This window comes from Dasypus novemcinctus, chromosome 19 (genome assembly GCF_030445035.2).
Source record: "Dasypus novemcinctus isolate mDasNov1 chromosome 19, mDasNov1.1.hap2, whole genome shotgun sequence".
Lineage (NCBI taxonomy): Eukaryota > Metazoa > Chordata > Mammalia > Cingulata > Dasypodidae > Dasypus > Dasypus novemcinctus.
Genome location: NC_080691.1, coordinates 78,271,801 through 78,322,868, shown reverse-complemented (window position 1 = coordinate 78,322,868; position 51,068 = coordinate 78,271,801). Strand labels below are relative to the sequence as shown.

Genomic DNA, 51,068 nt, shown 5'->3' with positions numbered 1-51,068 from the left:
TATCTTTTGGAGTGTTTTTTCAAGAAAGGATGCTGTAGGTATGCCCCAGGTGAACCTCCTCCTATCCATCCCCCATCACTGATACCCTGAACCAATGATTCTTGCCCGCCACAGTTGTAACCCTTTTGTGATTCAAAACTTCTTCAAAAATGAAACCAACAAAATAACCAAATACAATTGATAAGAAAATGGCATAATGATAGTTTTAAAAATAAGGAATAAAATACAAAAATTTTTTAAAAATTGAAATAAAAAATTAAAAATAAATTTAAAAAATATATGACATTTTATCTTTCATCACTGTAAGATCTGTTGTCTTTTATGTATGTGTGGAAGTGATATGAATGTGTTCAATGATCATGGACCATTGTCATAGTGGGTGGAGAGTCACACAGTAATTGAAAGAACATCAAATTCCCATCCTGGGGAACTCCACTGCATTCTATAATGGATAGCAAGAATCCCCTGAGTAAAGCGGCAGTGTCTACTGAAGGACGATGGATCACTGACAGACCCTTGATAGTTATTACTGTACTTATGAACCTTTACTTTTGAAATTGAAACATAGTCTAGTATTATAGGGTGCCTGAGAGTTAACTCCTGAGAGCCTACTTGTTGCTCCAATGTGGCTTCTCTCTAAAGCTGAACTCAGCATATAAATGAATTACCTTCCTCCCATTGTGGGACATGACTCCAGAGGATGATCCTCCCTGATGGCAAGGAATTACTACCAAGCACTAACAAATGAATTTATATGGCTAAGAGACTTCAAAGTGAGTCAGGAGTCCTTCCAGAGGTTACACTTATGCACGTCTCAGCAGGATCTCATTGACTGCCAAAGTAAATATTGCCTCAGATACCAGGGGTTCTGAGGGCTCTGAATGCTCACTGTAGAATATAGTTTAAAAGTGCTGCCAAAAAACTTTTGAAAGTGTGATATGTAAAAATATCTTTAATCTATGTAAAACTGTGTTTATATGTAAGGAGATATGTAAAAATAAAAGCAGTTTTTTTTTTTCTCGGAAAAAAAGGATGCAGTATTTTGTCAACTGCCTTTTCTGCATCAATCAAAAGGATCATGTAATTTTTCTTCTATTTATTGATGTAGTTTATACACTGCTTCATATTCTTGTATTGAACCATCTTTGCATACCTGGGGTAAAACCCACTTGAATGTGGTAACAAAATACTTGGTTTGGAAGTATTTTGTTGATAATTTTTGCATCTATATTCTTTAGAAAAATTTGCCTCTAATTTTCTTTTTTCTTAATATCTTTATCTGGTATTGTTATTAAGTGACGTTGGTTTCATAAAATGAGTTTGATTACATTCCCTCCTGATCAATTTTTTAGAAATCTTGACTAAGATTGGCATTAGGTTCTCTTTGAATATCTGCTAGAATTCACCTATGAAGCTATCTGGTCTTGGGCTTTTCATCTTTGGGATTGTTTTCATGACTGTGTCAATCTCTTTACTTTGGTTTGTTACAGTTTTTCATTTCTTCTAGGGTCAGTGTAGGTTCTTTGTATGTTTCTAGGAATCTATCCATTTCTTCTATGATGCCTAGTTTGTCAGCATACAATTGTTCATAGTATCCTCTTACGATCTCTCTATTTCTTTGGGGTCAGTGGTAGTGTTCCCCTTCTCATTTCTGATTTTATTTATTTTTGTGTTTTCTCTTTTTTACATTGCCAATCTAGCTAAAGGTTTGTCAATTTTGTTGCTCTTCTCAAAACAAATTTTGGCTTTGCTGATCATTTCTATTGGTTAATTGTTTTTATTCTCAATTTCGTTTATTTCTGCTCTGATCTTTATTATTTCTCTCGTTCAACCTGGGTTGGGATTAGGTTGCTTTTGTATTTCGATTTCATCACTGTAGGCAGACAGGTCTTCAATTTTCACTCTTTCTTTTTTTTTAATATTAGCATCAAGTGCTATAAAATTCCCATTCAGCACTGCCTTTGCTGCATCCCATGTATTTTGATATACTGTGTTCTCATTTTCATTCATCTCAAGATATTTACTGATTTATTTTCCAATTTATTCTTTGAAACTCACTGAATTTTTAAGAGTGTGTTGTTTGATCTCCATATATTTGTCAACTCCCTGCTTTTCCATCTGTTTTTATCCAACTTAACTCTGTTATGGTCAGAGAAAGTGTTTTGTATAATTTCAATATTTTTCAATTTATTGAAGCTTGTCTTATGACTCAAAATATGTTCTATCCTGGAGAAGGATGCATGAATATTTGAAAAAGATGTATAGCCTGCTCTTTTGGAATGTAATGCCCTATAAATATCTGTAAAGCTAGTTAATTTGTCATATTATTCAAGTTCTCTATCTTCTGCCAGATGTTCTATACAAAGCTGAAGTCTCAAATTATTATTGTAGATATTTCGATTTCTCTCTTTAGTTTTGCCAGTGTGTGCCTCATGTATCTTGGTGCCTCCCAGTTTAAATGCAAGATTATTTATTATAGTTATTTCTTCTTAGTGAATTACCTTTTATTAATACATCACGACCTTCTTCACCTCTTCTAACAGTTTTGCAATTATAATCTATTTTGTCCAATATTTATACTGCTACTCCAGATATCTTCCTATAACTATATTTGTGTGGAAAATAAGGCCTTGTAAATGGGATTGAGAAGCAGGTGCTCAGCCACTTGAGCTACAATCTTCTTTTGCATGTGATTCTTGTCCAGAAGATTCAAGATGGGCTCCCTTGGCCAAGTTCACTGAGGTGAAGCTACTGTATACACTCTGCTTCTCCAAATCTTTTCCAAGGGAGGAAGACTTCTTCCCCCTCTCTTTTGGCTGCAGTGAGCTACAGGTTCTATCCAGACTGTTTGTCTTAAGGTTGTAGAATGGGTGTCATGTGGGATTCAGCACTTCATAGTTTTCATTTCAGCTTCTTCATCTCTTGGTCTGGTCCCTTGCCCTCCCTGAGGGGTTCACATCATGCTGCTGGCCTGCGTAGCCCCAAAGCAGTCCATTGGACAGCTTTTTGCCCTTCCTCCATTGTTTTCATAAGAAAATTGAACACCACTTACCTACTCTAACTGCATTTTCCCAGAAGTCACACACTTATCTATTTTTGGTTCTGTTCATCTTGGCTGGACTCATCCGTGAGTAGCTGGAGTAGGCTAAGCTTCATGCTATAGTTTTAATTCAGTTCCGCACCAAGTGTCCATAGCCAGAAGGAGCCATTTCTACCAAATACCTTTCTCACAACATGGACCAGATGTTCCAGGAGAGCTGGCAGAAACTCATCAGTGCAGATCTGGTGCATGTTTCCTTCTGCCAATGTTCCATTGTTACACACAATCAAGTGGCCAGACTCAAAGTCAGTGGTGCAAAGGTGTGTACTCTGCCTGTAATGAGCCCACCGCATAGATGGGGAGTGAAGGGAGAAATGCGGATTAAAAAATACAATCTAGCATACCCTCACTAGAATGTAATATTCCCAAGGGCAGCTACCTTGTCTGTTTTATTCACTATTGCTTCCCCTGTATGCTGGATTATGATTCATGCAAAATAGCAGCTTAATAGATGTTTGCTATAAATGTATAGATAAATAGAATCGCACTTAATTACAAAAATAATTTTTTGCCTGAATTTCCATGAGACACATCTTTAGGGATTGCTAAACATTTCTGAAGTCAATTATAATAGTTTTTAAAAAGTTTTTTGGTTTTTGCTCTTGCCACCAAATTAGAATGCTGTGCCTTCAGGTTTGAAATTTGGTTTTAGATAACATTTGCAGTTGACTCAGTTGTATGCTTATGACTGAGTCATAAAGCCTGAGAAGCCTTTTTCTGTACAGGGTCACATAAATAATTTTATTTTTATAAATAAAATAATATAAAAATAAAGCAGCTGTAAACAATATGTGAACAAAATGCTGTAGTTGTGCTCCAAGTTATTTTATTTAACAAAACAGTCTGTAGTTATCAGGGAAATGCAAATCAAATTTAAAAAGATACCACCTTACCCCCACTAGGATGGTTATAATAAAAATGATGGATAATAAAAATATTATGTGGAGGTATTGGAACCCTTGTACACTGTTGATGGGAACCTAAAAAGTTGCCACTGCTTTGGACAAGTCAGTTCCACAAAAAGTTAAGCAAGAGTTACTATATAATCCCAAAATTTATATATATATCAAATTTATACTATGTAACCCAGAAAATTATATATGTCATATATATATATATAAATTTTCATATATATGATATATATATGAAAACATGTCTCTTTAAGCTCTTGAACAGAGAATTTCATGGCATTCGTAATAGTCAAAAAGTGAAAAAATCCAATTGTCCATCAAATGAAGAATGTCTTAAAATAATGGTATATCCATTTAACAGAATATTATTCAGTCATTAACAGGAATGAAGTACTGATATATGCTATGATATGGATGAACCCTCAAAGCATTATGATAAGTGTAAGAAGGAAGTCACTAAGACCACATATTGAGTAACTCCATTAAAATAGGAACTGCCCCGAAAAGGCAAATTCATAGAGACAGAAAGTAGATTGGTGGTTGCCTAGTGCTGGAGGAGAAGATGGGGCAATTAGAGGATGATGGCTCAGAGGTGCAGGGGGTTTCTTTTGACGTAATGAAAATATTCTAAAATGGATTGTGACAGGGTTGCACAGCTCTGTGAATATAATAAGAGCATTGAATGGTATGTTTTTAGTATGTAAATTGTATGGTATGTGAATTATAACTCAGTGAAGCCATTAAAATAACCTTATAAGTATGGGTCAGATATGGCCCATGGGTCATAATTTGCCATCCCTGTTATAATTAAATAAAACTAGAAATCAAATAACAAAAGAAAAATAAAGACTGTTACAACACTTTGTTTTTAAATGGAGAGATTGAGGCCTGGAGAGTTTTAAGTAACTTTCTCAAGGTCACACAGGTATTTAGTGCAAAGCTCTGTCTTAGTTGCTGATTTTCAAGTGCATATATGTCATTTGCAAATATCTACAAAAAATAAATAATCTTTTCCCTCTTCTTTCTCAGTTGAAGGGAAGTGACTTTCAGGACATCAGACAGATCTGCACTGACTTTTCAAGGCTTGCCTTCCGTTGTGGCAAGGGGAACACTCTCCTATCTTTGAAGGTCTGAGTTTTTCCAAGCTGTTTTTTGCCTTTGACTCAAATTGCATATGCATGCTTAAAACCGAAAACAATACATGCTCTAATACTGAAAATTATTGAAAGACACACTAAGGAACAATCTCTGTTTAGACTAGTACGCTTAGGATGTGGGTTCCGTGAAAGTTCTTATGAATGGTCTCCCCTTGGGTTTTCAAAATTCATTCAGGGGACTCTCACCTTCACAGAATTCTTTGGACATCAGGTAGAAATACGTGTGGGAAGGACCAGATCGAGCTTTGAGCCCATCAAACCTCTGTTAGCAAGAGAACCTAGCTCTATTTTTTTTTCAGGAAGTATCTGGAATTGAACCCAGGACCTCATACAAGGGAAGCAGGCACTCTACCACTTGATCTACATCTGCTCCCACCAGCTCCTCTTTATTTTTCGTATAAAACGTTATTTTCTAAATTTATCACACAGTAAAGTGAACCTTTTTGTTCTTGTGGTGTAAATTCTAAATAAAACTCCTCTTTGTTTCATATAATGGAATGTGTTTGGAAAGGAGGCTCTGCTGCTCTAAATAAACAATCCAGGGGGGCATTGAATCTTCTTTGTTGTTCCTTTGTTATTGCCTCCCCCTCATTAAAATATGCAAAAACAATTCTTAGCTAATGGGCCATAAATAAAGAGAGGGGCTGATTGGATGGAGCCCCTGGGCTGTAGTTTGCCTGCCCCTCAATTTAGAATAATAGCAGGTTCCTTTGGGCACCTGAGGGAAGTTATAGAATCCTCTCTGCTCACACATGCTTGCACATAATTTTGTCAGTAATTCTAGATGAGTCCTTTGAGGAACGGCAAGCAGGTTTCCTTGAGAAAGGCTCCTATTCATCTAACAAACCATGTTTCTAACAGGAAATTGGGGATTCCTTTTCTGCCCTCACAAATCGCACTTCCCAAGTAACTCCTGGAAAGCAAGAACCAAAAGCTAAGTTAGTGACCCTCTATCTGAAAAGTGTGGAGGAAGCTGTCCTTGCAGCTGCATCCAGAGATGGCAAAAGACAGAAACTGAACGGGGAATTTATGGGTAAGGAATCACAAACTTGGTAAGCAGAACTCCCATTGCATGTTGCCAGTTTCTGTATCAGTGAATTGGCTTACTGCTCCCTCACAAAATCCCCCTAATTATGTGGGAGGCAGGAGTGATTACCTGTTGCAGAAAGAGACCTAGGAGTTCAGTGGAGAAACTGACCTCTTAAAAGGAGGCAGAACCAAAACCAAACCCTTCACGTATATATGAGCAAACATTTTTTTCTCTCAACCAGTATTTAAACAGTAAGTTTGAGCACTTGATACCATTTATTATTTCATCCATTTGAATTTTTTTTCTACTTTACCCACAGTCAAAGGCTTGGCATTATCTTATTTCCTTAGTTACTAAAATGCGAGAAGATACAAATGGAGTTGTGGTTTTAATTATGGAGTGCGGAGATTCCTTTATTTTTTATTGTATTAAAACTGAAGAAATAGAAACTAGTAAAATGAAGAACATATAACCTTGACATCCAGAGAAAACATGATAGCTTAGTGTTTTAGTTAGCTGTTGCTGCATAACAAATTATCACAAATTTAGAGGCTTTAAACGGCATACATTTTTATTCTATTAACACATATACAATCCAACATTTGGCCTTTTAATCATATACAGATATAAAATTTTTAAAAAAGTTCATAAGAATGCACTACACAACAGTAGATCCTAAATTAAACCATGGACTAAGTAAATTGTAGTTATAAAAATGTGCTTTAATAACGTAACAAATATACCACACCAAAATAAGGTTTTAATAATAGGAAGGCATATATGAGAATCCTGTATTTTGTTTATGATTTTTCTGTAAACCCACTTCTCTAATAAAAAAAAAAAAAAGCAGCCAAAATAACATTATGAAAAAGAATTAGGAGGTTTACTAGGCAGTTAAGGCAAAACGTTATTATGCCCTTTTGCTATGGGTTTTGCAATGTGCTTACTTTCAGGCGTCCTTGTTTTTTGTTTTTTTATTTTTTAGTTAACTTTTTATTGTTAAAGTAGCTTGAGATTACATAAAGGCTACATAAAAATATAATTCCCATATGCCCTAATCCCTCCCCCTCCCACACTTTCCCACATCAATAACTTCCCTCGTTAGTGTGATACACTTGTTAAAATTGATGAACACATATTGAAGCATTGCTACCAAGCATGGATTACAGTTTACATTATAGTTTACACTCTGTCCTGCACAATTCTGTAGGTTGTGAAAAAACATTCAATGGCCTCTACCCATCACTGCAATGTCATTCAGGACAACTCCAGTGGCCTCAAAATGGCCCCATATTACACCTATTCTCCCTCTGCCATTTGACAGAACCTCTGGTGGCCACCACCTTTATATCAATGATAAGAGTTGTTCCATTGCTATAATAATAATGTCTATACTAGAATGATAATGTCTGCTTTAGTCAGTTGTTCATTCCTCAGTCTTGCGGATTTGGGAATGTTGATGCCCATTCTGTTTCTAAATGAGAGGGAGTTTAGATCCCATATTATTTGCAAGATTTTTAAATTTTAAAAGTATGACTTTGAAATTTTTCATTTTTAAAAAAATGAAAGATGACATGAAAACTGAAAATAAAAAACCCAGCACATTTATTATTGTAGTTTCCAGGGGTCAGGAATCTGGGCTTAGTTGAGTCCTGTATGTCACAGTCTTGCATGAGGCTGCAATCAGTATGGTGGCCAGGGTTGAGGTTGATTGGAGAAGAGTCTGCTTCCAAGTTCATATGATTGATGAATGAATTCAATTCCTTGTGGACTATATTTTTTCCATTTTTTGTTAGAGATCTTGTGAGCTTATGAAACAATCATGTGTAATGTGCAGAACTCCCGAACATCATCCCTCCACCAAAACCTTATATTTTTGCGGAACATTTTTCATAGATTGTGAAAGAAATGATCAGATAAGTACCACTAAGGTCCATAGCAAAAACATGGAATATTTTTTCCATACATTCCCTATTATTAACAGTATGTGTTAATATTGTACATTATAGAACAGTCCCATATTTGTATTGTTAACCCCTTATTGTATTTGATTGATGGGACTGGTTTTTTGATGGCTGGAAGGTACTCTTGTCTTCTTGTTACATGACAGCCTCTCCACAGGGCAGCGCGCTTTATCAAAGCCAGCAAGATAAAATATCTACTAGCCAGAGGGAAGTTACAATCTTATGTAATGAACTCATAGATGTGACATCCCACCACTTCTTCTATGTTCTATTGACTAGAACCAACTTGTTGGACCAGCTCACCCTTCAACAGAAGGATTACACAAGGTCAAGAATACGGGGATGTTGGGGATAATTGGATCATCTTAAGAATCTCTCTCCACCACCTAGTGAAATGCTTCTTGGTCCTAAAATCTCATTAGAATCATGTAGGACATTAAATGTTACTGATGATAGGTTATTGACATCAGTAATTTTTAATAGCTCCCTAAGTGATTCTAAAGTGCTGCCTGGGGTGAGAAGATGGATAAAGATAGCCTATCCTTCTATCCTTCTTTTTTTCTTTCATTAAAAATAAATTCCCAACCATTGTATTCATGTGATCTTTTTCATTTCAAATGTTTTAATTTTTATTTTAAACAAGACATTCTTATTTTAAATATTTTAAAACACACTTTTACAATATTTTTGCTACATCATAATTTGTAGTGGCAACCTAGTATTGTGGTGTGGTGTATTTAAAATCTGCTTTTGGCCACTTATTTCACATTGTGTTTTGCTATGATAAAGCTGTCAAGAGCATGATTATAGTCTTTCTTCCTTTATTAAAAATTTTGTTGGGGAAAATCAGAAAAATTCAAGCAATAATCAGGATCAATTGTGTGACATAGTTACTCAAACAGAAAGAAATGAACATTCACATATTACCTTACTTGTGGCAGTAAGGAAAAGACTTTAACCCAAATTATACCTTTCTTTGTGATGTAAATATGATGCTGTGAAATAAATTGTGGGTTTACAGAACAGTCATGAGTAAAATACAGGATTCACATATACCACCCTGATATTTACACCTTGCATTGGTGTGGAGAATTTGATGAAAGCACAGTTTAATAATTATACTACTGACAATAGTCCATTGATGAATTTAGGGTTCACTTTGTAGTGAAGGTCTATGGATTTTTTTAAAAAAAGGATTCTGCTACCATATATGCAAGCTAACATTTCCTCTTTTTAACAAAAGAAGGCTTAGTTTTTATACAAATGCCTGCATGCTCTGTCATTTTCATGTTACTAAGGTATGTTGAAAGTCCCTTGTGGTTTGTGGTAGTTCCAGGAACATTAGCAGAGGGCGCGTGAAGACCTCTGATTCCTCCAGCTGGTTGAGGTTCTGTTAACTCTTGCACTGATGTTAAGCTCGGATACGTAAAGATGCTTGTGTATGGATGATGAAAATGTTCCTTCCGTATGATAATCTAAGGGTAGAAATGTCAAAGATGAGTAAAAGCATAGAGTGAATTTCTATCAATTTACTGCCTACCACATTGCCTCCATGAAGGCAAAATTGTGCATCTGTCGCCTGTACTGGTGTATCCCTTGGCACGTAGTAGAAGCCCCAAAATGCATGTGTCATGAGTGAGTTCCAGTAATCCCATAGCTCCTCTTGGAGGTGGTCACAACTATTTTTTCAGTCTCCATCTTGTAGATGAGGAAATTGAAGCTGAGAAAGTTTGAGCCACTTGCCCAAAATCACACATAGCCAGAATCACTGGAACTCTGACTCCAGGGACAGTGCTCTCAACACCAGATTTTGACTGCAAAGCCTCCCTTGCTGATTGGAAAATGGTTCTTTCTGCTCCATCTTCCTCTCTTGGATGTGGTTTGCTATGGGGTAGTGAAAGAATTAAGGGGGATGATTACATCTTCAATTTGCTTTGTAATTTTGTTAAATGATCATTGAATTTGAGACTTTGTTTCCCACAGTAATCAGGCATAATCAGGAATAGTTCCCTAAGAGTGAAGACATTTTTGTCTTTGGTGTCAACTTGGAGAAGGCTAAGAGTGGATGTTGATACTCACCACGTTTTTGGTCTTCTAGCCATTGAAACACTGAAAGTTAATAAGAGTTGCACGCCGAAGAAAGATATATTCACGTTGAATGCAGGAAACCAGACAATGGACATCCACTTTACAACCATTACAGAAGAAAGTATGGGAGGTAAGGAATATGGACAAAACAGTCTTTGAAGAATTCCTTAATTATTTTCTAATTTGTTCCTTTAGAAAACAGCCCAGAGAAACTGTCCATTTTTCCTGAGTCAGTTCTGCAGGTGGCATTTATTAAGCTGGAATCTGGAATATTCTCAACTCAAGTGCAGCACAGAGAACCAGAAAAATTGTAATAATCCCTTTTCCTATTTTGTTTACCTGTGACGTGTCAGAGTGGAACCAGAATTCATGATTCATTGAAGACTATGTCAGTTCTTTATCTTAACTGGTCTCCATCCTCTACAATGCTCTACGACAATTTCCTTAAAATGTGTGTGACATTCCCTTACAGGTGAATTGTTAATGGTATCTCATTTCCTACAGGAAAACAACCAATATTTAGCTAGTTTTTAAAGTTTTCTCCAATCTATCCTTTGACCATCTTTATGACTTCTGTTTTACTCCTTTTAATATGGATTCTCTTCATTTTAGACACACTAGTGGTTCTTCTTTTTGCTTCCTTTCTCCTCCCTTACTTCTTTCCTTCCTTCCCTCCTGCCTCTCCACATCACCTTTCCCTCCTCTTTTTACCCACCCCTTCTTTCTTTCCATCCTTCATTCCTTCTTCCCTTCCTGTCTCTCTCTTTCTCTCTTTCTTCCTTTTCTCATTTTCCCTTTTCTTCTTACATCCTTCCCATCTCAATCCACTCCTTTATCTCCCTCCTTTTTCTTCCTTTCTTCCTTCTTCCATCATTCAATTCCTGTTCCCTTCTTTCTTTCTATTCTTCCTTCTTCCCTTCCCCTCTCTTTCCTTGACCCTTCTTTGCTTTTTCATATTTTCCTTCGTCTTTTTTAACCATCTTCCCTTACTTCCGTCCAATCCTTTCTTCCTTTCTTCCTCAATGCCTTCCTCTCATTCCCTTTTCCCTCCCTTCCTCACCTTTACATTTTTCATTCATTCCATCATTTTATTCCTCTGGGTTGAAAATTTTCAGGAATGTAATCCCTGCTTCACCATTTCTTAGTTCTTTGACCTTGGGTTAGCTCTTCTCCCTAAAGTTTATTTTCCTCAACTATAAAATGGATAAGAAAAAGGGTTTCAAGTATTTCTGAAAGGACTAAATAATTATTTTTTAAAGACTAAAAATTAAGTTATTAATATTCAACTGGATGATTCAGCACATTATCACAGAGTCAGGACATGGTAAATGACAAGTAAATTAATTTTTCCCATGGTCTGACATTCCACTCACAAATCAAAGTTACCACACATGATTCCTTAAATAGTTGGCATTTACCACTAAATAGACATTATTGAAATTGAGTGGTGTTTTCATCTTTATCACAGGTGTTGTTGCATTTATATCTTATGCTTCTATTGGCTCCATCATTGATGAGACCTTTGTTTCTGAGGAAAATCTAATAACGGAGGGAAAGTTGCGTAATTTCTACCTGAACTCCAAGGTAGTAAGTGGAACAATGGCATCTATGAAGAATGGACCACTTTCCAAGTCCATTAACTTCACGTTTCATCATAAGCAAGTATGTTAAAACCAGGTGACTTGATTAAATATGTAGGGGTATTGTAACAAATGGTATGTTTCCATGCAAATGAATCCATGGGTAAGAAGTCTTTAAATCTAAGAATAGTTCTCTCTCATTTAGAAGAGTTTGGAAGAAGGAGATGGAAAAGTCAAAAAGAGCCAAGAATGTGCTATGACTATGGAAAAATTGTGTTCTAATACCTCAAGTATCCACACAGGCTCTGGATTGGTCAGATCTCACCTGAAGAAGGTGATCATTCTGAGGTTACTTATTTTTTAAAGTGATTTTTAAAATTTTTTATAAAGATATTTAGATTACACCAAATGTTACACACAAAAATATAAAGGATTCCCACATGCCCCAGTCCCCACACCTCCCACCCTTCCCCACATTAACAACTTCTTTCATTATTGTGGTCCATTCACTACAATTGATGAACACATCTGGAGCATTGCCACCAAGCATGGACTGCAGACAATATTGTAGCCTACACTCATAAAAGGGAACAAATACAGAGTTAGCATGATAATATGGATAATAGTCATTAACTTTTTTTGCATTGCTTACTAAGTGCCATACCAAGGGACTATACTAAGTACATTCCAACAGAAAATCGTCTGAGGCTGTGGAATTTTACGGAAATTAGAGATGGCTCCCATTTCTGCAAGGAGGCTGTGTTACTTCTCCATTGCTGTGTAACAAATTATACCAGAATTTAGCATCACAAAACAACAAAACCTCATCAACTCATTCAGCTTCTGTGGGCCAGGTATTTGGGAATGACTTAGCTGGGTGGTTCTTGCTCAGGGTCTTTCATGAGGTTGCCATCAAGATGATGATGAGGGCTGTATTATCTGGAGGCTTTGCTGGGGCTGAAGAATCTACTTTCAAGATGGTTCACTCATATCACTGTTGGCAAGAGACCTCTTGCTGCTTGAGTTTCGCCAAAAGGTAGTTTGAGCAACCTCATAACATCATGTGGGATTCCTCAAGAGTAACTGATCCAATGTTCATAGCAGTGTTATTCACAATGGCCAATAGATGGAACAACCCAAGTGTCTATCAATGGATGAATGGATAAAAAGTATGGTATATACATACAGTGGAATATTAATTAGCTGTAAAAATGGACTGAAGTTCTTTTTTAAAATTTTAGTTTATTTTTATTACAGGAGTGTGGGTATAGAGAACAATCATACAGAAATACAGGATTCCCATACACTATTCTGCCAGCAACAGTGAGCATTATTGTGAAACATTTCCTGCAACTGATGACAGCACACGCTTAAATTGTGCTGTTAACTATAGGCCATGGTTTAACTTCGGGTTACCATACATAAAACATAACGTTTTCTCTTTTAACCATGTGCAGCTACATATTTCAGTGCTGTTAATTATGTTCACAGTGTTGTGCTACCATCATCACCACCCGTCATTCCCAATAGGAACCCTGTACATGTTATATTTTAACTTCCCATTCCTTATCCCCACCCAGTTGCCTGGTAAACTGAATTCTAGATTCTGACCCTATGAGTCTGTGTAGTCTAATTGTTTCTGTGCATAAACCATGAGCCATTTTGCGTATGTGTATGGGAGACCCCTGTCTCACTGTTGAGTTTCAGATGGAATTCAGCCCTGATCTGTCCTCAGATGGTTGACTTGTTAGGAAACACCTGGTTCTGCTAGCAGAACTTTGAAATGTCTTGTTTGGGGTTCAAGGGAAGGCCTCCCTGGTTCTCAGGGGTCCGTTGGGAACCCGTGCCTCTGTTGAGATGCCTGAGTGTGTTAGAGAGTCTAAGATGGTGGAGGAAGGGGTTGAGGACAATCAGTCTTCTGCACAGAATATGCAATTCAAAGTCAACCTCAGCCAGGCCTCCTGCTTTCTCCAGCCCAGGACCTGGCACAGCACTCAGGAGAAACCTCAGGTCGGCAAGACCCCTCCTATGGAGGCCATGGAGTAGTGCAAGGCAGCTGTTGCAGCATTTTCATTGGTAACTTGGACTGAAGTTCTAACACATGTAGCAACATCAATAAACCTTGAGTTTTTTGAGTGAAATAAGCCAGATGCAAATGGTCGAACATTATATGATCTCACTGATATGAAATCATTAGAATAACCAATCTCAAAAAGTTGGAATCTAGAATAGAAGTTGCCAGGGGCTGGGTTGGATATAAGGAATAGGGAGTTAATGCTTACATTGTACACAATTTCTCTCGTGGTTGATTGTAATTTTTGATAATGGATGGAGGTGATGGTAGCACAACTTTGTAAATGTAATTATCAGCACTGAATTACACATATATACGTTAATAAAATAAACATTAAAAGAAAAACCACAGGTATATGCAACACAATGAACCATACTGTAAACAATGGACTATAGTTAATAGTACAATTTGCAAGTACACTATTGCGAGGTGTTAGTAATAGGAAGGTTAATGGAAGTCTGTGATTTACATATCTCATGCATGACATTTCTGTAAATGTGCAACTTTTCTAGTGAGTGATCTGTGAGAAAGAGAGAAAAAGTAGGAAGCCACAGTGGTTTTTATAACACACACTGTCACATCTGCCTAATCCTACTTGTTAAAGGCAATTCCCTAAGTCCATGCTCAAGGTAAGGGGAAGTATGCTTCACATATTTGAAGTAGTGTCCAAGAATTTGTGGACATTTTTAAAACTGCTACAGGGAAGAAGCAGATGTGGCTCAAGCAATTGGGCATCTACCTACCATATGGGAGGTCCCAGATATGGTTCCTGGTGCCTCCTAAAGATGAACAAGACAACATGCTGACATGACAGCTCAACAAGATGATGCAATGAGGAGACCTAATGAGGAAACACAATGAAAGATACAACAAGCAGGGAGTGGAGGTGGCTCAAGTGATTAGGTGTCTCCTTCCCACATGGGATGTGTTGGGTTCAAGTCCTGGTGCCTTCTAAAAAGAGGAAATGATCACACAATGAACAGATATGGTGAGCAGACAGCAAGTGCAAACAGTGAGGTGGGGGGTGGGGGGGGAAGAAATAAATAAATAAAATAAATCTTTGAAAAATTAGACTACAGGGGTAGTAGTGCCTCTGAAACCAAACAGCTGGGGTTCAAATTCCAACTTCTCTCCCACTCACTTATTCAGAAAGTTTCCCACCCTTCTGTGACTCACCCTAACAAACTGGAGCTGCTGGCAGCAGTGTGTCTTGTTGATATGAGATTTAAATGAGTTACTATAGATAAATCATTCAAAATAGTGCCTGCTCCCTAGCACATGCATTACGTATTACCCTCTGGGCCTGACCTGCATCGAATTTTAAAAATACAATGAAATGGGGGTTCAAGACTCCCCTTTACATCCTGTGACAAGGCTAAACAACATGCAGACATCATCTTCCCTCTTTCCAGCTCTTGGCTAAAGATGGGATATTTTCTTTGAATTTTCAAGCAGCCCTATACCGCGAATTAAGGGAAGAAACAGGTTTTTGCCTCCAACCCTTAATCAAGTGTTATGGGTGTGATTGGGTGACTGCTTCAAAGGGTGGGTTGTGACCTCTTTTATAGCTCCCTAATGAGATATATTGAGGCTAGTATTAAATATGTTGTTTCAGTTAGGAAGCATAAGAGGGGGAAACCTTTTTTTTTGCTATTAATCAAAGAACAAGTAAGCCAAAACTATGTGTACTTACCATATCCGGGGGCAAATTATTTAACATCTCTGTGCCTCCATCTTCCAATCTGTAAAATGAAGAAGGTACTAGTGCTTACATCATAGGTTGCTTTGAAGATAAATTAATGGAGTTATTCCTTGCCTGGAATCTGATCCTCTCCAGTGCTTATGGGATACTGGGGTCTAAACTTCATTTTCCACTTAGTAAATGGGTCTATGCATTCCTAAGTCATGGGTTGTTGCAAGAATTAAATAAGACATAATGTAAAAAATCATCACTAAATGTTAGCTGTTAAATGACTGGATTAAGAGGTAATGTGATTATTGTCCAGGTCAAAAAAGAAGATGAAAAAGCCATCTGTGTCTACTGGCATGGTTCTTCCTGGTCTAATGAAGGCTGTGAAGTCATTTCTTCTGATGAAAACCAAACCCTTTGCAGCTGCAACCACCTCTCCAGCTTTGCCATACTTATGGCATCAATCCAATTACAGGTATTCTCTACTATGGTAAATAAATTTACATTCCATTGAAATAGAATATTTCCAAATTCCATATAAACAGCATCGATTACAATTTTTTTAGTATTTTTCAAATGTAACTGAGAAGTTGTAGGTTTACAGAAAAACCATGGAGAAAATACAGCCCCATATAATCCTTCCTCTCCATTTTCCCTGTTATTGGTATGGTAACTTTGTTATGATTGATGAAACGATATTATTATAATCATATTACTAATTATAGTTTATGTTAGGGTTCACTATTAGTGTTGCACAGTCCTAGGGGTTTTTAAAACACTTTATTCTAGTGTCATATATACAACCTAAAATCTCCCCTTTTAACCACATTTAAATATGTAATTCAGTGGTGTTAATTATGCTCACAAGTTCATTTTACCATTACATCATTCATTACCAAAGCTTTTCCTTCACTCTAGATAGAAACTTAGTACCAATTATGCATTAAGTCCCCTGGTAATCTCTATTCCAGTTTCTGACTTTATGAATTTGCATATTTTAATTATTTCATGTACGTGAGATTGTACAATATTTGTCCTTGTGTGCCTGGCTTATTTTGCTCAACACAATGTCTTAATGTTTATCCATGTTGTCACATGTGTCAAAATTTCGCTCCTTTTTATGCCTGAATAATGTTACATTGATAGCATTTTGATATATTTTATTTTTTTATTTTATTTATTAAGATTTATTTATTTATTTCTCTCCCCTTCCCCCCTACCCTGGTTGTCTGTTCTCTATGTCTATTTGCTGCGTCTTCTTTGTCCGCTTCTGTTGTTGTCAGCGGCATGGGAATCTATGTTTCTTTCTGTTGTGTCATCTTGTTGTGTCAGCTCTCCATGTGTGCGGTACCATTCCCGGGCAGGCTGCACTTTTCTTTTGCGCTGGGAGGCTCTCCTTACGGGTGCACTCCTTGCGCATGGGGCTCCCCTATGTTGGGGATACCCCTGCATGGCAGGGCACACCTTGTGCGCATCAGCACTGTGCATGGGCCAGCTGCACACAGGTCAAGGAGGCCCGGGGTTTGAACCGTGGACCTCCCATGTGGTAGATGGACGCCCTAACCACTGGGCCTTGATATATTTTAAAGCAATCTCTCTTTTTCTGAAAGCCTTTGAAAATTTTCAGTATACATTGCTGGAAATTTGACCAAGTAAAAACTATTAAGTGCTTCTCATACTTTTCTGTTTCCAAAAATCACCAAGGGACACTTGTTTAAAAGTGCAGATTTCCTGCCTCTATCCCCAAGAGATTCCAATTCTGAAATCTTCTCGTGTGGGTCTGGGATTTGCATTTTACAACCTAATTCATTCACAAAACAATTTTATTTGCATTTCTTTCTGCCAAGTGCATTCCCGGTGTGTTGGACAAGCTAGGCAAAGTTCCCTGCCCTTGTAGGCAGGGAGAAATTGGCAGCAAATAATATACATAAAATAAGCAAATTATCTAACAAAAGTTGTTGTTAGTGGGGTAGGAGATGGGATATATGGGAATCACCTATATTTTTGATGTGACATTTATGTAATCTAAAGGTTTTTTTAAATAAAAGCAGTAAGTGAATTATACTATATTTTGGAAAGTGGTAAATGCAATGGAAACTAGAAGTGGAGTGTACAAGGGCAAGAGGGAGTCCCAGGAGTAAAAGGGGTAGGGTAAGGTACTGAAGAGGAGCTTTAGGGTCCATTTAATGAGAAGGGAATATTTGGGCTGAAAGTAATTTGGCATCTTAGGTTGAGTTCCCCGAGATAAGGATTCTTATACAAATGATTTATTGAGGGAGGCCTCTTAGGTAAAATCAGGGGAGTGAGGGCAGCTAATTAGGGCAGGGACTAAACTAAATTCTAGGCTCCATCAGATCCCACAGGGATCTCTGGGTGTGTACCCTACTTTCAAGCAGGGGGCTGGACATTTATATCCCTTATTGTTCAGTCTTGGTGGAATCAACCTCCTCTGTGGGGCATAATCTCCTTGCTGTCTCTGGGCAAGCTAGCACCAGTCAGTCAAGAGCAATATTCCAGAGCAGGGGAGGAAACCCTCTTCTATAAATGGGCAGAGCATAAACACTTTGTACTCTGCAGGCCATGTATTCTCACTTGTAACTACTCAGCTCTGCCTTTGCAGCACATAACCAGCCATAGACAATATGGAAACATATGAGTGTGGCTGTGTTCCAATGAAACTGTATTTGCAGACAATGAAATGTGGTTTCATGTAATTCTTGTGTCATGAAATATGCTTCTTTTCACTTTTTTCCAACCATTTTTAATAGTAAAAATAATTTTTAGCTTGTGGGACATACATAAACAGGCAATGGGTAAGATTGGCTAGCTGACTGGGACTGCTGAGCTGTGTTCCAGAGGGGTTAGCTCTGAGTTAAGAGAAGCAAAACACAGCGCTTGGAGAATGGCATATCACCAGCATGATTAAAAGGAACTGGATCAACTCCAAATCCTGAAAATGCCCCCACATCACATCTCTTATTCCCTCTCCCTGGCCTCAGGAACTCCTGTGGCCACTGTCTCCACATCAATGATACAATTTCTTCCATTGCTAAAGTCACAATAGTTCTTAGAATACCAGGAAGTCCTCTCTAATCCGTATTTTATTCCACGACATTGTGGACCCTTGGATGGTGATGTCCTTTCCACCTCTTGGGTCAGATGCTGGACATTATATACCCTGCCATAAACCACTGAATGGACTGGGGGAGAGTGTAAACTATAATATAAACTATAATCAATGTGGTACAGCAGTGCTCCAAAACGTACTTACCAAATGCAATGAATGTTCCACAGTGATAAAAGAGGTTGCTGATGTGGGAGGTGTGGGGGTGTGGGGTATATGGAAACCTCTTATATATTTTTTTAAGATTTATTTTATTTATTTCTCTCCCCTTCTCCCCCTGATCCAGTTGTCTGTTCTCTGTGTCTGTTTGCTGCGTGTTCTTTGTCCGCTTCTGTTGTCAGTGGCACGGGAATCTGTGTTTCTTTTTGTTGCGTCATCTTGTTGTGTCAGCTCTCCGTGTGTGCGGCGCCATTCCTGGGCAGACTGTACTTTCTTTCACGCTAGGCAGCTCTCCTTATGGGGTGCACTCCTTGCCTGTGGGGCTCCCCTATGCGGGGACACTCTTGCGTGGCACGGCACTCCTTGTGCGCATCAGCACTGCGCCTGGGCCAACTCCACACTGGTCAAGGAGGTCCGGAGTTTCAACCGCAGACCTCCCATGTGGCCTAACCACTGGACCAAGTCCACTGCCCATTCTATTTTTTAATGTAACATTTTTTTTATCTATGTGTATTTTTTAAAAGACTATATATATGTTTGTATATATATTCATGTGTATATGTGTGTGTGTGTGTGTGTGTGTGTGTGTGTGTATATATATATAAAAGGAACTCAGTGAGCTACCAGCAGTGTCCATTGCATTTGGTGAATGGCTAAGCTGGGTGACACTGGTTTAGGTCCAAAAATAAATATTATTACAATGGAACCAGTTAGGTTGATATATTTGGAACCTTGACTGAGGTGTAGCAACAATCTACTAAAACTCAAGAACACTTCTTGGGGACTGGTATTATTCAATTTCTAGGACTGATGTAAAAAAGTACCCTAACTCGGGTGGCTTAAAGCAGCATACATCTTTAATTTCAGAGTTCTGGAGGCCATAAGTATATAAGGTTTCAGCAGGGCTGTGCTCCCTCTGAAACATGTAGGAGAGAATACTTCATTGCCTATTACTCTTGGTGGTTATCAGAAATCCTTGAAGATCCTTGGCTTGCATATGCAACCCTCCAATCTCAATTTATCACATGGTATCTTGCTGTCTGTGTCCAAATTTTGTATTCACGTAAGGGCACCAGTCATTTTGGATTAGGGGCCCACTGAACCTTAGGATGACCTCATTTTAACTGATTGCAATGGCTCTATTTTTAATTATGGTCACATTCACAGGTAGCAGGGGATAGAGCTTCAACATATCTTCTGGTGGACATAATTCCATCATACCATCCTTTTCCAAGTGACTTATGCTGTTTAATCACATTCCAAGTTCTACCTGAGAAGAGTTCTGATAAAGGTAGTTTTTGACCTCATCACATTGCCAGTGACATTTTAATGGTTCGCTGGACAGCTATTGCAACTCCAGTCTGGTCCTTTACTGGCACATGTGTGGGCAAATTGACAGGGCAGGGTGATGAAATATCTGTATATCTAGGAGTCTGTCCTACAGAGCTCGGAGCTGAACGAGCTAATGGTGACATGGAAGCTTATCTCCCTGACCTGCAGAAACAATGGTCTGATGTCAACTGGGGTCTTGAGCTCCCCAAAGTAGAGGAAAGTTCTCTTTTTTTCATGTCCAGAGGTGAAATCCATTTTTGGTCTTCATAGACGAGTACTGACTTTCAAGGGGAAATGTCACCTCATTACACATAAATCCAGATTCAGGTCTAAAGAGCCTATAACTAGTGACTTTCCCACAGGAAAGGACTTTGGTGAACCATGCAGAATTAGTTTGAATGCAAAGGAGGATGGGAAGGAGTGACCATCATGATTTCTCTCCTTGGATCCAGGAAGATTTTGTGCTGACTGTGGTCACCTACGTGGGGCTGAGCCTCTCCCTGCTGTGCCTCCTCCTCGCAGCCCTCACCTTCCTTCTCTGCCGACTCATCCAGAACACCAGCACGTCCCTTCACCTGCAGCTCTCACTCTGCCTCTTCCTGGCCCACCTACTCTTCCTCATCGGTATTGACCGAACTAAGCCCAAGGTAGGAGAATTAGCTGAAATTCACTTTTCTGTTAAAATATCCTGTTGCTTTCCAGTGTTCCATGGGATTCCAAGAGGTGCACTGGAGGATGTAAGAAGTTGGTTTTACAGCCCACCCCTTTCACTGCCAATACCTGCCCATTTTTCTTTTGTGGTGGGTTTCTGGGCAAGAGTGTTAGAATGAAGAGTTCCCTGGCCATAAAATGGTGAAAACCAGAGATCTAGTCACATTAATTAATTTTTTATATATTTTTATTAAAGAACTTTGAACTTACACAATCATCATGCACATGTGTAGAATTCCTATACAACAACCCTTCACCAACACACCCCACCATTATGAACATTTGTTACAAATTATGAGATAATATTATCAGACTATTACCACTAACTCTGGTCAATAGTCAATATTTAGCATATTTTTCCAAATCGCCCTACTATTAACACAGTACATCTTTGGCATTGCTGTAAGAATATTACAGTATTGCTGTTAACTATAGTCCGTAGGTTACATTAATTGTATTTTTCCCATGCTTTTCCACGTTCCCACCACCCTGTGAACTTGAACAGAGATTAGTTTATTTAAACATGGGGAACCTGAGGATGAAGCACACTGAATATGTTTGCTGAAATCATACAGTGAGTTGTTGTGAGATTTAAGTCAAGGGTCCAAGTGTCCCTCACCTAGTTCATGGAATGCAGTTGCCTTCTTTACCAAAACCTAGAAAAACTCTTTCCAATAGACTTTATTGTGATCATAGAAATGTTCTATATCTGTGTTTTCCAATATGGTAGTCACTAGCCAAATGTAGCTCCTGAGGACTTGAAATGTGGCTACTGCAAACTGAGGTACTGAATTTTTAATTTTTCTTAATTTTAGTTAATTTAGATTTGAATGGCCCCGTGTGTATCTAGTGGTCTCCATAGTAAACAATGCAAATCATACTCCCTTATGGAGGAGGAAATTTATATGATAATTTGTGGCTATGGCTCAGGATAACCTGCTGTGCTAAGGTTGTTGGGTCATCTTTTGGTACTTTCTTAAATTGAAGTCTTTTGGCTTTTCATCTCTCTTAGGTGATTTTTTATTTATTTATTTTTTTATTGTGGTAACATACACAACTCAAAATTTCCCATTTTAACCATTTTAGGTGTAAAATTCAGTGGCATGAATTACATTTACAAGGGCGTGCTATCATCATCACTATTCATTAAAAAGACCTTTTCATGACCACAAAAAGAAACTTTTTACCTATTAAGCAATAACTCTATCTCCCCTTTCTCAGTTCCCAAGAACCTCTAATTTACTTTCATTCATTATTAGTTTGCTTATTTTAGATATTTCATATAAGTGGAATCATACATGAGCAAGGTGAATGTAAACCAAAGTCCATAAAATTGTTTCTCAGTCCTAATTAGACCAGCTTTTAAAAAAGATTTATTTAATACCTATTTATCCCCCCACCCCCATTATCTGCTTTCTGTGTCTATTTGCTGCATGTTCTTCTGTGTCTGCTTGTCCTCTTTTTAGGCAGCACTGGGAAGTGATCCTGAGACCTTCTGGAGTAGGAGCAAGGCACTCAATCTCTTTTGCCACCTCAGCTCCCTGGTCTGTTGTGTCTCTTACTGTCTCTCCTCTGTGCCTATTTTTGTTACATCATCTTGCTGCACCAGCTCTCCACTCCTGTATGGGCCAGCACTCTATGTGGGCCAGCTCTCTGCTTGGGTCAGTTCACCATGCAGGCCAGCTTGCCTTCACCAAGAGGCACTGGGAATTGAACCCTGGACTTCCCATATGGTAGATGGGAGCCCAGCTACTTGAGCCACATCCATTCCCCAGCTTGGTTTTAGGATGGCCCTTCTCAGTGTTCTCTAATTTAAAGTATAGTAACAAACACTTAAAAACTGAGAGCTTATGCATAACAATCCACATTTCCAGCCTTTTTTGAAAGACCCAAAGCACTGGAAATATTAGGGTTTTATTCTTGCATGGAAGCAGCCCTTGGAGCTAAGTACCATGTGTTACCTTTAGAAGGATAAGATAGTTCAGTCAGAATCCCTGCCTAAGCAAATATAATATGAACATGTAAAAAGATCACTGTTGGGGAAGGGACAAAGAGTTTGATGTTGGATATGTGGGAGTACCATATATTGTATATGTGGATTACTGTGACTTAAAACTTATGTCAAGAGAAACTTAATAATCAGGGGGAAAAAAAAGAAATAAAGGAGGTAGACACTGAGGAAGAAATGGAAGAAATTGCCTTGCCACTGTACACTGCTACAGGGCAACACCTGGAGCAGTGATGAAAGGCAAAAAGTCAAAAACAAAGCTTTTTCATTTTTTCATTTCTTTGATACCCCAATTTATTTTTCCTTTATTTAATTTTTCTAAATTTCTATGTATTCTATATCTAACCTTTAAACCCATCACTATATTCCATTTTTCTATTAAGGGAACCTGGCAATATATTGGGCTTCCTTTTTGAAGAAGTTTAGCACTACAGAGAGGTTCAACTATGGCAGGGGAGGAGCACTTGTGTGGGGTATCATTGGTGGGCTGCACACGGTTGGGAGAGAGTTCTCCAGAGTATATATACAGGGTATGTAGAAAGGTTTGGATATTCTTATAGTGGTTTCAGTTGGAAACGACAGATGAGAGAGTGCTGAATTCCTGACCATGGGAGCTCTATCACATTCCCCAATGGAACAACAATCCCCCAAGTGCAATGGCAAAGCCCAATAAAGATGGATGGCCCAACGATGAGCCCTTGATACTGATGGCTCTGATTATGAGACTGTGTGCCTGAAATATGAACTAGGCCTATAGCTGTGGGGTGCCTAAGAGTTACCTCCTGAAAGCCTACATGTTGCTCAAATGTGGCCACTCTTTAAGCCATACTCAGAATATAGATGCATTGCCTTCCCCCCTAGCATGGGAGATGACTCCCAGGGATGAGCCTCTCTGGCACCAAGAGGTTACTACCAAGCACCAGCTGATGATGTAACTACAAAAGGACCATGAAAAAAGAGGTCAACTCAGACCAGCAGAATATCTCAGCCTACATGTAATATCAGGTGTTAAAAACTGCTTTTTGACTTTGGATAAAAAGGGGGAAGTGGAAAGGACAAGTGAGTTTATATGGCAAGAGTCTCCAAAAAAGATTTGCGAGGTCATCAAGGGGTGATACTTACGCGTGCCTCAGCAGGGTACCAGAGACAGCCAAGGTAGATGGAAACCCAGGTGCTGGTTCTTCTGAGAGCTACAGTGACCCACAGGTTCTATGGTCAAGGCAGATGGCTCTGGAGTTCAGGGCCATGTCAGTTGACCCTTCTTTGGAGTTTGTGTTCCTGAGAGTGAAGGAGTTGGACTCAGATATAACCTCTCTACACATGCCTCTTTGGTCACTTTTACTGGACCTGTGGTTGGTGTTTGGGTTGGTGCATACTCAGGAGACATGAATCTCTGAACTGTCCATGTGACAGCCAAGGCCTGGGTCTCAGCAGACTTGCAGCTCCTACCCTCTGGTCTCTTGGACTTACCATGGCCAGCCGACAGGGAGGTGAAGAGGGTCAACCACCACACCAGGGAGCCAAGAGTGCCTACAGCTGAGGGCAGGAGATTTGCATCCATCATACATGTGGAATCTAAACCCCCTCTTGATGTAGAAGGAGACTGGACATAGCCATCCCAGGTCCATAAGATGGAGGAATAGAGTTTGAATTAGAGTGGACTTACTGGTGTTCCACTGGGGAACTATTTTGATTATCAAGGGAAGAAAATATAGTAGTGATGTGGAGAGGGTGGCCACCGTGGCTGCTGATGGTAGGGAGAGGGAAGAAGAGATATGGTTTGGGGGCATTTGCAGGATTTGGATTTGTCCTAGGTGGTGCTGCAGGGACAGATGCTGGACATTGTGTGTCCTGTCGTGGCCTACTGGGTAGACTGGGGGAGAGTGTGGACTACAATGTGGACCACTCTCCATGTGCTACAGCAGTTCTCCAGAATGTATTCGCTGGGTGCAGTGGATGTGCCACAATGATGGAAGAGTTTGTTGATATGGGAGCAGTGGCGTGGGTGGGGTGGGGGGTATATGAGGACCTCATATTTTTTTAATGTAACATTTAAAAGAAAATGAAGGGAAAAAAAGAATCCCTGCCTATTCCCTAAACCTGGCCAGCTTCACAAATAAATGTGGCCTACTGACCCTCTGTAAGATATAAGTTTCCCATCCATGAGCTGGCTCAAGGATATAAGAACTGAGTGTAGGCATCTTGCACTTTGTGGTGCTCTCCCATTGAAAATGTATCATTGTTGCCCAAAGTTATGGTGAACATTGTTCTACATGCACCCACCAAACACTCTTAAATCTTTTTTCCACTCCAGGTTCTGTGTTCCATCATTGCAGGAGCATTGCACTACCTCTACTTGGCTTCCTTCACCTGGATGCTCCTCGAAGGGCTGCAGCTCTTTTTAACTGTCAGGAACCTCAAGGTGGCCAATTACATCAGTGCAGGGAAGTTCAAGAAGAGGTTCATGTACCCTTTTGGCTATGGGATTCCAGCTGTGATTGTGGCTGTGTCTGCAGGAGTAGGATACAAAAATTATGGAACGCATACTCAGTAAGCATGACTTTAGAATGAGGAATGCATGAGAATGTATGACCTCACCTTTTTAAAATTTTAAAAAATTTATTGAAATATATCACTCATACACAAACATGCATAAAGAGCAAGTACATAGTAATAGTTGTGAACTTACAAAACAAACATACATAACAACATAGAGGACCCTCATATCTCACTCTACCACCAATACCTTGGATTGTTGTGAAACATTTTTAACTAATGATTAAAAACTATCCTCAAAATACTACTACTAACCAAAGTGTTTTCCCCCAACTCACTCTATTATTATTTTTATATCATTTATACATGAACATACATAAACAAAAGTGTATAGTAAAAATTGTGAATTTACAAAGCAAACATGCGTAACGTCATAAAGGGGACCCATACATCAACCCATCAGCAACATCTTTGAATGTTGTGAAACATTTGTTACAAATTACAAAAGAATATCATCAAAATCTTACTACTAACTGTAATCCTTATCTTACATTTGTTATATTTTCCTCCACCCACCCAATTATTATTTTTAAAATATATTTTTATGACAGAAATTGTAAACTTACAAAACAATCATGCACATGTGTAGAATTCCCATAAAACACCTCTTTATCAACACACCTCACTGTAGTGGAACATTTGTTACAGATTAGGAGATAATGTCATCAGACTATTATCACTAACTATGGTTCATTGTATACATTTGGCACACCTTTTCCAAACTCCCCCATTATCAACACAGTATATCTTTGGCATAGATGCTTGAATATTAAATTATTACTGTTAACCACAGCCCCTAGGTCACTCCAATTGTATTTTTTCCCATGCTTCTCCACATTCCCACCTTCTTGCAATAGTGATGTACATCTGCTCTCACTCACAAAGGACACTCTTGCATCTGTACCATCAATCACAATTCCCATCCACCTTTGGGTTAACTGTGCTATTCAGTCCCTAGATTATTCTCTAGCATCTGTCAATTGACATTTACATCCCTAGACTACCCTTTTCAGCCACATTCCCACTTATAAGCCAACTGTTCCTTATTATAATGTGTTACCATCTGCTCTATACATTTCCACACTTTTACAGTAAAGCTGATTAAAACTTCTACATGCATTAAACATCAGTAGTCCATCTCAGTACTCTTCTTATCTTCTTTAAGAATCTGCCACTTATGACCAGGTCTTGAAAATATTTTCCTCCTTTCCTTCTAGAAGTTTTACTGTTCTTGCTTTTATTTATTTATTTATTTGCAAGGCAACAGAGGCATTTATTTGCAGTCTTAAATTCCAATTTAGGGAGCCTAGATACAAGCAGAAACTGAAATTATGACCTATCTTGGCATTTCTAAGCAATGTTTTTAGAAGAAAAGATTAGACAAGCTGTTTGTCATTGGTGGCTATTTGGGGTACTACAATTGTCCTTCAGGTCAGAGAATTGACTGAGTTCTTTATCTTGAAGTTTGTTTTAGGGTTTGGATGTCCTTGAGGGTTGTTTTCTTTTTTTTTAAGTGGTATTTTTTTTAAGAAAAATAGATCACAAAAAATGTTACATTAAAAAGTATAAGAGGTTCCCATATACCCTCCACACACCCCACCTACTCCTCCCACATCAACAACCTCTTTCATCATTGTGGCATATTCGTTGCATTTGGTGAATACAATTTGAAGCACTGCTGTGCTGCATGGATTATAGTTTACATTGTAGTTTACACTCTCCCCAGTCCAGGATATATAATGTCAGCATCTGTCCCTGCAGTATCATTTAAGACAACTCCAAGTCCCAAAGATGACCCCACATCACATCTCTTCTTCCCTCTACCTGCCCTCAGTAACTACTGTGGCCACTTTCTCCACATCAATGCTACAATTTCTTCCATTACTAGTCACAATAATTCTATAGTAGAATATCAGTAAGTCCACTCTAATCCATATTTTATTCCTCCATCCTCTGGCTCCCAGGATGGTGATGTCCACTCTACCTCTGTAGCGAGCAGGGGCTTAGCTCCCACATGGATGATGGATGCAATTCTCCCACTTGCAGTTGTTGGCACTCTCGATTCCCTGGTGTTTGCTTTTATAGTTAGGTTTGATAAATTTTGAGTTAGTTTTTTGATAAGGTATGAAATAGGGTCCTCTTTCCTTCTTTTGGCTATGGATATCTAGTACTCTCAGCACCATTTGTTGAATGGACTGTTCTGCCCAAGTTGAGTGAGTTTGACTGGCTTGTCAAAAATCACTTGACCATAAAAGTGAGAGACTGTTTCTGAACCATCAGTTTCATTCCATTGGTCTGTGTGTCTGTCTTTATGCAAGTACCGGGCTGTTTTACTGCTATAGCTAGGCAATATGATTTAAAGTCTGGAAGTGAGAGTCCTCCAACTTCACTCTTCATTTTTAAGATGTTTCTGGCTATTGAGGACCCCTGACCCTTCCAAATATATTTGATAATGGTATTTTCCATTTATTTAACAAATTCTCATGAAATTTTTATTGGGATTACATTGAATCTGTGTATCAATTTGAGTAGAATTGACATCTTGATATTTAGTCTTCCAATCCATGAGCATGGAATATTCTTCCAGTTTTTTAGGTCTTTTATGATTTCTTTTAACAATGAGTTGTAGTTTTCTGGATGCAAGTACTTTGCATCATTGGTTAAGTTTATCCTTAAATATTTGTGCTTTATCTGTCTTATTTTATTTTCACCACTCTTTTGACACTTTGTTACTTTTATTGATATACTCTCCATTCTAGACTCTCTTCCAGACCTTTCTCTCCTGTCTTTTCATTTCAGACTGTAGCACAACTTTCAGTACTTCCTACAGGACTGATCTCTTGTTTGCAAACTCTCAGTTTCTGTTTATCTGTGAATATTCTAAACTTGCCCTCATTTTTAAAGAAAATCTTGCCAGCTATAAGATTCTTGACTGGAAGTTTATCTCCTGCAGTATCTTAAAATATCATGCCACTGTCTTCCTGACTCCATGGTTTTTGATGAGAAATCAGCACTTAGTTTTATTGATATCTCTTATATGATATACATTGTTTTTCTCTTGCTGCTTTCAGAATTCTCTCTTTGTGTTTGGAATTTGACATTCTGATTAGTATGTGTCTTGGAGTTGCTCTATTTGGATTTATTCAATTGGGAGTATGTTGTGCTTCTTGGACATGGATATCTATGTCCTTCAAAGGGTTGAGAAATTTTCTACCATTATTTCTTCAAATATTCCTTCTGCCACTTTTCCCTTCTCTCCTCCTTCTAGGACACCCATGACACACATGTTTGCATGTCTCTTGCTGTCATTTACTTCCCTGAGACCTTGTTCTATTTTTTTCCATTCTTTTCTTCATCTCTTCTTTTGTATGTTCACTTTCAAAGGCCATTTCTTCAAGTTAACCAATCCTTTCTTCTGCCTCCTCAAATCTGCTCCTATAAGATGCCAGTGTATTTTTAATTTCATTTATTGCATCTTTCATTCCCATAAGATCTGCTATTTTTCTATGTATGCTTTCAAATTCTTCTTTGTGCTCACCCAATGTCTCCTTAGTATCCTTAATCTCTTTAGCCATCTAATTGAATTTATTAAGGAAATTTGTTTGAACATCTATGATTGGTTATCTCAACTCCTTTATGTCATCTGGAGGCTTACCTAGTACCTTTAACTGGGCCATATCTCCCTGTATTTTGGTGTGGATTGTAACTTTTTGTTGGTGCCTTGGCATCTGGCTTACTAGATGTATTTCTTCTGGATGCAGTTTCTCTCTTTAATTTAGGGTTTTCTTGCCCTTTCTCCCTTGCTGGTTGTGTAGAAGGAGCCAAGGAGATAGCTGATGCTGTAAGATGTGAAGGCTTAAGCTGCCTTCATTGTCCCAGGGACCAATGAAGCCCTCCCACCTTTCTCCTTTTCTGGGTGGTAAGGACAGAGCCACAGTCATTTGTAATAGTGCAAGTCATGCAGGCCTATTCTTTAGTTGCCCAGAGAGACTGAAGAAAGTTCACATGCCTTTCTCTGCTGCCTGGGGCAGGGAAGGAGCTGCAGGTTTGGGCAGCACTCTATGCAATGAAGGTCCAAAATGACTGCATTCTCCCTGGTAAACTTCTGACTTTCAGTCTATGTCAGCCAAATGCACCTGCAGTTACCTAGTTCCTGGTTCCTCCCTGTCAGAGGTGAGGCTAAAGCCTGGGCGAGGGCTGCAGGTTATTCTGGATGAGAGAAACCAGTCCCTACCTCCACTGTGATTTTCAGTCAGCCCCACTTCCCCTCTTGCTGGGGGCAGAGTTAAAATGGCAGCAACCGGCCTCTTTCTGAATTGGACAGTTTCAAATTTTAGCTTTTCTTAGGATTATACTTTAGCCAGCCAAATTTACTAATCAGCAGCCGAAATCGGTGGGCAACCATCTCTTCCTCTGGTTTTTGAGAAATGGATCTTCTACTTCCAGCCACAGAATATCTCCAGGGGTGGTTTGTGTCACCAGAGTAGGATGATCACAGACCTGCATGGTATGACCTGTATTTTTCCAGAGAGGCTGGCGCAGGTCCCTTCAGTTTCCTTCCTGCTGGAGATGGCACTGGTGCATAGGCTAGAGCTGCAATCTGATCTGCATGGAAAGAAGCCATTCCCTAACAGCACTGTGATTTTCAGTCCATCCCTCTTCCTTTGTGCCAGGGGTGAAATTTAAATGGTGGATACTGGACTCTTTATAACTTGAACAGGTTCAAACCTCAGCTGTTCTTAGAATTATACTTTAGCCAGCTGAATTTACTAATCAGTAGCTAAAGTTGGTGCCCAACCATCACTTCCTCCCCCAATTTTCGGTAGTAGAACTTAATATTCCTCCCATGGTACAGCTCCTGAGGCACCTTGTGCCTCCAGTGGAGGATGGGCACTGTCCTCTGGAGTGTGGAGCACTCTACTCATGAATCTTCTCTGCAGATGGACAGTCTCCTCCTTCCTTTCCTTCAAGGATGATGTAAGATGCTCTTCTGGTTTCCTGGAGTCCCCAAACAGGTGTTTTAAATAGCTGTGTGATTACTAACTGTCCTGTAGCAGGAGCTATTTCTAGGATCTCCTTACTCTGCCGCCATCTTGCTGGTTGTCTGACCTCACTTTTTAAAAGAAAATTTTTTACAAACCCACCTCCTTCCCCTCTTCTCTCATCCCTACAGTTGCCTCTAATCTGCTTTCTGTCTCTCTGAACTTACAATTTCTGGTTATCTCTTATAAGCAATATCATTAATTTTTTATCCTTATGTGCCTTGCTTATTTCACCAAGCATCATATTTTCAAGGTTGTTCCATGTTGTAGCATATCTCATAACCTCTTCTTTATGGGTGAATAGTTTCCATCATATATATATATATGTATGTGGTATATATATGTACATTTTGTGCATCCATTCATTTGTTGATGGACACCTGGGTTATTTTCACCTTTTGTCTGTTGTGAGTAATACTGTTATAAACATTGGTGTACAAGTATCTGTTGGAGACTGTTTTCACTCTCTTTGGTATATTCCTAGAAGTGGAATTATGAGGTCATAGGATTATACTGTATTTAACATTTTCAGGAACTGCCAAATTGCTTTCCACTATTTTACATCCCCACTGTATTATTTAGGGTTCTCTAGGGAAACACAATCAACAGGAGATATCTGTAAATAGTATGAGATTTTATGAATCTCTCATGTGATTGTGGGGATGCACAAGTCCAGATTCTGCAGGCAGGCTGCAAACCAGGGGTTCCAATAAAAGTCCAAAGAAGGTCCTTGATGAGTTTCCAGGAGACATTGGTTGTCCACAGATGAGCTGGGAAATTCTTTCTGAACGCTGAAATCACTTCCCCTTTTAAGACATTCAAAGGATTGGATACAACAGCATTCATTGCTGATGGCAATCCCTGGTTGATCATAGATGTAATCAATCATCTATGAGGTAAACTCACTGATGACTAAAGTTCATAAATGTCCTTGTATTACAATTAGCTCAGTGCTTGCTTGACCAAACAACTGGGAACAATTACTTGACCAAATTGACACATTATCCTAACTGTCACACCCACAAGCAATGTGCTGGAGTTCCAAATTCTTCATATCCTCTCCAATACTTGTTCTATTTTTAAAATAATTACCATCCTGTGGGTGTGATGTGGTGTCTCTATGTGGTTTTGATTTGCAATTCCCTAATTGTTAATAATGTTGAGCATCATTTCATGTGCTCTTTGGCCTTTTGTGCATCTTCTTTGGAGAAATGTATATTCAAGCCCTTTGCCCACATTGCCTCACATTTATTGATTCATTGATTAGTTTATTTATTTATTCATTTAACAAACATTTATTGAATATGTACTACCAGCACTATTATAGGTGCTGAGGGTACCTCAGGAAACAAAACAAACAATGAACAAATAGATGCAAAATAAAATGTCAAGTCATCAGAGTTACTATTGATTAGAAGCAAACTAGGGGAATAAGAATATATGTGGGGTGTTATTTAAGTAGTGTGGTGGTGGTGAGGAGTTCTGAGGAGGGAATGTTTGAATGTCATATATTGTGTATATATATATAATTTCTTCATATCTTACTGTATTAGTTTTCTTTTACCACCATAACAAATTAGCTTAAAACTGGTAATTAAAATAATGCAAGTTTACTACCTTACTGTTCTGTAGAAAAAGGTCCAACATGGGTCTCACTGAGCTAAAATCAAGACATTGGCAAGTTGGTCTTCCTTCTGAAGATTCTAGGGCTGAATATGTTTCCTTGAGGTTTCCATGCCCATATTCCTTGGCTACCCTGCCCCTTGTATCTTTGTATCACTTTGAGCATTCTTTCTCTCTTTCTGATTTGCCTTCAACTACAGCATCTCATTTGACAATCAAGAGGTTGTGAAACGAGTGGGTATCAGAAGACCCAGGCTGTGCCCTTCCATGGGGCAGCTTGGCCAGCATTGTAAGGTCTGGTTTGAAACATCACTGCAAACCCCATACATGTGAGTCCACAGCAGCGTTATCCACAGGAGCCAAAAATGGAAGCTGCCTAAGTGTCCATCAAGGGATGAATGGATAAAAAAAATGTGTTCTGTCCATGCAATGGAATATTATTCACCTATAAAAAATGATGTTCCACATACAATAATGTGGCTGAATCTTGATAACAGGTTGAGTGAGAGATCCCTTCTTCCTTATTTGGAGAAAATATTTGAAAACCAATATATTAAAGAAATGATAAATATTCTCATTTTATCTAGCTCTTACAATTTGATAGGAAAATGACAACATTCCCCAAAAGGGTTGTAAATATGAATTAACCAATTCATAGAAAAGGAGATGCAAATGTCTAGTAAAGATAGGAACTTTGCTTAGTGGAACTGTGGTAAAATGCCCCTGTCCATCACCAGATTGACTAAAATTGAAACCATAACTGTCATCCTACCCACCCTGGCACTTCTCCTATCCCCTGATTAAAATCTCCAATGGCTTTTAATTAATATGGCCTCTGCCTACATTTTCAATCTTCTCTCATTCCTTTTTTACCAGTACTTGCTAGGCTTTAGCCACATTGGCATCTTTTGACTCCTCAGTTGATGATAGAGTTGATAAATCAGATGAATAAAGGAAATAAATAGATCTCCGAGTGATGTGAAGTGTTAATGAAGAAATGGAAAGCAGTGGGTAAATGAAGATTGCAAAGTGCCCTTGATCCTTACAAAGTGCACCTTCAAGTCCCAAACACTGATCCTATAGAAGAACCAATTTGTCAGTAGGACCTTTGAAGATGCTAGTAGGTGAACCCAAATTGAATGACAGTAGGCCTTATAAGGCCCATCCAGATTATATAAAATAATGTCCCCATCTCAATGTCCTTAACTTAATCACATATATAATGTCTCTTTAATCATGTAAGATAACCTATTAATATTTACAGGTTCTGGAGAGTAGGGTGTGGGCATTTTTTGGAGGGGGCATTATTTTCCCAACCACAGCTACAAATATACCTTCTTTTGACAAAACTTCAAACTTGCAAAGCTAATAAGAAGTGAACAATCGTGAATGTAGGGCGGAGCTGGATTTTGGGAAAGAAATGATGTACAAAAGAGTATACATTAAAACTAACTAAAAATAAAAAATAAAAACTAACCAGCAACCAGGATTATTTATTTATTTTTATTTTTAAAGAAGCTTTAGATTACATAAATGTTACATAAAAAATATAGGCGATTCCCGTATGCCCTAATCCTTCCCCTCCCAAACTTTCCCAAATTAACAGCATCTTTCTTTAGTGTGGTACATTTGTTACAATTGATGAACACATTTCGAAGCACTGCTACTAACAGTGGACTATAGCGTACATTATAGTTTATACTCTGCCCTGCAAAATTTTATTGGTTATGACATAATGGCCTATATCCATCATTACAGTGTCCTGCAGGACAATTCCAATGTCCCAAAAATGTCCCCATGTTACACCTATTCTTCCCTCTTCCTCCCCTCAGAATCTCTGATGACTACTGCCTTTATATCATTGATACAAATTCTTCCATTGGTAGGATAATAAACAGTCTATAATAGAATAATAATAAGTCTGTTTTAGTACATTGTTCATTCCCCATTCTTGAGGATTTTGGGATGGTGATACTCATTCTACTTCTAATTGGGAGCGGGCTTAGGTCCCATGGAACATATGGATGGAACTACCTTGCTGTATTTGCAGACACTTTGTTACTTGTGGTGGGTGTTGTCCCTCATCATCTCTTGTTAGTTGTACTGAATAAGTCCAATGAACTGAAGAGTCAGTGTTGCAATTCTGCTGAGATTCAGGGCTCAAGAGGTATGTGAACAGACCAAAGATTTAAGTTTCTGGTGCATATACTTAACAAGTGTAGTAATAATTATAGGTTCAAATAAAAGGAGGGCAGACAAGCTCAGGAATTCAGTACCCTGTCAGTGGGACTTACTTTGGAATTTATGCTCCCCAGGGTAACAGAGTTAGACTCATTTATATTTACTTACACAAGATCTTTTGAAATACAACATGAGAAAAAGTCATGTTGCAGTTTGCAGAATAAAGTCAGAGTTGAACCATAATGCCACAGTTTCTAAAGTCAAATATATATTTACTTTGCTAATGGACTAGCTCAATGATTCTCAAATAGATGTGATGTTGCCCTCTGGAGATAATTGACAATGTCTGCAGAGATTTTTGATTGTCACAACTAGGGTTGCTACTGCCATCCAGTGGGTGGATGCCAGTGGTACGGCCAAGCACCCTACCATGCACAGAACAGCTTTCAACCCCAATACAAAACATCATCCTGCCTCAAATGTCAGTAGTGGTAAGGCTTAAAAACTCTGGTTTATCTAAAGTCATTGTTCCAAGTTTGTAATTGAGTTCTGAGACATAATAAATTATTATATGTAAATGATTTGCTTTCTTAGAACTTTGAGCTATTTATTCTAAATAATAAGTAAAATAAAATGGAGATTATAAGATTTACCTTAAAAAATTGTGAAGATGATTAAGCAGGACAACGTACCAATAGCTGAGCTCAATGCATTGATGATGTTAAGTTTTTAATAAATGTTAGTCATTATTAATTTTGATTTTAGTGTTATTGTTGTTATTATTTATTTCTCCCTGACCTAGTTTCTATGCAGAGTTTTCTCCTTATGTCACAGTTTAGGAAAGGGTTGTTTGTTTTGTTTTTTTTTTAATCTGTTTATTTGTTTCTTTTTATGTAGAGATGGGAAGTTGTTTATTCATTCTCTTTTCCAGCTGCTGGCTCAACTTCCATAATGGATTTATCTGGAGTTTCATGGGACCTGTTTTTGGAATTGTTTTGGTAGGTTTACAATACTGTCTTCACTTTGAATACTAAAAATATGATATTTTGTTGATGTGGCAATGAGATAAATGAATAAAGATCTGTTTGTACTTTCTTTAAAGTTCTTGGACTCAAGGCAGAACATATGAAGTTATGGACTGTTATTCCAGGAAAGAGTCACAGAGAGCATTTCTGAGTTCAAACTGAAAAGTTACATGAAATTAAGTTTCTTATATTTTACCTTGCCCACATTCTTGATGACTTAGCTTTTTAAACCTCTTTTTATTCTAAAATAACTTCAAACTTAAAGGAATGTTGCAAAAATATACAAAAATAATATACAGAAATCCAAAATACACTCTACTCAGATATCCAGATTTACCAACTTTTAGAATTTCACCACATTTTAATATAATTTCATCCATCCATCCATCCACCTATCATTCTATCTAGATAAAATATATGTATATAATTATATCTATCTGTTTGTCTGTTTTCTAAACGTTTGAGAGTAGATTGCATGAACATGCTCTCCTAACACTTAACACTTCCATGTACATTTCCTAAGAACAAAGACACTCACCTATATAACCACCTTATATAACTACGTGATTTTTTTGATTTTTGAAATAATTTTTAAGATCCACAAGAAGTTGCAAAAGTATTACAGAGCATCCCAGGTACTCTTGGCCACCCGCCCCCCCAATGCCAACATATCTATATAACTACCGTACAATATAAAAACTGGGAAACTAATTATATTGGTAAGGCAATAGATCTTATTTGGATTTCATCAATGATTTGATAGTATGTGTTTGGAGGATGAATTTGCTCTTCCACCTGAAAATTTTATGGCCATGTAAAACGTTCAGTGCATAATTTTTGCTTTGGCATGAAAAGGAAAAACAATGAAAAAAATTTAAAAGGTGGGTATCAAAATGGAAATAATATTAATCTCTGTGTTGTGGAATTACCAATTAATTCCATTCCATTTTCCTCTGAATATTTTTCTATATTTTCCTAATTTTAATAATGACCACATTACCATAAATCTAGTAAAGATTCAAGAAAGTCTTAGAAATCTTAAACATATTTATAAATTTCTAGAATAAATTCCTATACCAATTTCCTATTTAATTATAAAAATTTAGTCTAAGCCTTTTTTAAGGGTTAGCCTTCATGTCGTTTCTACAGATCAACTTGTCCCTCTATCTGATAACTCTATGGATTTTAAGAGACCAACTTAGCTCTCTTAATAATGAAGTCTCCAGAATGCAGAACACAAGGTCGGTAAGCAAGGAGGAAGCGATGCACAGAAAATGGTTTTTGCATGATTTCTTTGCTGCATAAAGTTAAAGCAGTACTTCATACCTAGGGATAATTTGGTTCCTCAGGATACATTTGGCAATATCTGGAGACATTTTTGGTTGTTATCTCTGTGGGAGTGCTACTGTGGTTTTGTGAGTAAAAGCTGGGAATGCTGCTAAATATGTTACAATGTACAGGGCAGTTTCACACTACCAAGAATTATTTGGCCCCAAATATCAATAGTGTTGAGGTTAAGAGACCATGTGTTAGAGTACAAAAGACTGAAGTTTTTCCCATATTTATGATTTGAGGAACTTTATGAATGTGGAATTTAAAACTAAGCAGTGTATTCAAGTGCCACAGATGTGTTTTTACAATGGGTAATTTTCAGTAGTCTATATTGTTAAATATATTGCAATTAATAACATAAATAGCATAGTATATAATTATAATCTAATGCCTTCATGTTAATATTGTAAACACTAGAGCATATGTTTAATTATATCACACTTAAATATGCATGTTTGTATATATATAGCAGTTACCTTTTATACATGATTATTTGAGATATACATTACATTGCATCACATTATGCTAGCATTATAAATGAATTCATCTCTTTAGCATTCTGCCAGTGGGACATTCTAAATAGTCCCAAGCCTTGAAGAAAGTAAAAAGCCATCCTAATATGTGATGAAAGCTGTTGAGATGGATGTGGAGTTGAGATGAGTTGCATCATTTTGCATCTTGGTTTTGACAGGATGCTGACATTTAAAGCCATTGCTCAGCTGTTCATTTTGGGCTGTTCTTGGGCCCTCGGCTTTTTTCTGGTTGAAGCAGTCACAGAGCCCATCAGATCGGCAATTGCCTATTCTTTCACCATCATTAATGTACTACAGGGCATCTACATCTTCGCCATCCACTGCCTCCTCAATCAAAAGGTAAATTGATCTGCCAGTATCCTTGGCTCACTATTAAAGAGTTCTGATATCTGAATTTATAGTTTATAAAAGTAAATTGGTGTCAATTATATTTATGGAAGAGAAATTCATATAATATAAAAATTAAATTTAGTACATTCATTATGCTGTGTGATAATTACCTTTACCTTGTTCAGAAATATTTTCATCATACCCAACGGAAACCCTATACTTATTAAGCATTAAGCAGTCAATTCCATTTTCCCCAACCCCCAATCCCTGTCAACCCCTATTTGCTTTTTGTCTCTTAGGATTTACCTACTCTGGATAGTTATATAAAATGGAATAATACAATATGTAGCCTTTTGTGTACAGCTTCTTTCACGTAGCATAGTGTTCTTGAGGTTCATTCATGTTTTAGCATGCATCAACACAATATTCATTTGATGGCTAAATATATCACATTTTATTAATCCATTCATCTCCTGATGGGCATTTCCATTGTTTCTACCTTTTAGCTATTGTGCTGCAAGTCTTTTGCCCATTTTTTAGCCAGTTAGTTTGTCTTTTTATTGTTGAGTTGTAGTATCTCTTTAAATATCATGATATTAAACTCGTATCAGATAAGTGACTGCCAAATATTTCCTCCCATTGAGTCAGCTACCTTTTCACCAATTTGACAGTGTCCTTTGCATTGCAAGAGTGTTTAATTTTGAGGAGATCCCATTTATCTATTTTTTTCTTTTTTTGTTCATGCTTTGGGTGTAAGGTTGAAGAATCTATTTTCTACCTTAAGCACTTGAAGATGCTTTCCCACATTTTCTTCTAAGAGCTTTATGTCTGTTACTTTTATATTTAGTTCTTTGATCCATTTTGAATTAATTTTTGTATAAGGTGTGAGATAGGGGTCCTCTTTTCTTCTTTTGGATATGGCTATCCAGTTATTCTAGCAGAATTTTGTTGAGTAGACTGGGCACAGCTGTGTGGGTTTAACAGGCTTGTCAAAAATCACTTGACTGTAGATGTGAGGGTCTATTTCTGAGTTCATGATTCAGTTCCATTGGTCAAAGTGTCTTTCTTTATGCCAGTACTATGCTGTTTTACCCACTATAGCAAAGTAATATGCTTTAAAATTAGGAAATCAGAATCCTCCAACTTTGTTGTTCTTTTTAAAGACTTTTTGGCACTTTGGGGCCTCTTACACTTCCAAATAAATTTGATTTTTGACTTTTTGATTTCTCCAAAACTGCTATTGAGATTTTTATTGGGATTACATTGAACCTGTAAATCAGATTGGATAGAATTGATACTTAAGGGATAATTAATCTTCCAGTCCATGAACACATAATATCCTTCCATTTATTTATATCTTCTTTGGTTTCTTTTAGCAATGTATTTTTTAATTTTCTGAATATAAATTTCTATAAATTGCTATTATGTTCTTGGTTAATTTTTAAAATATATTTCTATTTTATTTTTTAAAAGATATTTAGATTACATATATTGCATAAAAAATACAAGGTATTCCCATATTCCCAATCTACACCATCCACAATTACCCATGTTAACAATGTCTTTCATTAGTGTGGTACATTCATTGCAATTGATGAACACATTTTGGAGCATTGCCACTAAGCATGGATAATTGTTTACATTGTAGTTTACACCCTTTCCCATGCAATTCTGTAGATGATGACAAAATATATAATAGCCTGTAGCTGTTATTGCAGTGCCATTCAGGACAATTCCCAAGGCCCAAAAATGCCCCCATATTACACCTGTTTTCTCTCTCTCTGATCTCAGATCCTCCACTGCTTCCATGTCAATGAAAAAAAGGTCTTCCTTTGCTAGAATCACAGTGTCTATAGCAGAATATCAGTAAGTCCACTTTAGTACATAGTTCATTCCCTAATCCTGAGGATTCTGGAATGGTGATATCCACTCCATCTCTAAATGAGTAGGAGCTTCAGTCCCATATGACTGACAGAAGGGACTCTTGTGCTTGCAGTTTTAGACTCTCTGTTTCCTGGTATGGTGGTTGTTCATCTTCATCTCCTTGTTAGCTCTCTTGGGTGAGTCCAATGAACTGGAAAGTAGGTGCTGTAAATCCATTAAGGCTCAGGGACCAGTTGGCAGATGGAAAGCCCAAAGATTCAAGTCTTTTGGATGTACCAACTCCATCTCCAACTAAAGTGAACGCCATCTTGCTGGGACATCCCTTGGTTAAGTTTGTTCCTATGTATTTGGTTGTATTAAATGCTATTATAAAGAGAACTTTAACATATAATCCTACATGTAGGCTGAGATATTCTGTAGGTTGACCTTTTTATTCAAGGTCTCTCTGGTTCATTAGACTTACACAGGTCAGCTAACGGGGAGGTGAAGATGGTCAATCATTGCACCACACAGCCGAGAGTGCCTACAACTGCAAACAGGAGAATTACATCCATCATCCATATGGGGTCTAAGCCCGTTCTCAATATAGAGGTGGAGTGGACATCACCATCCCAGGGTCTCCACAGGATGGAAGAATAAATATGGATTAAAGTGGACTTACTGATATTCTACTATAGAACCATTGTGACTAGTAATGGAAGAAATTGTAGCATTGATGTAGAGAAAGTGACCATGGTAGTTACTGAGGGCAGGGAAAGGGAAGAAAAGATGTGATGTGGGGGCATTTTTGGGACTTTGAGTTGTCCTAAATGATATTGCAGGGACAGATGCTGGACATTATATATCCTGCCATAACCCACTGAATGGACTGGGGGAGAGTGTAAACTACAATGTAAACTATAATCCATGCAGTGCAGCAGTGTTCCAAAATGTATTCACCAAATGCAATGAATGTGCCACAAAAAAAGAGGACTTTTTTTCTGATTTTCTCCTCAGATTGCACAGCATAGTGTTTAGAAACACCATTGATTTTTGTGTATTAATCTTATATCCTGCCACTTTGCTGAACTCATCTATTAATTCTAGTAGCTTTGTGGATTTTTCAGGAATTTTTTAGATATAGGGTCCTATCAGTGAATAGAGGAAGACTTATTTCTTCCTTTCCTATTTGGGTACCTTTTATTTCATACATAGCCTAACTGCTCTAGCTAGAACTTCTAGCACAATATTGAATACTAATGGTGATAGTGGGTATCCTTGTCTTGTTCCTGATCATAGTGGTAAATCTTTCTGTCTTTTACCATTGAGTACAATGCTAGCTCTAGGTTTTACATATATTCACTTTACCATGTTGAGAATTCTTCCTTCTATTCCTATCTTTTGGATTGCTTTTATCACGGAAGTGTGCTGTATTTTGTCAAATACCTTTTCTGTATCAATTGAGAGGATCATGTGATTTTTCTCCTTCATGTTTTCAATGTGGTTTATTGTACTAATTGATTTTTGTTGTGTTGAACCATCCTTGCATAGTTTGGATAAATCCCACTTGATCATGGTGCACTATTCTTTTAATGTGCTTTTGGATTCTGTTTGTAAGTACTTTGTTGAGGATTTTTACAAGTATATACATTAGGAATATTTGTCTGTAATGTTCTTCTTTGTAGTAGTTTTATCTGGTTTGGGTATTGGGGTGATGTTGGCTTCATAGAATGAGTTTGGTAGTTTTTTTTTTTCTGTTTAATTTCTTGGAAGAGCTTGAGCAAGTTTGGTATTATATCATCTTTGAACGATTGGTAGAATTCACCTGTGAAGCCAATTGGTCTGGGGCTTTTCATCTTTGGGACTTTTTTTTGTTTTCTTTTGTTAAAGATTTATTTTATTACTTTATCCCCCCACTAATTGTTTGCATTTGCTGTGTCTTTTTGTTGTGTTTTGGTCTTCATTTTAGAAGGTACCAGAAACTGAACCTGGGACCTCCAATTTGGAGGGAGGCAACTAATTGCTTGAGCCACATTCACTCCCTGCTGTGTTGTGTCTCTCATTATGTTTTCTTTGTGTCTTTGTTGCATCATCTTGTTGCATCAGCTCACCATGCCTACCCATAGTGTCAGCTCAATGTCTTGCTCATCTTCTTTAGGAGATACTGGAAACTGAACCTGGGACCTCCCATGTGTTAGGTGGGTGCTCAATCATTTTAGCCACATTCACTAATTTTGAGGAGATTTTTTATGACAATTTCAATCTCTTCACTTGTGATTTTTTTGTTGAGGTCTTCTATTTATTCTAGTTCCAGTGTAGGTGGTTTGTGTCTTTCTAGGAATTTTTCCATCTTACCTACATTTTCTAGTTTTTTTTTTTGGTCATGCAGTTATACATAGTATCCTCTTAAGATCTCTCTTATTTCTATGGGGTCAGTAATAATGCCACACCTCTAATTTCTGATTTTTTTATTTGCTACTTCTCTCTTTCCTTCTTTCTCAGTCCAGTTGTTTGTTGATTTTGTTGATCTCAAAGAACCGACTTTTGTTTTCTTGATTCTCTCTGTCATTTCTTTGTTCTCAGTTTCATTTATCTGCTCAGATATTTACTGTTAGTTCTATTGGCTTGGTTTGGGATTACTGTGCTGTTTTTTTTTTTTTTTCTAATAACTCCAGCATGCATTTAGAGCTTCATCTTTAGCTCTTTTCTTCTTTTTATGTAAGCATTGAGGGTTATAAATTCCCTCTCAGCACTGTCTTTGCACTATGATATGTTGTGTCCTCATGTTCATTCATCTGAAGACATTTGCTGAATTCTCTTGCAATTTTTCTTCGACCCACTGATGGTTTAAGAGTGTGTTGTTTAATTTCCATATATTTTGAATTTTGCTATTTTCTGCCCATTATCAAGTTCCAGTTTCATTCTATTATGATCAGAGAACTTGTTTTGTACAATTTTATTCTTTTTTAAACTTACTAAGGCCTGTCTTGTGACACACCATACAGTCTGTCTTGGAGAAGGATCCATGAACAATTGAAAATAATGTATATTCTGCTGTTTGGGGGTGACTGCTCTACAGAGGTCTTTTAGGTCTAGTTCATTTGTCATATTATTCAAGCTCTCTGTTTATTTATCCTCAGTCTAGATGTTCTATCCAAGGCTGAGAGTGGTATATTTGAGTCTCCAACTATTATAGTAGAAACATCTCATTCTGTCTTGAGTTTTGCCAGTGTGTGTCTCATGTATCTTGGGGCACTCAACTTAGGTGCATAAATATTTAGTAGAGTTATTTCTTCTTGGTGAATTTCCCATTTATTGATATTTAATTACCTTTTTTATCCCTTAGAACAGTTCTTCTTTTTAAAATTTTTATTGAAGTATATCACCCATACATAAACATACATAAACAATAACTGTATAGTAATGTGTGAACTTACAAAACAAGCATATATAATATCATATAAGATTCTCATACATCATCCTACCACCAATACCTTGCATAATTGTAAAACATTTTTAACTAATGATTAAAGAGCGTCATCAAAATATTACTACTAACCAAAGTATTTCCCCCAAACTACTCTATTATTATCATTATCTTTATATCATTTATTTATGAATATACATAAACAATAAGTGTATAGTAAAAGTTGTGAACTTACAAAGCAAACATGCATAATATCATATAGGAGTCCTAACACCTTGCATTGTCATGAGATATTAGTTACAAATTATGAAAAATATTGTCAAAATTTTACTAATTATAGTCCTTATCTTACATTTGGTGTATTTTTCCTCAACCTACCCTATTATTATTTTTTAAATATATTTTTTATGACAGAAGTTGTAAATTTACAAAACAATCATGCATGTGTGCGGAATTCCCAAACAAAACCCCTCTATCAATACACTACACTGTGATGGAACATTTGTTACAGATTATAAAATAAGATCATCCTATTGTTACCATGTCCATAGTGTACATTTAGCACACGTTTTATATACTGCCCCATTATCAACACAGTACATCTTTGGCCTAGATGCAAGAATATTACATTATTACTGCTAACCAAATTGATAGGTTTTTCCAGTTGTACTTTTCCCAGTCTTCTTCACATTTCTACCACTTGGTAATAGTGATGTACATTTGCTCTAGCTAACAAAGAACACTCTTCCATCTGTACCATCAAACACAATTCTCATCCTCTGTGTTAACTGTGCTATTCAATTCCTAGACTATTCTGTAAGCATTCTGTCAATTGGCATATTCCCTAGACTACCATTTTCAGCCACATCCCCATTTATAAGCTACCTGTTACTATGTGTTACGATCCACTCTCTACATTGCCACACTTTTACAGTAAAGCTAAGTAAAATTTCTACATGCATTAAACATCAGCAGTCCATCTCAGTCCTCCTTGTGCTTCCTTTAAGAATCTACCACCTACCATGAAGTCTTGAAGATATTTTTCTACATTTTCTTCTAGAAGCTTTATGGTTCTTGCTTTTATATTTAGTTTTCTTTTATCCATTTTGAGTTAATTTTTGTATAAGATGTGAGATATGGGTCCTCATTCCTTCTTTTATCTATGGATATCCAGGTCTCTCAGCACCATTTGTTGAATGGACTCTTCAGCCTGAGCTGGATGGGTTTGACATGCTAGTCAAAAGTCACTTAACTATACATGTAAGGGTTTGTTTCTGAACCATCAGTTTGGTTCCATTGGAATATGTGTCTTTATGCCATTACAATGCAGTTTTTACCACTGTAGTTAGGTAATATGATTTAAAGTCTGTAGATGAGGCTCCTCCGTCTTTGCATTTCCTTTTTAAGAAGTTTCTGGCTTTTCAGAACCCCTTACCCTTTCAAATAAATTTGATAATCATATTTTCAATTTATTTAAAAAATGCTGGTGGAATTTTTATCAGGATTGCATTGAATCTGTTTATCAATTTTAGTAGAATTAGCATCTTAATGACGTTTAGTCTTCCAATTCATGAGCATGGAATGTTCTTCCAATTATTTAGGTCTTTTTTTAAATTTTAACATTGAGTTGTAGTTTTCTGAATACAAGTGCTTTATTTACAGCAATGGTTAAGTTGATTTCTGAATATTTGGGTTTTATCTGTCATATTTTATTTTACCCACTCTTTTAACACTTTTAGTTACTTTTATTGATAAAATCTTCATTTCTAGACTTCCAGGCATCTCTTTCCTGTCTTTTCTTTTCAGGCACTAGCACATCCTTTAGTATTTCCTGAAAATCTGGTCTCTTGGTTAGAAATTCTCTCAGTTTCTCTTTATCTGTGAATATTCTAATCCCGCCCTCATTTTTGAAAGACAGTCTTGCCAGATATAAGACCCTTGACTGGAAGTTTTTCTCTTGTAGTATCTTAAATATACCACACCACTGTCTTCTTGCCTCTATGGTTTCTGGTGAGACATTAGCACTTAATCTTATTGGGTATCCCTTACATGTTATGCATTGCTTTTCTCTTGTTGTTTTCAGAATTCTCTTTGTCTTTGGCATTTGACATTCTGATTAGTATGAATCTCGGAGTTGGTCTCTTCAGTTCTGTTTTTTTTTGTTTTTGTTTTTTTTGATGTGAGTATATTGTGCTTCCTGGACATGGATATTTGTGTCCTTCAGTAGGGATAGGAAAATTTCTACCATTATTTCTTCAGATATTCCTTCTGCCCCTTTTCTCTTCTATTCTCCTTCTGGGACACCCATGACATGTATGTTTGCATGTCTCTTCTTGTCATTTCATTCCCCGAGACCTTGTTCAATATTTCCATTCTTTCCTTCATCTGTTCTTTTTGTATGTTTACTTTCAGAAACCATTTCTTCAAGCTCACCAATCCTTTCTTCTGCTTCCTCAAATCTGTTATTTTATGATTCCAGTGTATTTTTAAAATTTCATTTATTGTGCCTTTCATTCTCATGAGATCTTCTATTTTTCTGGCTATGCTTTCAAATTCTTCTTTGTGCTCATATAATGTCTTCTTACTATCCTTAATCTCTTTAGCCATCTCACTGAATTTATTAAAGATATTTGTTTGAACATCTTTGATTTGTTGTCTTAACTCCTTTTTATTATCTGTAGGCTTATCTTTTACATTTTTCTGGGCCATATCATCCTGTTTCTTGGTGCGGATTGTAATTTTTTGTTGGAGTCTTGGCATCTGGCTTACTAGAGTATTTCTCCTGGGTGCAGTTTCCCTCTTTAGTTTAGGGATTTCTTGCCTTTTCTCCTTTGATGATTGTGCAGTAGAAGCCAATAATGTAGATGGTGCTGCAAGCAGTCGAACCTCAAGCTGTCCTCATTGCCACAGAACAATGAAGTTTCTCCCAACTTTCTCCTTTACCAGGAGTAGGGGCAGAGTCACATCTGTGTGGAGTAATTTGGGTGAAATACTGGTTCCTACCATCACTATGCTTTTCAGTGAGCCTGGCTTCCCCTCATGCTGGGAGCAGAGTCAAAATGTCAGCTGTAGCAAACTTTAGCTGTTCTTAGAATTATACTTTATCCCGCTGAATTTACTAATCAGTAGCTAAAGTTGGTGCCCAACTGTCTCTTCCTCCCTCTTTTATTGGAAACGGAGTTTCCAATTCCAGCTGCTGAATAGATTCCAAGGATGCTTGTGCCTCTGGTGGAGAATGGGTCCAAGCCTTCTTGGCCTGGAATGCTCTACATATGAATCTTCTCTGCCGATGGGCATTCTCCTCCTTCCATTCCTTCAAGGATGTTGCAGGATGCTCTTCTGGTCTCCTGCTGCCTCCAAACAGGTGCTTCAGTTAGCTCTGGGTGTTTACTAACTGCCATGTAGCAGGAGCTTAGTCTAGGAGCTCTTTACTCTGCCACCATCTTGCTGGTTGTCTCAACAGTTTTGCTTTTAAACTCTATTTTGTCTGATATTAGTATTGCTACTCCAGCCCTTTTTTGGTTGCTATTTGTGTGGGGCATCTTTTTCCAACCTTTCACTTTTAACCTGGTTGTGTCTTTACATCTGAGGTGAGTCTCTTGTGGGCAAGAGAGAGATGGCTCATATTTTTAACTCCATTCTTTCAATTGATGTTTTATGATTGCGGAGTTAAGTCATTAATGTCCAAAGTCATTACTGTAAAGGAATTACATACTTAATCCATTTTTTCCTTTGGTTTTCTATTGTTATATTATTGTCTGTCTTTTACCTTTTAATTTATACTTCCTAATATTTTTTCTACACTTTTCTCCAAGTCTCTTGTGTTTTTTCCTTTCTGCATCAATTCCTTTAGTATATTTTGTAATTCTGGTCTTTTGGTAACATTCTTTCATTTTTTGTTTGTCTGTGAGAACTTTGAATTCACCCTCTTTTTTGAAGGACAGTTTTCCTGGATACAGAATTCTTGGCTGGCAGATTTTGTTTTTTATTACCTTAAGTATATCATACCACTTTCTTCCCTCCTCCATGGTTTCTGATGAGAGGTTGACACCTAATCTTATTGGGTTTCCCTTGTATGTGATGCTTTGTTTTTTCTTTCAGAATCCTCTTTTAATCTCTGACATTTGTTATTCTGAATAGCAGATGACTCATGATAGGTCTGTTCAAATTTATTCTGTTTGGGTTTCATTGTCTTTGAATATTGATCTTTATGTCTTTAATAAGAGTTGGGAAGGTTTTGGTCATTATTCCCTCAATTATTCTTTCTTCCTCTTTTCCATTTTCTTCTTCTGGGACACTGATAATGCATATGTTTGTTCATTTTGTGTTGTCATTCTATTCCCTGAGACTCTGCTCCTTTTTTTTTTTTTTTTTGTATTCTCTTCTCTTTCTGTTCTCCTGTTTTTTCCAGTTCAGACGATCTGTTTTTCAAATCACTAATTCTGTCTTTGAGCAATTCAAATCTGCTTTTGTGTGCTTGTAATATATTTTTTAAAGTTTATTATTTTTTTATTTATCCCTCCCTCATTGTGCTCACTGTCTTTTCTCTGCGTCTATTCATATGTGCTCTCTGTATCTGCTTGTCTTCTCTTTAGGAATTATCAGAAACTAAGCCTGGCATCTCCCATGCGGGAGAGAGACACGGAGGCACTGGGGACCAAATTCTGGACCTCCCATGTGGTAGGTGGGAGCTCAATTTTTGAGCCACATCTGCTTCCTCTGTAATGTATTTTTTTTGAATCATAAAATATCTTTTTATTTTACATTTAATAATTGAAAATATAAACAATAGATAATTAAAAGAAAACACAGTTGGATAAAAGCATACATTTCTCAAATGTAATGAATACATATAAATTTTTTTTGAATCATATATGTTACACAATGTATTTGGTTCATAGTAATGCAATCATACAGTATTTGTCCTTTGTGTCTGGCATGCTGCACTCAACACATTCTCCAGTTTCCTCCATGTTGTCAAATATTTTATAACTTCATTTCTCCTTGCAGCTGCATAATATTCCATTGTGTGTATATACCACAGTTTCTTTATCCATTCATTTTCTTTTTTTCCAAATTCTACTCAATTTATTCATTTTTTAAAAAATATTACATTCAAAAAATATGAGGTCCCCATTCACCCCCACAGTAACACTCTCCCCCATCATCATGACACATCCATTGCATCTGGTGAGTACATCTCTGGGCATCGCTGCACCCCATGGCCTGTGGTCCACACCATAGCCCACACTCTCCCACGTTCCATTCAGTGGGCCATGGGAGGACATACAATGTCTGGCAATTGTCCCTGGAGCACCACCCAGGACAACTCCAAGTCCCGAAAATGCCTCCACATCTCATCTCTTCCTCCCATTCCCCACACCCAGCAGCCACCATGGCCACGTTTTCCACACCAATGCCACATTTTCTCGATTATTAACCACAACAGTTCCTGAAAAAAATATCATTAAGTCCACTCTAATCCTTACTGTATTCCTCCTTCCTGTGGACCTTGGCTTGGTTGTGTCCATTCTGCAATGTAATGTATTTTTAATATCATATATCATGTTTTTCATTCCATAAGGTCTGTTACTTTGCTTTGCAGGCTTCCAAATTGCTCTTTTTGCTCACCCAGTGTCTTCTTAATATCCTTTATCTCTTTAATCATATTTTCTTTCAATTCTGTAATTTGATATAGGAGAGTCATGTGATTATCCTTGATTAATTGTCATACATCCTTTATCTCTTCAGGATATTTTGTTTATTCCTTTGGCTGAGCCACCTCTTCCTGTTTCCTACTATGACTTGTAATTTTTTGCTGATGTCTATGCATCTGAATATGTTGGTTAATTTACTTTCATGGCCAATTTCTCTCTATTGCCTATATGTTTGTCATCACAGCTCTTCTTTATATTTGGTTTGACTTATTCTAAGTCTACAATTTCCCAGGTTAAGTTATCACAATTGTGCCAGGAACTCACAAATGGGATGAAGATTTTCTCCAAGCGGATAGAGTATAACAAGACCCAAAATCAGTTTTTGTCCATGCAATTTCCAGCCAGTCAGCAGACGGTGCTCATTGGTGAATATTTCCACAGAAGTGTATCTCTCTGTTTAACTGTCTTTTTGTTTGGCGAAGCTGAGATTCAGAGTGCGCTATGCTCGCAAAAATTCCCTGAAGCAAAGTCCTCTGACTCCCCCTGCTTCCTTTTCCCTTGTAACAACTGACAAGGGAGAAGATGTCTGCTCCACTCACAGTCAGCTGCAGGGAGCCAGGGATTTTACCCCAGCTTAAAATCTTGAGGGTGGGGGAGGGGAGCTCTTACTGGTTCTTGCAAGTGTTTGGTAACTCATGTTTGTCGTTTGGGTTCTTCATCTCTCTGTCCCTCACCCCCCCGGGAGTTGAGAAGCAGTGTCCTCTCCTGGTCTGCTGAACCACAAAGCAGGTCCTCGGACAGCTTTTGTTTTATTCTCTATTGCTTTTGTGAGAGAGTTGAGTCCTACTAGCCTAATACAGTGCCATCTTCCCACAATTCCAATTTTCAGTCAATTCTTATATATGGTGTGAGGTAGGATTCTACATTTATTCTTTTGCATCTGGATATCTAGTTTTTCCAGCAAAATCTTTTTGAAAGAGTATTCTTTCCCCATTTGAATGGTCTTGGCACTCTTGTTGATAATTGATTGACCATGGTTATGTGACTTTATTTCTGGGCTTTAATTTCTATAACATTTATCTATATGCTTATTCTTATGTCACTAGTGAACTGTTTTGTAGTAAAACAGAAAGCAGTGAATTTACTTTGTAGTAAGTTTTGAAATGGAGAAGCCCAGGTCCCCCAAATTTATTCTTTGTCAAGTTTGTTCTGGGTACTTGAGTTTGCTCAAATTTTCTTAGGATTTTTACAATTATCTTTTCCATTTCTGAAAAAATAGGATATTGAAATTTTGATAGGGATTACATGGAATTTGTAGGTTATTTATGAGATTATCATGTTAACAATATTATCTTCCAATACATGGATATGTGTTATCTTTAAATTTATTTAGGTTTTCTTTAGTTTCTTTCAGCAAAGTTTTATAGTTTTCAGTGGTCAACTCTTGTATCTCCATAGTAAATTTTATTTTTAAGTGTTATAAGTATTTTTTGTTATTGTATAGATTTTTTTCTTAATTTACTTTTTGGATTATTCATTAAAAATGTATAGAGATACAATTGACTTTTTTCTGCATTGATCTTGTACCGTACGACTTTGTTAAAATTGTTTATTAGCTCATCTTATCTTTCTGTATGTTTATGTTGGTATACTTCTTGGTTCCCATGGAGCTCTTATGGTTTGTTCAATTTTTCCCATTTTTCGTACATCTCAGCATGGATGATTTCAATTGACCTATCTTAAAGAATCACTGGTTCTTTCTTCACCTTCTCAAATCTGATGTTGAAACTCTTTAGTGATTTTTTTATTTCTGTCATTTTACTCTATAGCTCTAGAATTTCTATTTGATTCCTTTTTATAATTTCTATCTCTTTATAATCTTCTCCTGAGTTTCCCTTAGTTTTTTTTTTTTTTTTTTTTTAATCAATAGTTTCCTTTAGTTCACCGATTATATCCATGTTTAAGACTGGTGATTTAAAGTTTTCATCTATTAAGTCCAAAGTTTGTGTTTCCTCAGGGATAGTTTATTTTCATTTTTTGTTTTTCATTTCAGTGGGATACATTTTCTGATATCTTTGAGTAACTGATTGTTTGTTGTTGAAAACAGCATATTTTGAGTATTTTAATTTGGTAACTCTGGAAATCAAATTCTCCCTCTTCCTACTGACTTTTTTTTTGTTTCTTGGTGAAATTTAGATGTTTTCTGATTTTTTGAAATGATTTATTGGAAGGACTGTATTCTTTGTCATGTGTGACCTCTTAAGCTTGGGTTTCTTTAACTAATGGCTAGCTAGTGTTTTAGTAGATATTTTCTTAGCTACTTGGAGTCAAAAAATAAAATGCAAGGAAAAAAAAGTAAAGAAATCTCTCCAGGTCTTTGTGGTATGACCCTGCATCAGGTACTTCTTCAAAATTTACCTTATCAAATTCAACTTTGTCTTAGCCTTCACTGCTACAGGCTAAATATCCACCATGGATAAAAGCTTAGGGTTTTCTCGGACATTTTCTGAGTAAGAATCTTACTCTGGGTATGTGCATTTAAAGGTTCCCAGTATACATGGGTGATTTTTA

General features: G+C 37.3%; 1 protein-coding gene across 1 annotated transcript; it reads left to right on the top strand.

The window, feature by feature from the left end:
• The first annotated feature begins 3,234 nt into the window (after positions 1 to 3,234).
• LOC101440025 (putative adhesion G protein-coupled receptor E4P) lies at positions 3,235 to 49,135 on the top strand. Its single transcript, XM_058281063.2, has 11 exons — positions 3,235 to 3,360; positions 6,030 to 6,201; positions 10,261 to 10,380; positions 11,719 to 11,912; positions 15,911 to 16,069; positions 20,662 to 20,856; positions 25,243 to 25,478; positions 35,262 to 35,328; positions 36,505 to 36,596; positions 37,379 to 37,559; positions 48,980 to 49,135. Exons 1-11 carry the CDS (start codon positions 3,235 to 3,237, stop codon positions 49,133 to 49,135), a joined length of 1,698 nt encoding a protein of 565 aa, XP_058137046.2.
• The last annotated feature ends 1,933 nt before the right edge of the window (positions 49,136 to 51,068 follow it).

Excerpts from the sequence above, each read along its gene's own strand:
- LOC101440025 (XM_058281063.2), top strand. The coding sequence starts at position 3,235 with ATGGACCAGATGTTCCAGGAGAGCTGGCAGAAACTCATCAGTGCAGAT. Across the intron at positions 20,857-25,242 it reads TTGACCGAACTAAGCCCAAG|GTTCTGTGTTCCATCATTGC; the intron begins GTAGGAGAATTA and ends TTTCCACTCCAG. Across the intron at positions 37,560-48,979 it reads ACTGCCTCCTCAATCAAAAG|CTGAGATTCAGAGTGCGCTA; the intron begins GTAAATTGATCT and ends TGTTTGGCGAAG.